Raw genomic sequence first — 72089 nt, forward strand, 5'->3', positions numbered from 1 at the left:
GAGACAACTATAGGTAGTTCCTCAGAGAAGTGGGCTATATTGTCAGTAGAGATTCTGGGCAAAGTTGAGGTGACAAGTGGCTGGCAGCTCAAAGCCACTGTCCCTGGAGGAGGGAGCAGAAAGTGAGCAGTTCTCCCAGTCTTCACACACCTTCAACCACAGCGTAGCTGTTTTCTTAAGAACCTGTTTTACATACTGGGCTTCTGGGTTAGATGTAATTTGAAGAAAGTTATTTATAATTTTTCTGTTAAGCCAGGCTATTTAGAAACCACAATTTTTTGTTCGTCTTCCTCAGATGTGAACTTCCAGGGTCTCGGAGACGTCACGGGCTCCTCCTCAGTCACGTGGCTAGTCGGTAGAAAAAACTGTGATGCTTCATTTCACAGTGTTTCACCAGTCAGTGCATTTTGAACAAAGTGCTGCATGAAAACACGGATGCGAACATCTCACAACATTCGCTATGGTTCAGGGAAGTACAGGGGAAACATCTTATAGCAAAAGGACTCAGAAGCTATGAAAAAAAAATGTCCACAAAGAAAATTTTACAGGAAAAAAGTGAGATAAACCTGTGTTTCCTGAAAATGTCAATAGCAATATCTCAGACCCCATATTCTCTTCCAGAAATTTCTCCCCTTCTCAAGTGTGCCTGTCTCCCCTCCCCTCGAACCTGAGAGGCTTGTGAGGCTCAACCAAATAGAAAGCGGCAGACAGAAAGCAGGGCAGTTCCTTCGCTCTGGCTCCTCTCCTCTCTCATCTCCTGCCTGGCTCCCTCCCTCTCTTCCCCCCACTCAATCTCTCAGTCTCTCTTTGACTCCTGCTCTCTAGCCCTCTCTTCTAATACTCACTGTGGGAACTGAACTAGCTGGTGTGAGGAAAAACCCAGATCATCTCACAAGACAGGGTAGCTTGGAGAGGAACTGGTCCTCCCCTCCTCAACCCCTGCCTCAGGCAGCAAGCACCAGCAGCCAGACCCTCAGTCAATGAGCCTTGCTACTGAGGCCTTCTGGCTTAGACCATTCACCTCAGGCTCCAATGCTGTGTGGAGCAGAGGCGATCCATATCCACCATGTCCAAATTCTTGATCCAAAGGATATGTGAGCCTCATAAATAGCTATTTACGCCAGGAAAATGTACAGTGATTCTGTCTGGGTCTTCACAAATGCTATAATGGATCATGGACACTAGGCTCTGAACTGCCCATAACATTTTTTCTTCTGTCTCTGTCCTCAAAGAACAATAAAGTCTTTTAGACTGACTGATCACAATATCAGTTCCTTAAACTCAGTGGTCAGGACAGGTGTAAGCATGTGACCCAAATATGCCTGAGTGGAGTCTCTTGTGGATTATAATGGAGAGAGGGGGTGTTGATTTTCCATTTCTAAGGTCAATAGGCTGAGTAAGGCGATATAAACAGTGAGTCCTTATTTGGGGTTCAAATTCCAGGGTCAGTCCCTTCAAACATGTAAGCCACCCCAACATTCTTCCCAACTGCCAAGACCAATAACTTTACCTCCCTGTGTGTTGGATTTCTATCTTTTCCTTCCAAGAGCTGTGGCTAATTTGAAAGGCTTTGGACAAGACATGATATTTGAACCAGGGCTTGGTAGATAGGGAGCATAGGTACCCTGATGTGAAAGAGCTTTAGACAGAGGGATGGTCACATGCAGTTTTAGCAGTCAGGAGTCACCAACTCCAGTCCACATGAGGCTGCAGCCTTTAGTCAGAGAACTTGGACTCACCTCCTTAAATCCCGGCTTCCTTACTCATGAAACAAGTCAACCAGCCCTGAAGGCACAGGGTCGTGGGGATTAGATGACATCTTGGAGGACATTAAAGCTTAGTTGGTGGCCACAGGACAAGGAGACATAGGTGTGGATGAGGAGCACGAGGCAAGAGACTGGCTGAGAAAAGCTTAGAACAGAGCTGGGTTGCTGGATGTGGGAAGGAACCTGGACATTAGCAGAAATAATCAGAAACACGAATACACGTGCTTCCCCGTGTGTGAACCTAGATATCAGGTGCTCTTTGCTCTCAGACAGGCTTTGTTTTAGCTCTGCTCCAGATTTTGCCTGCTTGTGTATGTTTCTGTTTCCTTCCTGTGAAGGACTGACTCACACCCAAGCGTTAGTGACCAGATAGAGCTTGTTAAAGACGCACGCGGTAGACGGCATCGGCGCCTCTCAATTCCCTGTCTCCTTTTGTGCTCTGCCCCATCCCTGTGGCGTCCCTATCTGAAGTTCTTCCTCTGCCTGTGGAGTCACTCTTCCTCCACAGCAAAGGACCAGAAGGGCTTGAGGACTTAGTCCCCCAAGGCCTGGCCCTCACCTCTGGCTGGGTCAACCCCCAAGGCCTTCCTACAGGATCTGGCTGCACTTTGCCTGTGATCTCACTCTGACTAGACTACTTCCTTGTCTGAAGCTGGTTTCTCTCATTCTCCTACAAGTCTCCCGTGAGTCTTTAACAAAGCCCTTGCACACAAATGCTGGTCTCAGGTCTGCTTCTAGGAGACAGTTTTCTGGGGCGGGGGGGACGGAGGACTTTATGGATGCCCTATGGCAAATAACTGTGAAAATGCCCGCCCCGTAGGCATCTGGGCTCTGCTGTTTGCCGGGATGTGTGTTCCTGTCCTTTCCTTCCTTGCCTGGAAAGCCTGGCTTTACTGGCCCATCCTCCTACCAGATTCTCTCCTGGGGTTCAAATTCTCAGCCTGGATTTGGCAAGATATTTCTACATTTGCAATCATCCGAATGTCCTGATCAAGCTACCAAGGTGCAACTTACAGAACTCAAGTCAGTGGAGCCAGTGGAACCGGTTCTCCCTGAAAGCAGCCCAGGGACCCCCTCATTATCAAATCATGAAAGGCAGTCTTTCCCTTCACTCTCAGTGACTCTGCGCATCACACACTGTGCTCCCTGAGCAGAATTCTCTTCCCAGACTATCTAACATTATACACTCTCACCTTACATAACTATAGTCTGCATCCATCTATCTTATCTCTGTCTGTCCATCGAAATAGGGTAGCATAAATATTATTTGTTTGTGACAACCATTTCCTAAGCATTTGATGTCTCCACACTTGGAAAAGCAGGGTGGGGCATTGGGGGTGATCTGAAAATTGACGTCTTTGGGGGTGGGAGAAAAACCTCACCATTAGGAAAGTGGAGTGAGAAGGAGGAGGTAATGCGAAGGTCCCCAGAGTTCTTTTGTCCCCAGACAATGTAGCTCAAATGCACGTGGTGTCCCTCACGCCCCAGGCCTGTTTGCTTCCCCTGCCCCAGAAGTTCTGTTCCAGGCAGCTTGAGCTATACCTACCACAGCACGTTTCTGAACCCTTTCATGGGAAGCGGCTGGCTGCTCGTGCAGACTAATGAGCATTTTCCTACACAAAGCCTCCGATGGAGATTACCAGGTAATTTATTAGGCTCCTCCTGCAGGGAGCACACATAGTTCCTGCTAGCGATGGACTAATTAAAAACTTCCCTACCATGTACAACTTCGATAGTGTTGAGGGGGAAGGAAATGAACAATAGCTCGGTGGTAATTTTTCAAAGGAAAGGGAATGATAATGATTTCTAAAAATAAAACAAGGAAGAAATTGTGGGACTCTTATTTGTGTTGCTTCAGGAGACAAAAGCAGGTTCTAGTGGCTTGGGTGTGTAATGCAGAGCGCTTGGTCTTCAGGAAGAACAGAACTTGTCACCTTCAGCTCTGATCTGACACAATTCAACCCATACGAAGGTAAGAATCAATATTCCTAGTTACAAAGAAGAACTGAGTGTAAAGTTGATTTCATTCTTACTTTTATATAACCCCAAATAGCCCTAGATTTTCTGGGCTCGAGATTCTTTTTCCTTTAATAGATATCCATCATGTGAGCCACCAAGGTTCTCCCGGCTAAGACGATCCAGGGTAGCCTAGAGTCTCCCAAAATTTACACTAGCTGGGCTGGTTACCTTGGCTTGACATCTGGACTTAGAGGCTTGTCTGGGGCTAGTGAGATGGAAAAGGTGCTTGTTGGCAAGCGTGATGGCCTGAATTTGACCCCTGGGAACCATGCGGCAGAAAGAGAGAAATATCAGCTGTCCTTTGACCTCCCGATGTGTGCCATGGCATACACACACACAGACACACACACACAGACACACACACACACACACACACACACACACACACAGAGAGAGAGAGAGAGAGAGAGAGAGAGAGAGAGAGAGAGAGAGAGAGAGAGAGAGAGAATGTAAAAGGTAATTTATTAAATGGATGGTATAGGAAAGATTCCAGGTGGTGGGAACAAAGGCAAGCATATGCAAGAAGAAGTCGGGTGGTTTTCGCTACTGCTAAAGATTCAGTGCCCAGGAGAGAGAAAAAAAAAAAACAGAGCTCAGAGCCTCTGGACTCCATCAGCAGTGAGGGGAGCTTGGGGCATTGGAAGAAGGGAATGCTGCAGCCAGACTCATGTTTTAGAAAGATCACACAGGAAGGCTGCTTCCCTAGAGGTGGATCTACAGCCAGGTGAGAGGAGCCGAGTGAGGCTGGGTGGTGGCTTGTGGGTGACAGCACAGAGCGGTCAGGGCTCTGGGAGGCTTGTCCTGCAGGCTTTGTTGTGTGAGGTGAAGGGAAAGGGGAATGAAGAGCAATGATTCTGGTAGGCAGAGGGTGTGTGTGTGTGTGTGTGTGTGTGTGTGTGTGTGTGTGTGTGTGTGTGTGTGTAAGAGAGAGGGAGAGAGAGGAGGGTGTGGGTTCAGGTTGGGAATGTTGGGAATCGACTTTCCACTGGTCTTCTGAATACTACTGTTTAGCATTTGGACACAGATCTGAAGCAGCACCTGCAATGTGGAAAGGCGGTGTAGCCATCAAGTGTTAATTATAACCACAAATGGCATGTGCGCTCCAAGACGCATCCGGAGGACACCACGGGGCGAGGGTTGATGTCACTAGCTTCCCATGTGTTACCTTCATTCGTCTTTAAAATTTTGGGTACAAGCGATGTAATAGAAAGCAAATCTATCTACAAACTGGGCGTTTGTCCTTGAAAGCGTGGTGGTGGGTATCGACATAACAAGGACCACGAGAAGTGGGAAGGCCCCCTGCTTTAATTCGCATTCAGGCGATTAGTTCAAAAAGCAGTGCTGACCGGGCGCTGCAGCAGAAGGTTAGGGGAAAACAGTGGTGTGCACTCTACCATAGCAACAAGGTTGGGGGCGGCTCCATCCACAAAGCTCCAGTGCTCTTAGGAATGTTTGTTCCCATGAGCCCTTGCAACCAAGCAGCAGCGACATTACTTTATGTTGAATAATAGGCAGAAAGCTTTGGGTGCTCAGAAGAAAGGGGTCTTTCTAACAAAGGCAAAGTCCACTTTTCCACGTCTTTTTTTGTGCACTGCCATAAAATTTCCAAAGCCTCTAGTGCTCCACAGAATGTATATATGTTTTAATTTTAAGCTATGGCCTGGAATTTATGCCAGTTCCTTCTAATATGAAATAGAAACCGTTTCTACTTGGGGGTACTTGATGGCGTGGAAATATGCTCAGTGAGCCGGCTCCAGTAGCTGTCAAAACGAAAATGCAGAGAGGCCCCGTGATGGCAGGGCCACGTGAGCTGGAGCCGTCTAGTTGCCGTGACACCTGCCCTGGCAGTCCACACTTGCCGCATCTCTCATTTAATGCGGCTTTGTGGGGAGGGGCTGGTAATGCCTAATGCCACTTACAATAGGGTTCCGATGCGTGACAGAAACGACCCTAGACAGAGCTGTCTCAGCAGGCATGTCTCTGATGGGGAGGTGACACAGGGAAGCCACGGTGGCCACTGCTCCTTCCAGGCAGCGCTAATGTGACGATGTGAAGCCAGCCCTGACTTAACGTCTGGTCCACCGTTTCCAAAGGGATAGTCAGAGGCGCAGTGGCCTGGAGCGCTCTGTCCGATTTCCTGTGTGTGGATTCCTAAGCCCCTTCCGCCACTCTAACCCGGGGAGGAGGGAGTATAGCCCCAGCTTTTGGTTGGAGTAGTCTCCGGGCTCATTTATTACACTCTTTAGACCAGCACTCCTTAACCACTTGACTATTTCTTTAGACAAACGTATTGTGTTATCAATAAAGTATTGGCTGGGCAATGGTGGCTCACACCTTCAATCCCAGCACTTAGGAGGCAGAGGCAAGTGGATCTCTGTGAGTTCGAGGCCAGCCTCATCTACAGAGAGAGCTCCAGGACAGCCAAGGCTACGTAGAGAGACCCTGTCTCAAAAAAAAAAACAAAAAAAGAAAAAAAAGTATAGAAGTTTCTTAAAGGATTCCATTTTTTTGTGTGTGTCAATTAAAACAGATTAAATTTTATCTTAAAACCTCACGTGCAGAGGTTCTGATAGACATTTTCGAGTAGAAGAGAGAAGGGTTTGATCTTGCAGTTGTTCTAATAGAAATTGAGCACCGTTCACAACCTCTCTTTGTCTTTGTTAGCACTGTGTGACACACTTAATGCTACTGTTTCTTGTTTTACTCAAGTAAAGGAGGAAGAGACAGATCGACTCTGACTATAACAATGAGTTGTTTCTATGGTGTCACTCTTTGCAGAAGAAAAACAGTATGGGAAATGGAAACCTACTATCTCCAACCTTACATGCATCCTCTGGGGGTGCATTCCCTGGTGCACTAGTCAGCTTTGAATGACTATAATAAAGTGCCTGAGGCAACTGAGTATTCCTTCTTCAAAGTAAAGGGTTATTGGCTCACAGCTCTAGAGGTCCTGCTCCCCAGCTCAGGCAACCCTAACTTTGAGCCTCTGATGAGGTCAGCACATTATGCAAGGTATATCGTGAGCTTGAAAGCAAAACGGGAAAAGAAGAGACCTTGGTCCCACAATCCCCTTCAAGAGCATGGCCCCACTGATCTAAGGACCCCCCCCCCATAGGCTCTAATTCCCCAAGGTTCTACCACCCCTATCAGTGCTACCCTGAGGACCAAACTGTTAACACCTGGACCTTGGGGAACACTATCATATCATAGCACCATCCCCCTTCCATCCTCACTCAGCCCTTGTCCTTCGGGCCACAAGAACTAGCCCAAGCAGTGGACTAGATCATTTCTATGCTGAATCCTGTCATGAGGTTAGACCCTCTCTGAATCACAGGTCTGGGAAGTGTAGAACTCTCAAATGGGGGAGGTACTGCCCCCTAAGTGGGCTTTTGAAAGTGTGTGCAAGCATGTTTAACTATCACTGCAATGGGAGGCAGGTATCACAAATGTTAGAATCACACATGTGATGCATTGTTATGTTTGGCATAACTCTACACAAGGAAGAATTCTTCTATCCTGAATTCCATCGATGCTTGCTGACAAACAGATGGAGCCCAGGACAGAACTATCAGAGCAGATTCTGGTCCTGCATCAGCTCTTCCTCATTGCTTTCATGTGATGAATGGATGGGAACGCTGCCCAGTCACCGCAACTGTCCCGAGCTTTTATCAGATTGTCTTTTGTGACACTTGATAACCAGGCCATGTGGTTTGGGTGGGTGTGGTGATTTGAAAGAAAATGGCTCCCATAGGCTCATAGGGAGTGGCACTACTAGGAGGTGTGGCCTTGTTGGAGTAGGTGTGGCTTCTTTGGAGGTTTACTTGGGGTAGACTTTGAGGTCTCAGAAGCTTAAGCAAGTTCACTTCCTGCTGCCTGCCAATCTGGATGTAGAACTCTCAACTCCTTCTCCAGCACCATGTCTGCCTGCACACTGCCATGCTTCCTACTATGAAGATGATGGACTAAACCTCTGAAACTGTAAGCCAGCCCCATTTTCCTTTATAAGACTTGCCATGGTCATGGTGTCTCTTCGCAGTAATAAAACCCTAACTAAGACAGTGGGCCTGACCCTACACCAGTTCTGGGGGTGTAACCTAAGCTTACAGTCATCTAATTCCATCCCTATGGCTCAGTGATTAGTTCTTGAGTGGGTACCTGCTTATCTCTCAGTGATAATCAAACCTTGGTTATTAGATAATAATGATGCTAAAAATTTGACAAAGAAAATCTCTGCTTTCAGATCAAATTTAGCCTTGGAGGACAGGAGCTTGAAGCTGGGACTGGCTGTCATCATAAAGACCCTGAAAGCAATGGCAGCCCAGACTGAGAGAACAGTAAAGTGATGTTTACATTATTCAATGCCCAGGATAAGCCTACACCCAGGCTTCAGAGACACCCCAAGAATGCTCACTCTATGAGAAATAGATTCCCTGTGTCTTGTAAGCCAGGTCTTACAACTGAAACAGAAATCCCAACATACCCGTCATGCTCCTGTCTACATTGAAACATGGCTGCATGTTCTCCCCCACTTGACACTGAGGCCCTCACCGTCACTTTCAAAGCCTTCCAGGGTCCTCCCCGCACTAACTGTTAATTTAGCTTTGGTTACCACCCCAAAGGACTTGATGCATGAGTAAAATGAAATAAAATGATGTATGTGAATTGAGTTTGTTGACTCTGTTACCTTACATACCTATGTATCTAAGTTCTTGTGCATTGCTTTCCGACATCTTTATCTAAGATCAGTGTGCAGGCAGTAACATTGCTCACCCAGCTTGGGTTTCACGTTTGTCCCTATTCTAGCTTTGAACCGAAGGGATCTGTTATATTGCTCTTGTGTTCCTAATAATCTCCCCCAGGAGACTGAATTCTGCAATAAAACCCTTTTCAATTCCCTTGCTGGCCCTCAGTACACACGGCAGGTGTTTGTTTGTGTGAGCTTCTCCCTTCTCAGCCCTCTCAAAGGCTGCCCTTTGCTACTATGGGCTTGCTAGCCTGGCAGAATTTCCAGGAAAGTGTACTCCAGTTCTCAAAGGGGCCTCTGAGGGGTTACAGAATATCCTTAGTTTTCAGTCAGAAGCCAATCAAAGAGCACCTATTGTGTGCTGGGGATTTTCTCTAGAGACTCATGTTCTTGTGGTACTCACAGACAAGCAATCATAATGCACCTGCCCTGCTAAGCCTCCGTGTAGGGGAAATGTGGGGTGTGTAGCAGTAAACATGGACTGGTAGGGGCCAGGAAAAGTTCAGAAGAAACATTATTGATGGTGATGCATCAAGGGTAAGGAGGAGGTGGGCAGGAGCTGAGCTTGGAAAGGGGCTCCCAGCCGAAGGGAACCACCAGAGGCAGCAGCTTAGTGTGGTCCACTAGCAGGTGTTTCTGGGGAACTGAGCCCGGTGTGGCTCAGCTGCAGAGAGAGTGGAGAGGAGCTCCCATCTTCAATGCTTTGCCCATGTGTCTTCCAGGTCACAGTCTCCTTTCACGGCCCAATCAGGCGGTGGCTTTCTCTGCCCCTTTGGTGGGTTTCTTGGCTTCACGTGGTATCAGGATGCCAGACCGTGGTGTGTACTGTCTTAGTTTGCTCTTCATTGCGACAGTACATTTATCACAGTGTGATAAACACTATGACCAAAAGCACCTTAGGGAGGAAAGGGTTTATTTCAGCTTATTGTTGTAGCAGCATGAATGGAATTCAGGGCAGGAACTCAAGGCAGGAACGTGGAGGCAGGAAATGAAGCGGAGACCATGGAAGAACATACATACTGTTTTGCTTCCATGGATTTCTCATTTTACTTTCCTATACAGCCCAGGACCACCTGCCCAGGGATGGCACTTACCTCAGTGGGTTGGGCCTTTCCATGTCAATCACTAATTTAAAAAATGCCCGCAGACTTGTCAATATGACAAAGACATTTTCTCAATTGAGGTTCCTTCCTCTGAGATGACCCTAGGTTATGTCATGTTGGAAAACAAAAATACCAAAACACCTAGCCAGCACAGTGAGTTATGAAATGAAGGCTTGCTGTCCTCTCCACTCATCCTCAGCAGTCTGTGATTACCTTGTGGAGGGATGCCAAGCCTGGAGGGTTATGTAAACGGACACACCAAGTGTAGAACCAAGTGTCCATTGACTAGAACCATCTCTAGGATGATTCTGGGTGTTTTCATAGGGGAGAAACCTCCCATGGGAGAAGAAAATCTGAGTGGGGAAGACCAGAAGTGGTACAGGGTAGGGATGGGGTGAGTTTGCCTCTGGCTCATTCATCCAGCTATTACATTACAATTCATAGCAGTAGCAAAACTACAGTTATGAAGTAGCAATGAAAATAATTTTATGATTGGAGGTCACCACAACATAAAGAGCTGTATTAAGGTGTCATAGCATTAGGAAGGTTGAGAACCACTGTTTTAAATTTTTCTACCAGAATCTTCCCCAAGGCAAACCAGAAATAACTTTACATATGAATATCTTTCTTAAAGCTTCAAATTTAATCTTCAAATTTGTACAAAATTTGTATTGTTCCATAATTCGTTCATGGTTTACTTAATAAAACTGGTTTTATATTATTTGCCCTTGAATAAAACCTTCACTTCAGAGGAAATTCTACTTTTTTATTTTATAAATAAAGAAATGTTAAAAATAGGGAACACTTCATGAACTCGTCATTACACAGGGGCCATATTAAACTTCTCTGTATTGTCCCCATTTAGTATATGTGCTGCCAAAGTGAGCCTGATATGCTGTATTGAATCATGAGCTTTCTTATTATTCTTGGTAGACTACCTTCTACACATTCCTCATTCAGAAGCAGTGCTTTAGATTTTGTAGATCTGGGTTACTCAGCATGTAACCTTGAATGGATCCAGTCCCTTTTCCAAGCCTCGTTTTGTTGATTTTTGTTTGTTTTTCTTTTTTTCATTGTATCTAAACTATGAAGATGGCAGAACCTCCACGGCAGAGTGAGCATGACGATAAAGTGAAATCATATATATGAAGTGGCTGGGCCACGGTAAGCCCTCCAGAAATGCCAACACTTATACTGTCCCTGGGAAGATTTCTGTCAGCTCTGCTCTTCTAGAATTCTGTGATTCTGACTCAGCTGATGGGGAAGGTGACCCCGTGGGACGCTTGCTACCTAAGGGATTTTGAGGATGAACAGGACATGTCACTACTAGGTGATACACAAATGACATTGGGGATGGAAAATGAGCGTATGCAGCAAGGAGATGTGGTGAGGTTGTAGGGCTTTTGAATTTCCATTTCTAGGCCTTTCTGAAATGTAAAACTTGGCAGTCATGTGATGCTCACAGTGTCCTGTCTACTGGGCCCTCTTGTCATATGGCAGATTCAGTGAGTCAGGAGCAGAGAGAGAAAGCCAAGGCCACTTTGTGTGCTGAGAAGTCTGACTGCTGTCCCTCCTCCAAGCTCACCTTCAGTTTCGTAGCCGAAAAGAGCCACGCTTCGGTGACTGCCTGTACTGAGATCTTAGGGGATGCAATAACAGGCATGGGAATTTGGGAATAAATTCCGAATAACCAAGGGATGCCCAGATCATAATTCAGCAGAAAACATTATATATTATTCGAAGCATTAATTTAAAAAAATTAAACTTAGCTTTAACTATTCAGTTACATTCTGGACAGAAATCCTTCTACTAACGAGACAGGAGAAAGGTGTTGTCAATCAATCCATGTGGTGCATTTGCACCGGGATATTTGAGCTTAGGAGTCCAAGTCAGAAGACTAGGGTGGGGCTAAGGCACAAATGACTTTGCAAAAAGTCTCCAGAGGTTCTGGAGTTTCCAGTGCACATACGGAGTTGGCTCTCTTGCAGAAGGACCCTGACCTCCACATGCCATCCACAGCTTGTGCACACCTGCACGTGCAGTGCAGAATAAACCTCGCCTCCTTCCCTGGTGCTCGTTTAGAAGACTGTGTGGCTCAGAGAGAAGATGAGTTGGGTCTCATGACAGAAGGCTAGGTGGTCACCTGGGATGTGACCTTCTCCAAGGGAAAGCATAAGCAGTTAATTAGATAAATGAGTGATGGTATGTTTACCCCCTGGCTGGGATGAATGACTCATACCAATTGGAATTGTCATGTGAATTTGATCCTCGTCTGTGTAAAACACCTTCTTCCTTTGGGAGGCTTATCTGGGAAGATGGACAGCAAAGAAGTAGTTATCTGGGGGATAAAAGATGAGGACTAGGCCTTGTGAGTTCATAATGCCTGTGCACTAAGCTTTGTGGGACACAGAGTCAACTTCATTCTCTGTGTGTCTTCCTCTTTGCGCTCTCTCTCTCTCTCTCTCTCTCTCTCTCTCTCTCTCTCTCTCTCTCTCTCTCTCTCTCTCTCTCTCTCACACACACACACACACACACACACACACACACACAGGTCTCGGTACCCTTCCACCTGAAGCTGGTTGGGAGCCACTGCTCACTTCCTTCTTGCTGGACTTCCATCCCATAACCACCTCCTCAAGACCTTTCATTTCTCTCAACACTGGCTTCTTTAGCTAGGAAATAATAGTGCTACTTAAGCATCTGAGTTTACTTGATACAACCCATAAGGTTATGTCTGGGTCTCTTTGACTGGACTTTGGCCTATCATAGTTGTCCTTCTGATCTTACTCCTTTCCAAGTTATGAGTCTATGTCATGCTGTTCACACTGTCTGCCGGACACCTCGCTGTGTCGCTCCAGAGTCTCTCAGCCCTGTCTATCAGAGCCCTCACATTTGTTTTGCTCCAGGTGCCTTATGGTGACCAGTTTTACAGAAAAACAACTGAGCCCAAGTAGGCACAGCCCAGCAGGGCCTCCTGACGAGCACAGTGGTGGGATTCCTTGGAGCTTCCTTGTTTATTCTGAGGCATGTGACACCGAGGCCCTGTATGGGGATCTCAAATGGTCCTAAAGGTCTATGTATTTAAAACTTGGTCCCAGGGATGGCTCTACTGGGAGGTGGTGTGATCTCTAAGAGTTAGGACCGTTGGGGAGGTCTTTAGGTCATTGGGGCCATGCCCTTGAAGAGTATCATGATACTACAACAGCCTCTTCTTCTCTCCTTTATTTCCTGGTCATGAAATGAATGGTTCTACTCCACCATGTGCTTACCAAGGCCAATAATCAACAGGACCAACTGACCACAGACCCAAAACTCTATCTACAAGCCAAATAAACTTTTTCGTTTTATAAGTTGATTATCTCATATATTTCTTACAGTGACAAGAAGCTAACTTGTCATTAAGTAAATGACAATTATGTAAATATACAATTATGTAGAGAGTTAATGCACTGCTAAGGGCCTTTAAGAAGAGTGAAGTTGGCCGGGCGGTGGTGGCGCACGCCTTTAATCCCAGCACTTCGGGAGGCAGAGCCAGGTGGATCTCTGTGAGTTCGAGGCCAGCCTGGGCTACCAAGTGAGTTCCAGGAAAGGCGCAAAGCTACACAGAGAAACCCTGTCTCGAAAAAACCAAAAAAAAAAAAAAAAAAAAGAAGAGTGAAGTTGATAAAGATAAATCCTTTTTACTTCCTTCCCCTGAACAAATTAACATGGGATGCCTTTCAGAGTCGGCCCCACATGATGAAGCAGTCAGCTGCAATTGAGGCCATGCAGGAGCCAGCTCAGAAATGAACTCTAGGATTTGCTCCTCATCCTTCCTCCTCTCCATCATCCCTGCTTCCCTGGGATGTGCTCCTCAGGGACACAGTAGCACATTAGCTTCCTCACACTCTGTCTCCTGAGGAGCCCAGGTGAAGACACCTGGTGTTGAAAATCCTCACTAGGTTTTTATGTGCAGATGTGTGTCTTTGTTGCCTATTGCTGGGTAACAAATCATGGCCCAACATAATGGAGACCAAGAGTGGGTTAAGAAAATGTTGAAGAAGGGGGTGGGAGGAGGGTGTGTGTGACATGAAGGTGGAAAAGAGATTGGAGGTTATAAGAGGAGACTGGGGGAGGGGACACAAGCGTGGGGAAGATGGCCAAAAGGGAAATCAACTAAAATACACTTGGTTCAGAAACGCTATAATGATATTTAATATCGTGTATGCTAATTTAAAATAAAAAAAACACCAAACACGCATGCCAACAACAAATACTGATTATCTCAGTTTGTATGGATCAAGCTTTACACAGCATCCTAGCTGGGAAGTTCTGGATTAGCCTGTCTCCAGTCACTGTGGTCAAGCTATCATAGGGCGGCTGTCTTCCAAAGGCTTGGACCGGGGCTGGAGTGTGTGCCCGGGAGATGCTCACCCATTGCTTTTCCCATGTGAGGGCTCCCTAGGCTGCTTGTCCTCAGGCAGGGTACTTGTGAGTCATTCCACCCAAGCATTTGGGGAGACAGCGACAGGAGGTCACAGAGCGATGTATACCTTGCATCCAAAGGTGCATGTCATTACAGAAACTTCCATTCAAATCACTCGCAGCAAATCACTGGTTCCTATCTGCAATCACCAGGAGGGGAATTAAGACTGTCTTAAAGAGAGAGATTTCAAAAAGTTATGGCCATATATTTGAAACATTACATCATGTAAAGGGAATTGCTGCTGCCTTACTCAATAAAATTGGATTTCCTAGTGTACCAGATGCAAAGCCATGGGGTGTTGTACAGGCATTAATTTCATTGTCGCAGAAACAGCTGATACAGGATTAGGAGTTTTAAAAGCTCTAATTATTATGAGTAAAGAGGAGAATGCTTGTGGTTTTGAGGTCAGGGAGGGTTGAATGAAGGAGCAGCATTTGAACCAGTTGCCCAGATGATTCTGTTGTGGAGCCAGTGTGGACAAGTTATCAGTCAAGGCTCAGTCCATTTCCATTTTGGGGACTCATGGGTGACTTCAGGGAGGAGGCGATATTTGAGATGAGCTTTGGAAAATGTACAAAATTTTGATAAGCAAATCTTCAGCAGAGGGGAATGCGTTTCCCTCTGATGGAGGGAGAGCAAGAGTCAAGGTCCCCAGTAGGGAGATGTTAATTATTGTCACCATCGATGCTTCCTGTCACGTGGGGAGAATGTTCAGTTGACATGAGTGAGCTTCAGGGTTTTTTTGCGCTGCACAATGTATCGATGGTGGACGCTGTTCTGTCTGATGAGCTTGCTCTGTCATTCATTTAACCCTAGTTCTTCTATGCAGGCTCTAGGGAAGGTGCCAATCAAGTTCCCTGCCCCCTGGGTTGTGGACTGGTGACTACATGACCCACGGCAGACTATTATACCCAATCAGATGTTCTGGGATTTTACTTATAGAAGATGAAATTGGAAATTCTCTTTCTTTTGGAGCACCGCTGGGGTTCTTCAGCCTATGGCTGCCTGCCTGGGATGTGCCCTCTGCACAAATAAAGCCCATTTTAAAGCATGGGAAGATGAGTGCAATAAACCGATGGTTTCAGCTGAGTTCCCAGAAGCTGCTTTCCCCCTTGACTTCCCAGTCTCCTGAACCAGTGAACTTCCTAATAATTTACATCATATAACTACTTGAGCTGACATTTCTGACCCTTAATGATGGAAAGGCCACATGTGACCTTTGAATGCTGAATGAGAATCCAACCCTGTCATTATAAAGTTACTGGTCTTGTCTCCCACTGCCTCTTTTAACTCAGATTGTGGGACTGGTTTTCCTCAGTGACTGTCTGAAAACCTCAAGGAGTTTGATGAGTTCCCTGGTTACTACTGAATGGTATGAAGAACCTCAATCCGGTCATAAAATGCTCAGTACCCGCTTTGCTGCGCAGCTGGGGTGTCACACCTCCTCCAGCTTGGGTATGCTGCAGGCAGGGAGGGGCGGGGCCATTTTCTCCTTCACTTTCCTGTCAAGTTATCTCCCTTCCCACCATCCTGGTGGCTGAACTTTTACGTCTCTGGGGTGGAGTCAGGGAGAGGGGGCCAAGCCCCAGGGCTCACCTGGATAAGTCCACTTGGTCTCTTAGCTTGACAGGGGTTCAAGGTGTACAACCAGGGGCAAGTGCCTTCACCCTTGGAGGTACCCCTGTCTCTGTGGCAGATCAATCACTCCTCTTCCTTCAACAAAGATCAACGAACCTCTATTCCAGATGCTCCTTCCTCGGGCCTAGGAAATCCAGCCACACCTTCAGCTTCTCTCCCCTGTGGGTACTCTTTTTGAGTTCAGTACTAACTTTCTCCTCTGGGAGATCCAGATCTGGTCTGAAAAATACTTGCATCATTTTTGCCCTTCAAGCCAGAGGAGACTGCAGTCTTCACTCCACTGCTGCATCAGCTGTCAGATAGAATTGTACCATTATACAGCAGAGGCACGCCCTGGACCTCTCCGGGAGTGGGATGTGGGGGAGTGGGATGTGGGGGAGTGGGATGTGGGGGAGTGGGATGTGGGGAAGGGATCCTCCACGTCTGACCTTATCCCAGGTGTGGGGATGGCAAGGGAACTCTAATACTGCATCAACAGCTCACTGAAAAACCTCCTATTTTCCCTGAAGGCTTGCCACAAAGAGCCAGACTGGGACCTCCTTTTGGGGAAATGGCGCAACCCTCCTCAGCAACCCTTCCATCACTGTTACTTTCACTGAGGAGGACCATCTCAGAGTTCCACATCTGCTATGGTACCTCCTTTGGAATGTAGTTTTCACAGTATTTGAACCTCTGCAGAAATTTCACTTAACACACTGTTTCATAACTTGCTGTTTGGTCACCATGAGGATCCAGACAGACAGACAAATAAGGCAACAAACAAATGCAGAAATACTAATGTAATGGGAGAAACCATACTAGCTTATGATCGTTAGGTTGAGGGAAAAAGAAGGTCTGGGCTTGCTCAAAACAGAGATTTCAGGTGGCTGTGATGAGTCAGCTGGGAGACCGGAAAGGGTTGAGGCAGGGGCATTGTGCTCGTTCAGGTGATTGAAGATCAGGCCCCAGCATGAACAAGGACCACTCTGTGTGTCAAGGACATGTCTCATCCCCATTGTGAGTATACTTTCCTAGTCTTTGAGTTTCAGCTGTACCCTTTAGGTCCCCGACATGAGTAGATCAGATGCAATGTTTCACTGTTGTGAATTGTCTTGGAACTTCACACAAGAACTTTAAGAATTGCAGCATGAAGGTGGAGCAAAGCATTGGCAAAAGTCAAGGCTATCCCCAGAGCACACCTGTTCATCTTATGAAGTAGAGAATGGTGTCATGTATGATTTCATTGGAAGAAAGAGAAGATTCTGTTTCCATATATCATCCAAAAACCACTGAACCAGAAATCCTCCTGCCTCTGCCTCCAGTGCTGAGTTTAAAGGTGTGCACTACCACACTTACCACAGAGCAATTATTAACACAGAGTATTATTAACTTTGGGTGCAAAAGTTAGAATGTATGAGATATTTTCATCATGATGTTGCCTCACCACCCGCTACCACTGTGATTGCTTCCGAACACCACCAGTGTCTCTTACAGTGCAGCGGTTTTCAGACAGTAACTCTAATACTCACAATACCCAGCAAGAGAGTTAATAGTATTCTGATGTCACTAGGACTCTGAGAGATGAAGTGACTTGCCCAAGGTTCACAGTCAACATTTAAACTGTGGGTAGATAGTTTAATATTGACTCCTAAGACCATGCTGACTAGATCTCATGTAGACAGATGACATGGTGTGCATTTTCTGGAAGTAGAGATTGTCATGGGAAAGGGGGTCATGTGGCATTCTCTGAAGAGTGTGGCTGTACAGGTAGATAAAGGGGGTGCTGTACATCTTCTCTCTGTGTCCAGAATGGGCTTCCCCAGATACCACACTGTAATGGTTTCTGTGGTGTCAGTGGAGTGTGTTCAGCCTGTGAAGGTCAATATGTTCAAATGGCTTAAATGGGGATTGCCATGCCAGCTATCATATGCCCAACCCCTGAAATCCGGAGCAAGTCTTTATTTCAGAAATGAGTAGCTGTTCCTTTCGACTGCCTCTATCTGGGGTCTCAGAGAAAACTCCTTGAACTACAAGTTGACCTCCTCAAGACATTGTTCAAGGATAAAACTTTGTTCCTAGAGGGGATCAAAGTCCCTCTCAAGATATTCCCTGGGGATGGCTCTTCACTGGCCAGGGCTGAGAAGTCAGTGCCAGCTTGACTGGAGCCAGGGGAGAGTGCTGGCTGGGTGGATTATGACCAGATGCTCCCAGAAGCCTATTGCCAAGTGTACAAAAACAGGCTTCCTGCTGAGCCGCTCTTGAGTTCCAGCCACCTGAGGGTCTCATTAGCGGTGCACACTAATGTGCTTCTTTAGGGACGGAGAGGTCCTCCGGGATGTGGAGGCTGCAGCGAGACTGGAAGAGCTGGTGGAGTTTTCCAGCTTTCACAGCCTACAGTTTGAGGACCCCTTCCTCCCAGAGTCATCTTAACAGTTTGTGTTCAGTGTTTTGTTTTGTTTTCTGGAAGCCCTGACAAGAAGACATTTTGACTTCATCATTAAGAGTGTAGACCCAGACATAAGTGTGTTAGAGAGAAAAGTGAATAGAGACAGGCTGAGAGAGAACACTCGGCCCGACAACAAGGAAGCCAACCAAATAAATGTGCTACTTAGAAAGAGTCCTGTCAGCAGTTTCCACCCCTGAAATACATCAAGCTGTCAGGGAGGCAGGCAGGCTCCCCACAGGTAAAGCCTTTGGGGCCCCTCTCCACCCTGCTTGCCCTTTCCCTGCATACCAGCCTGAGGAGGTTTTAAAGACATACCCCTTTGAAAGTGTTATCCCAGGGCTCGGCTCCATTTATTGCTGGGGGTGGAGTTCATTGCCTCCTTCAGCATCCTAGCCTGAGGACCAGTCAAGTCGGGCTATAGGAGATTGCTGCATGGTTTTCCATCTGAGATGGCCACTCCATCCTGAGCTTTAAGGTGAAACCCCACGATTGACTCTGGGTGAGACATCTGCTCTGGCCATGAAGGGCCAAGACACACTGGCTCCTCAGGGGCACAGTTTGAGAAGGAGGTGTGAGAGGGTGGTGATGCACTATATAATACTGGGGGTGGGAACTTAGGCCTTTTTAGCTAGCAAGCAGAACTAGGAAAATAAAAAACTAAACAACAGCACAGAGTAGTATCTTGGGGTGGGTTGTCCACCCGTTCAAGGAAAAAAGTATGTGTGACAAGCAGGGCCATTGCCCGTGAGAAGAATCCAGCCCTGGGGTGGAAGTAAAGCACATGGAGATGGGCCTGTCTCTCAACAGATATTCATTGAGGACTGCCACACATCTGGCTCTTGAAGGTGGCCCTCCTGGAGATACCACTTGTGGATGAGACGGCACAGGTGGGAACTGTTGGAGCTAGATGTCAAATTCAGTCTCTTCTCCACCAAAGTGGACTTCAGAATCACTTGTCCAATCTGATTTTTAGAAAAAGACACCCAAGAATAAGCTAGTATGTATGTGTGTGTGTGTGCCTGTGCACACATGCGAGTGTGCTCACATACACACACACATGCTCATTGACATGCATACAGGATCGAGAATTCCAGGCAGATAGAACCATGAACATAGGGCTCTACTCTTGCTCAGAAAGTGTCTGTTTCACAATTATTCTAGTCTACATAGTACACTGAGCATATTAAGACAACCCAATAACGCAAGCTAAAGTAAGAAGTTTGCTGTTTTGAAAAAGTAAACATGAGCTAAAACACAACCTAATGGGTTGGTGTAGGCAAGCGTACACCATTTCTCTTATTGACACTTTTCTTATGCCTCCTGTTCCTCTTCAACTGTCTTGGGCATGTAGGAAATTCCCTTTTCTTCTTAATGTATGAAATAGGGAGATGCCTGGTGACAATTTGCAATACATCTCAACAACTCATAAGTCTAGGAAGTGATGATGTAACAGAATCATGTGAGGACACTGAAATTCTTACTTTCCCTTGTGGAATTCTGCCAACATTTCGTTTTTTGTGATTCTACAGAAATAATACAAAACAAACTTGGAATTGTCCCTCTGTGCAGAGAAGTTGACACTTATGTCCATCTAGATGTTATCACATGCAAAATACTTTCTCATGGTTTGAGATTAGAAGGAAGTAAAAGAGTTGACTCCTCATAATTTTTCAAAAGTTCTGGGGTTGTAGGGAAATGCAAGAGGTAAGTATAGTCTTTAAGGCACCATGTGAAGGGGAATTTGTGGAGGATCTGGGGAACTGGATCTCATATTAGTAATGGAGTTTTGGGGTCCACATGGCAATGGAGGTGTTAAGGCAGTGAGGCCAATGCTGACCCAGTACTCCCCCATCTTTGAGAACGTGGGTGGAGCTGAGCAATGAGAAGGGCTAAGTGCAAGGAGTGCTCCATGGAGTCCCGAACCTCTTGGCACAAGCCCCGCTTTCATGGGCTCCCGAGGCCAGTTGCTAAGAATCTCCGAAGTCCTTCAAGACTTTTGTCTCCTCTCCTGCCAGGCACCCATCCCTGCCTCAATGCTCTGGCTCAGGAGCCTTCAGGAGCATAGCCTCTTGAACCACCTACCCTCCTCCATCCTACTTCCTACCTGGCTTCTGAGTTAGGAGTTCCTTTGTTAACTGGAAAGAAAGACCCTAGGAAACAGCTGAAATCCAGCCCGTGCTTGGTACAGCCAGTCCTGCAGCCCTGGGCACAGACACAGGCAGCAGTCCACATTCTCCTGTGCCTTTTGTTGGGAAACACTGGCTTAACCAAGAAATAGTATTCTTTGACGAGCTGGGAGAGCCCCCACCTTCTCCCACCCCCAGAACTTCACAGCAAGAAGTCTCCGTAAATGGAAAAGCAGCGTTTTTGAAAGGCTGGGTGGTCTGGAGGGATGAGATCCAGAGTGGGAATCTTATTTTTATCTGATTATAACCCCCCAAACTGTTTCAATAACATTCAACTCCCTGCTTAGTTGGTACCCATACATAGACAGGCCTCAGAGAGGGATGTGTGAAACCCTGAAAATATACATAAAGTGTGTATGTGCGCACGTGCACGTGTGTGCGTGTGTGTGTGTGTGTGTGTGTGTGTGTGTGTGTGTGTGTGTGTATTTTCCAGGGGGGAGTGGAAACAGCATCTTCCTCTAAATTCTCAAAGGAGAATTCACTCCCCAACACCCCTACTGGCACCAAAGTTAAAGACCACTGATGCAAAGGGAGTGAATCATGAGTATATTTATTTCCATTTTTGCTCCCACTTATTTTATCTGATGTAAAGAAGTTGAGTCTGATTAACATGATGGTTTCATAAATACTGTAGTCGTCTGGGCATCTTTTCTCCGAAACTTCCCAGATGGGTAGAGCTGGGAAAATGCATCACAATGACACGGAGTGGGGCTGTGTGCGATGGGATGATCATCTACACACGTGCTCCAGGACTGGCAAAGGTGGCAGGTGAATGCTCGTCCTTGGCTTCATCACCATGTCTCACTTGGAACATGCAGACGGGACTTGAGAGCTCCAAGTCGCCTGCTTCAGAGGGGACTGGTGAGACTGGCCTATTAGAAGAACATGGGAAGGGCCCCCAAACAGCTTCACTGTGGGGGCTTCCACAGCCCAGCCTCCGCCTGAGTATGTGTGTGTGTGCACGCGCGCGCACGCGCGCACGGGCTCACACACTCAGGCACAGGTGAGTGCATGTGTGCACATGCGTGGTGGAGGCCAGAGGTGAGCATCGGCATCTTCCTTAGTTCCTTTCCACTTACTTATCTGAAACTGTTTCTCACTGAACCCAGAACTCACTAGACTGCCTGGCCAACAAACCCTGGGGTCAGCCTGCCTCCCTGCGACACATCATGCCCTTTCACTGGGTTTTTGTGAGTGCTTGTCCCCCGGCCCTCCCCTGATCATGTACATGTTCATGTCTTTCACTTTTTCACTGAAACAACACAGCAATGCGTAATTCAAGATGACTGTAGTTTTCAAAACTCCATTCGTCCTCACAAATATTGGAAAAAAGGGATCAGTCTGGCACTTGGTTCCTTTCAGCACAGTTAAGCTCACTCCTCCCCAGCCTCATGTTTTCATCCAGGGAGTGGTCGTCATTAGTGAAGATCAGAGGCGGGGAAACTGCAGAATTCCAGTTTGTACACGGGGTTTCTCCAGGGTGAGACAGGAAACGGGAAAAGACAACAGATTCTTTGAATAAGTCAGAAAGGAAGGTGGTGGAAAGGAACTGTGGCTGAGGCCTGGGGAGAAGCGAAGGATCACTCCCAGCCCCTGGTGACTGGGTACTACGGCTTGAAAGAGAAATGTCCCCCAAAGGCATGAACATTTGCACACTTGGTCCTGGTTGGCGGTGCTGTTTGGGGGAGTGATGGGACCTTTAGGAGGTGGGGCCTTGCTGGAGGAAGTGTGGGCGTGGGCTTTGAGAGGAAGTGTCCTCGCCCCACTTACAGTTTGCTCTCCCTGCTACGCCTTTGCTGTTGACAAAGTGATCCTCAAGCTCTCTGCTCCAGCTGCCTGCTGCCATGCCTCCCCTTCATTCTGAACTCTCCCTCTGGAAATACAAACTCAAATAAACTCTTTCTTCTATAAATTGCCTTGGTTATGGTGTTTGATCATAACAAAAAGTAACTAATGCACGGTGGCACACAGAAGACTTTCCATCACCGAGACCCATTTTTGATATGTTGCCTTATTATGATGGTTAGCTTTAATTGTCAGTCGAACACAGTCTAGGACAGCCTGAGAAGAGAATCTCAGTCAGGGATTACCTATCTTAGGTTGGCTTATAAGTATATCTAGGGGGTGCTTTTTACATTTATTTCATATGTCTAAATGTTTTGCCTGAATGTACAGACCACATTGTGCCCATGGAGGCCAGCAAAAGGTATTGAATTCCTTGCAACTAGGGTTACAGACAGTTGTTAGCTGCCACGTAGGTGCTGGGAGTCAAATCTGGGCCTTCTGGAAGAGCAATAAGTGTGTCTAACCACTGAATCATTTCACAATCTCCTAGAGAAGTTTTTTTTTAATTGATTGATGTGGGAAGATGCAGCCCACTGTGAACAGCACCATTCCCTAGGCAGGGGTCCTGACTGGTCTAAGACTGGAGAAGTCTAGCCGAGGGCAATCGAGCGAGCAGGCAAACATATGTGTCCTTATTTCCCTGGTTTCGACTGTGGCTAGCCGTTTGAAGTTCCTTCCTTGACTTCCTTACAAGGATGGGCTCTGCTGGAATTCTGAGTTGAAATAAACCCCTTTCTCTCCTAGGTAGCTTCTCACCAGGGTATTTTATCACCACAACAGAAATAAAACTAAAACAGTCAGGATCCAGGTGCACAGTTTCTTGTGCAACTTCACATGAGAGTCTGAGACTCCAAGGAGAGGGCTTAGCTAGAGATTCAATTTAGGAGTCAGCAAAACATAGCTTGGAAATTAGAGAAAGGGATTCTCAGAGCAGAGAACACAACAATGCCATGTATCTCAGGTAGTCAAGGCTTGGGACTCAGCAACACACACACACACACACACACACACACACACACACACACACACACACACACACAATTCTAACTAAAAATATAAATGCTTGGTAGATTGTTACTATGTAATATATGTAATAGCTGAGTCTTTGTCTCTCTTCCATATGATAAACTCCTCTTTGTGTTGTGCAGATCAGGTCTTAACAGCAGTTTATCTCTATGTTTTGACTATATGTACACTAATACTATTATTGCTATTGTTGTTTTTATTTTAAATATAAACTCTTTGGAGAAAATTGTTTCCTTTCCCAGCAGTATTCATTAATATAATCCTAGGCAGGCCCTCTGTACATCTGCTATTCTTGGCTTTGTCTTTTTCCCTAAAGTTATGTTGACTACAGGAAAACTATAAAACTGAACAGGACAGATCACATCAACAGAACTCATGTGACTAATGACTGACTACTGGTAAGAACATGTGACTAATGGGATGATGGGTAATACCAGGGAGGCTAGTTACACCATTGTGACCTTAGACACATGTGCTAGATGTCCACCCATGAATGAAATGCAGGTCACCTTCATCCCACATGAGGTTGGTTCAACTGTGTTTTGGGAGAGATATTGAGAATGAAGTGCATGTATAATATACTGTATAGTACAAAATCAGGTATTATATTCGTTACTTGTTATCTTGCTAAAGTATGTGTTTGTCAAGTATACAGGTTAGGTAAAAATACCAATGGGACTATAGAGCATGGATTAACTAGTCCTGTCTGCAAAGAACATTGCACGAGATTTTTTTTTTTTTTTCTTTTTCGAGACAGGGTTTCTCTGTGTAGCTTTGCGCCTTTCCTGGAACTCGCTTTGGAGACCAGGCTGGCCTCGAACTCACAGAGATCCGCCTGGCTCTGCCTCCCGAGTGCTGGGATTAAAGGCGTGCGCCACCACCGCCCGGCGCGCACGAGATTTTTATTAGTCAATAGGACCAGGCTGCTTAAGAGTCCCATTCAATTGTCTAATAAGTGGACAGGATAAAGATTGAGTTGACACGTGTGAAGTACCCACAAGGGACTAAGAGAACAAATAGCAAAGGAAAACAGAGCAAAGATCTATGGCTGACTTTCCACATTCATGATGTTTAGACAGCTAGTGAGAAGATTCTTATCTCTCACCATATGTAGGGATTAAAGGAGGGTGCTGCCTGGCCCTCAGGAAGTGATTTGCCGAAGGACATGCTGTTCTCATACCCTACCCTTTGGTAGTGTTGGGCCACTGGTTGTCACTTCCTAGGGCCTCAACATCAGCTGATCCCCTTGTTATTTTGGTTCATGACCAGCAGACTGCATGCCAAGGCAATTTGCCTTCCTGTATGAATTCCACAAGAGAAGCTACTCTCTGGCATGCGGACATGAATATTTCACCTTGACCAGGTGTGTTGTCTTTCCGTGTAATTAACAGTGTAGCATTGTAGCTTATTTGCCAGTCTCTCAAGAGACGGCTAATTGGAACAGCTTGCATTCCCTATGTAAATCTCCCCTTCCAGAAGGTGAACAGTCCTGGGTTCTACAGAAGCTCTGTGCTCAGAGAGCCCCACATGAGCCACAGCCGACCTCAATGGGATGTTCTGTTTTGATTGTTTTGGGTTTCTTTGTTTCTGTTTCAAAGAAATGCCGTGTATGGTTTCTCAGGTCAGATGCCCTTGTTCCTTGCGGCAGTGTGACTGCCAAATGTTTCACGAAATTACCTGTAACTCCTTTAGGTCCTTAAACCGGAAAAGGGGCCTCCTGAGGCCATGAGGCTCGAACTTTAGGCTCACCCAGAACACTTGGGAAAATTCCTATCTCAGATTTCCCCCTAGAGACCCTGCCTCAGTAGATCCAGGCGGGAGCCACAGGCTGCATTGTGAGCATCATCTAGTCAGATACACATCGTCAGTGGACCACAATGAGTGCTTAGACTGTAGTTCTCGCTCATGCATGATGTTGGCACTCTAGCGAGGGATATTTTTCCTTCCTAAGAGCCACAGGTTCCTCTGCCGACAGGGAAATTTTGATGGCCTCAAAGGAAGAGAAGTCAGAAAAAAAAAAAATGAAGCCAGTGAGGACTAATGCTGGAGAGGAACGCCCCCAGGGGACAGTTGAAATCGGGCCTGTCCTTCCTGACACAGCCATTCCTGCAGCCATTTGAATGGAGAAGATCCAGGGAGAGAACGGCGACAAAGAAATGGTGATGGCCCTAGAAAGGGCTGGAAGACTTTCTGCAGAAAGACGAGCCGGAGGGACCATCTCCCGCCATGGAGTGAGACAATTTAGCCTGCCTGACATGTTAGCTCTTTTGCACAGAGGCATGCTGCGCGGTTAAAGGGTTATTTAATTTGGCAAAGGACAGAGACTCCCTGGAGCTATCTCAGATCATCACTGCATGTGCTGCATTACAAATGTGTGTGTGACAAGAGGGTTTCTTTCTCTTGTCTTAGAGACTAACATAGTGATGCTTCTCTTCCATATCTAGTGCTGGGAATGACTATTAACTAAAACGTGGCCTTCTAGTCCAGAGAATCATGGACGACTAGAACTATTGCCCAGTCTGGCTGGGTTCTTCCTTAATTTTAAGATGTAGAATCTGAGTTAGAGGAAGGATGTGTGATTCACCAAAGTGAGTGTCTTAGGGCAAAGGCTGGGACTGAAAGTAGGTCTCCTGATGTCAGTGCCCAATACTCACTGCCCAGATCCCCAAGAGCCCTTCTGAATCAGCAGAGCTGCTCAGATGTGATGGTTGGATAACTTTCTAGATGTATTTTATCACTGAATAACAGATGGCTGCTTTGCATTTGACTTTTCCCACTTCAGATAATTCCTCACTGCCTTATGCAATCCATTTGAGAACATGTGTGCATGTGTGTGTGTGTGTGTGTGTGTGTGTGTGTGTGTGTGTGCATCTGTGCCTGTGTCTGTTTTCTGTTGTTATTCTTACCAGTGATCCTTGCTAGGCAGTGTTTCTCCTAAACTAAGTACAATTACCATCTGGTGATTCAAAGATAGCAATGGAATTTCCGACAAAAACTTCGTATCTACGCCAGGTGGACTGGAAAATTCTCAGGACCTGGAAGAGAAGTCTTTGGATCATGATGTCTAATACTTTCTGCTGCAGATGAGGAAAACAAGAGAACATTTGCTGGGTGTCTTGTGGTAGCCTAGGGAGCCAGGAAGAGCCCCTTGTACATACAGAATATGCATGGATATGTCCGTGTGGCACATTCTTGCAGCAGAAACTAGGAAGCATCAGGACACAAGAGACTGGCAAAGTGGCAGACACACAGCCCTGCCACCATCCATGAATGGGTCTTCCATTACGCCTCCCCTTGGTGCCCTATGCTAACGTGGCTCCCCACACAAAGGAGGCTCTCTCCATCAATATGTGTCTTAGTCACTGTTCTATTGCTGTGAAGAGACACCGTGACCAAGACAACTTCTATAAAAAAAAGTATTTAACTGGGGACTTGCTTACAGTTTCAGTGGTTTGGTCCATTACCATCATGGCAGTAGATGAAAGCTACATCAGGATGCACAGGCAGAGAGAGAGAAACTTGGCCTGGCATGAGCTTTAGAAACCTCAAAGCCCAGCCCCAAGAGACATGCCTCTTCCAACAAGCCCTCACCTCCTAATCCTTGTAATCCTTTCAAACAGTTCCACTCTCTGGTGACCAAGCATTCAAATATGTGAGCCTATGGGGGCCGTTCTCATCCACACTTCCACAGTATAATAGTGCCATAACCAGCCTCTTGCTTCAGTCAAGTCTACAGAACAGTCCTGTGGCTTCCAGCTCCTGGGAGATACTTTCTCATCACCCTCAGCTGCGTGTGTCTGCACCATTTCTGACTGAACATGGCTTATCCAGGATGCTTGTATGGCCAGAGGGAATTTCATAATGGGAAGCCAATGTGAAGGTCTCCTGCCAGAAGTGACATGGCACAGGACCTCAGTCTTCTCTATTTATAGTGTGTATCAGTGTTAGGTTGTCTCAGGAAAGAGCTCCGAACATGCCAGGCCCAGACCAGCGGAGCTGGATGAAGATGAGAATAGACCAGGGCTCTGAGGGTACAGATGGTGAGGGTGCCAGGGTGCCAGTCTGTGTGTGGCAGTTTTCTTTGTATTCCTAATAGACCGACAGTTTTCTCTTTTTTTCCACTAAACCTTCCCTGGGAGAAATGGGGACAGGGAGAGTGGCAGATGGAGCTGGGTTTCTTATCCTGGGGTCTGTGGATGTGCTTCCAAAAAGAGTCGGTTCTGAAGCCCCTGGAATCTGTTACAAAATTGGGTGAGTTTTGTGTCTTCAGAACAGAGGATCTTTATTCTCAAAGGAGTCCATGACCCAAACATGGCAAGGACAACCATGGTGAGGATCGAGTCCAGCTTCACATTCTGTGGAGGAATTGGTTTTTCATCTCATTTTGAAAGCGACAGCTGCCACAGCTGTCATTTTCTCTTACCAACCTTCTTGCTCATGCCTGATGTTGTTTTAAAGAAATGTGCTCCCTTAGAGAGCAAGTTCCTAAGAAAAGCCTAACTTCTTTAACGATGAGTATGTGTCCAGGTCACAAACGGAGGTGTGTGGAAGACAGACATTTGACTTTTCCAGAGTTCAAGGCCATTTCTACTGTGAGCTACTGTTCTATGTATTATATTCGTGTGTATTCATGCAGTAGACTTAATCTCAGTATTGGTTCAAAATTAGGGACGCTCCTGTCTTTTCTTCTCCTCCTCTATCTATCTGTCTATTATCTATCTATCTATCTATCTATCTATCTATCTATCTATCATCTATCTATCTCTCTGAATAGGGCCTCATGTAACCCAGGCTGGCCTGAACTATCCATATAACTGAGGATGACCTTGAAATTCATGATCCTGCTGTTTCCATCTCACCAGTGTTGGGATTCTAGGCACGGGATGTCATGCAGGTTTTTTTTTTTATTTTATTTTATAATTTAATTTAATTTTACATATCAGCCACAGATTCCCTTGTTCTCCCCACCACCACCCCCGCCCCACCTTCCCCCCACCCCACCCCACCCCATTCCCATCTCCTCCATGGCAAAGACTGCCCTGAGGATTGAGTTCAACTTGGTAGATTCAGTCCAGGCAGGTCCAGTCCCCTCCTCCCAGGCTGAGCCAAGTGTCCCTGTATAAGCCCCAGGTTTCAAACAGCCAGCACATGCACTGAGGACAAGTCCCGGTCCCACTGCCTGGATGCCTCCCAAACAGATCAAGCCAATCAACTGTCTCACTTATCCAGAGGGCCTGATCCAGTTGGGGGCTCCTCAGCTATTGGTTCATAGTTCATGTGTTTCCATTTGTTTGGCTATTTGTCCCTGTGCTTTTTTATGCAGTTTTATGCAGTGTTGAGGACTGACCTTCAGCCATCCCTGTATGCCGGCAAGTACTCTATCAACTAAGCTACTCTTCCAGCTGATGTTAGGGACTTTCTGTCCTCAGATGATTGTGTCTGAGTTCTGAGACACATACTTAGGACTGATGCACCTGTTGTGGATCAAGGAGATGGATATAGGTGGCGATATCCAGAGAGCCACCCTTCATCTTGCTGGATCTTTGGCTCTGGGACCATATTACCATTAAACCGTCTGCTTCTTATCCTGTCCTGGGCACCGACTGTGCTCCTGATGAGCCTCAGGAGCCACACATGGTTCCATCTGTCCAAGCTGAGGCTTCACAGTGTGGCTTCCCTGCCCACAAGTTTTGATCTAGAAAAAGGAATGCAGGCAAATTAGTCTCTCTGAGGTCCAAGTTGACAAATTTTCCAGTGTATTTTCTTAAGTGTAAATTTTCACTTTGTGCAAACCTTTTTGACTTGAAATGTCAATATTCAATTCTTGTTGGAGAAGACACAGACACAGACAGACACAGACACACACACACACACACACACACACACACACACACACACACACACACACACTGTAGATCAATCAAAACATGTCCATGACTCAGTTCTGCCCCAAAAGGCCACCAGTTTTTAAGCCCCCGCTCTGACAGCTTAAACTTAGGAAGCCAAAGCAGGGAAAATCCCCTTTCTCCTGCTTCCAGACGCATCCGACCTCTCCCTGGGTGAGAAGCACAAAGGTGTCTACTTACCTGAGCAGGAGAAATGGGCATGGGAGACAAGTGGGGATAGAATGTGAGCCAATATTTCTAAAGTATCCTTCCGTGCCTAGAAGTAAGTTTCTAAGAACAAGTTCTATCTTTTAAAATAATCTGCTTTTATATCCAGATAAGAACATAGCATATTTTCAATAAGGCAAATGTGCTCACCAAATGCTCAGTGGAATTCTAGAGCTTTCCATGAGATCTCTTTCAGAATTGTTTAATCCAATTCCTGAGACCAAACTAAATAAGCAAGAGAACCAAAGTCCTGGGAGATAAGTATTGTGGGACCTAACCAGTTCCACTGGCCACACTTAACAGTTCTCAGCCTTTTCTGCCTTGTGTTCCCTTCTAGGTACAAGGAGGCCAGGGAAGTGTGCCGCTCAGGGTGTGAACAGGGGAGTCAGTGGGGTGTAGTACTGAAAGTCAAGCTGGAAAAACTCCAGGGCTCTTGTCTCAGAAGAATCCTGTCAGAGAGGGCCAAAGACAACAGAGGAGAGCAGCCCTTGGGTACACAGGTCAGAAATCAAAACAAGTCAAGGCTTGTTTAGGACTCAGTGCCCACATAAGAAGCTGGGCTGTCTGCAGGGAGCCTGAGGCCTTGGAGGGTACAGCCAAGACTACCAGGACATCCTGTGTGTTGTCTGAGACTCTCAAAATATAACTGAAGGCACGCTGCTAAGAGGCATAGTTGCAATAAAGAATGGAACATGGGAGACAACATCAATGGATCTATTTTTGTATTTATATGTATATATCTATATAGTATTTATATGCATGTATATACATGGAAGTCTGTACAAAAATACAGACAGGGGCTGTGGGATGCTCAGAAGTAAAGGAGCTAGATGCCCACACCTGGCAACCTTAGTTCATTCCTAGACCCATGGAAAGGTGGGAAGAGAGATCCAGCTCCCCAAGGCTGTCCTCTGAGCTCCACATGAGGGCTTTGGCATGCACAGTTACCCCCCCCCCCTCTCTCTCACACACACACACACACACACACACACACACACACACACACACATTATGCACATATATATTTACACAATAATAAAGTTAAAATAAAAGTTTAAAAATATAGGAGAATAAGGTAAACACTAAAACACTATACTTTTTTTCCAGCTGGCTAAATTCAGATCAATACAGCGTTGTTTTTGTTTTTGTTTTTTCATTCATGGGTTTACAGTGATTCTATTGTCGCTTCCCTGTAGCACCAGGCTGTAGCATGGCATGCAGAGGCAGTTCCTTAGACCTTGATCTTGGCCACTTAGATTTCTAGTCTTCCAGCCCCTGTCCCTGCCTTCAGATCTTAGAATCAGAGCTGGGAGAGGAAAGGACGATCCTGAAGGAGATGTCGCAATAGGCTGCCTTCCTCCACAGCTTCAGGCAGCTGATGTCATGGAGCTGGCACCAGGATCACCCCAGTGTCTGGGGACGTGGATGCTCTATCCTGCCCATGCTCAAGTGTGGAGCCAGCACTGGACATTTTGATGTCGCCATTCTGACTTCGCTATTGTGACCCAGCTACTTGGAAGCCACAAATATCTTGCTGTGCTTTGGAAGGTAATTAAATTTTTACCTTAAGAAAAACTTAATAGTGCAAAAATTAACATCGTCACCCTATCTGTGAGCCCTGCCACAGAGGTGCCATGAGGGGTTTAGGGGCCCAAGGCACACACCCAGAGGTTGGCAATAAGCCAGGAGGCTAACGGGCTTCGGGCTGAAATGCTAAAATTAAATTCAGATGCATTAGAATATGGTTCCTATTAGCTCCAGATTCCACAGGCAACTAGTTATGTAACCAGAAAAACACAAATTCACCTGCTCTTTCTTGGGAGAGAGAGCACTGTGGAGCTGAAAGGAACAGAGAGAAAGGAGGGGAAGAGGAGGAGGGGGGGGAGGGAAGGAAGGAGTGAGGGAGGGAGGATGGGAAGGAGGGAGGGAGGGAGGAGAAAACGGGAGGGGACAGGTACTACCTAAAGGAAGAACGTGTTCCGGGATTGTGACTGAAAAGTATAGCCGTGCGCACTTTGTGCCTTAGGCATGATGCCAGCGCAGACACACCTTCTCGGCACATAGCAAACACGTGGGAAAGAACCACGCCTTCCTCCTCGTGTCCTCCGGCACATCTGGCAGTGATGGAGCAGGAAGGAAATGGTCCCACTGTGTCTCCCCCTCAAACTCTTTCAGCACCCCAGCGATTGGTCTTCCTCTCTGGCCTTCCCTTCCAACCAGAGCCCTTTGTCGTGTAGACTAACCAGGCTCTTCCGGTCTCTGTACTTTTCTTCCCACTCTGTCTGTTTCTCAGGTGCTGCTGAGCAAAGGAAATCCCGGGAGCCAATCTAGAAAACCCGATCCATCTTCCTAGGAGAAGAAGCCGGGGGACCTGGGATTCTGGTATCTAAATATTGGGCCAACTGCTGCACATTTAATAATTTTTTACCATGTTATATTTTTAATATAAGCTTGAGTAGTGTTGTGATTTACTAATAAAAGATACGCAGCCATTAAGTAAACGTTAAATCAATATTTAGCATGTGCATTTGCCTAAGCACCACATTGTTAGCCTCCGAGTGCAGCTGCAGGTGCCGGAGGTCTCAGGGAGACCCACTTTGCTGATCAAGAGTGATACGTGCTGGTGAAGGAGACCAGAAAGAACCGTGTGAAAGATGATGACTGAGAAAAGTTGCGGGAAATTCACTAAAATCTTTAGAGTTCTGGAAAGTTCATGGCTCGGGCTGGGAGGACTAGGTAGGCACTGGGAGTCAGGAGTCAGCCCAGCGCCTGCCCTAGGGAGAGGTTAAATTGCCCCTCCTCCTCACTCCTGTAAGCATTACCCTCAAGGTTCCTCCTTTTTCTTCCCCTCTGCAGAATGTATATTATGGATTTAATATCCATCCAAGGCTCAAGGCGAAACCTTAATAGGAGCCTAGACCCTCCTTATCTCGTAGGCCCAGGGTCTATTAGAAAGAAGCTGATAGTGTGGGTTGAGAGCCAGAAGGGTGGTATAATTCTGTTTCGGTTTGCATCTGAAATAGCCCCCACAGGCTCATGGTTTCATATTTGGTTCCCAGTGCTGCATCTATTTTGGGAGGTTCTGGAAACATTAAGAGGTGAGGCCTCGCTAGAGGGAGCAGGTCAGAGAAGAAGGTCCTGACGGGTCCTTATCCTTGGCTGCGGCCTTTCCCACTCCACTTCTTGCCTGCCGCATGAGCAGTGGTCCTCTGCCACACCCTCCTGCTGCTGTGATGTTCTTCTCCAGGGCTCAGGGTCTGAAACTGAGCCCGGATGAACCTTTCCTTCCTCAAGCTGACAGGAATTTTGGTCACAACTACTCAGAAGTAATACAATTAAAAAAAAAAAAATTAAGTGTAGTTTTGGCCATTCAAACTTCTAACCTGATGGAAAGCAGGAAGACTCGGAGTTGTGAGTTTCCATGGTTCCGTCTGGGCAGTATTTAGTGCGGCCTCCCAAAGCTTACCCGTAAAGTGCTAGGAAAAGATACAAAAGAGGTATTATAAAAATCAAGAGGCTAGCGGCCGTGGTTGAGTGGGAATCCACACTGGAGGGAATTTCTGCTAATAGATTCCCTGGTGAGGGAACTGGAGACAGGAGGAAACTAGAGCAACAGGAGATTCGATCCCCTCTTCCGGCGCTGCTCACACCAGGCAGGAATGTGCTACACATGCATACAAGCAAAACCTCACACACACAAAATAGAAATATTAGAAAAGAAATGAAAGTCCAGGGTTTTTACAGACATCTGCCGAATAGTCTTTAATGTCACAAAAATAAAAGGTCCAGCTAGCTACAAAACGAGCTCAGGTTGCAGTTCCTGGCAGACATTTTTATTACCTTCCTGATAGCTAGCCTACTACCATTGTAGGATCCAATACATTGTCGTCTACCATTTCCGGGTGGTAATGAACCTAATTTGAGAAAGAAAGAAGACAGTCAGTCACCCTTGCAGACACCTTGGCCTTTGGCTTTGTGACACTAAGAGAACTAGATGTCCTCAGGAAGACTGTCTTGAAAATCTGTGTAAAGGGGCCGTCTCCTATGCCTGAATTCCTTCTGTCTGGAATGCAGATGTCATAGGCATCATGATGTTTCTTCCTCATCAGTGGTTAAGGTGTTGTGATTTTTGTTGTTTGCTTGTTTGGGGGCATCGCGAGGCAGATGAAACTAAGAAACAAGGAACAGGAAATTATGTAATTTTGGAGCTTGTTAACAATCTTTCTGACACTCTCCCTCAGTCATAGACATGGCTAGGGACACTCTCTCACTTTCATTGAAAGCACAAGAAGGGGCTGATAGCTTTTTAAAACAAAGCAAAGCAAGAAACAAAACCAAGAAGCAAACAGGATCTCACCCTGTAGCCCAGGCTGCCTTTCACAAGCCTCCTGCTTGGGTCTCCTTGGTGGTAGGGTTACAGGTGTGCACTTGGCTCCTGGTTAACTTTTCAAAGAACTCAAATGTGTGTGTTGTTTACGCTACTTTACAAGTCAGGGACAGCAGGAGCAGCAGGAGGGACTTGGAAGCTGTAAAATAAGTAAATACGGGGGTCTGGTCTGTGAGAGGGAAAAAGCCCCATAAGGAAAGACTAGAGACACGAACGAGTAAAATGTAGTGGCTGGGGTGATAAAGAACACTGGTTAATCCAAGGTGCCAGAGGCAGAGTGAAAATCTGCACCTGAAGCTCTAGAGAGGATCGGCACTAGAAAATTAAATATGTAACGTGGTCAACATTTGTCTTAAGCAACCTTAGGACATTGTGAAGGAAAAAGGCTAAGAGATGAAAAAAGTAAAGATAAAATACGATAGTTGTGAAGTACTGAAACCAGAGGGAAGAGAAATAAAAACACGCAAATACAAACAGAAACAGACATTATAATAATAAATTTTCTTGACCTAAAAATGGTTTCTGCATAGTGAAGTGGTTTGCCAGAGTGCAAAAATGACCAAAGGTAGAGAAGTTAATTTTAGTTATATTTTATCCACACCGGGTACTCCCGTTTATGAGTTTAAACTATTATTTACAAAATACCTTTACTGCATACCAGAAGTATGTATAGTAAAATAGTAAGTGAAGAAGGCAGAAAACGAGATCACTTATGTAGTATGGAGTTTAGCAGAGTACTGACATCACAATAAATAATCTCGCAGATCTTAGGGACCACCGTGATAAAATCATCCTTCTCCTTCACAGCGCGCTCCAGCGTGCTCGGTGAGTGGCTTTGCAGCAGTCCCTCCTCTACCTGGTGCCCTGATGGCTACTCAGTCCTCTCCACGCAACTGATGGCGGAAGGACCGATGTGAGAAAGACACATTTACTTCACTACAGTCGTGTACCACAGAGTGACATCTCAGTCAGCAGTGGTGATCCCATAAGAACATAAGAGAGCCGGGCAGTGGTGGCGCACGCCTTTAATCCCAGCACTCGGGAGGCAGAGCCAGGCGGATCTCTGTGAGTTCGAGGCCAGCCTGGACTACCAAGTGAGTTCCAGGAAAGGCGCAAAGCTACACAGAGACCCTGTCTCGAAAAACCAAAAAAAAAAAAAAAAGAACATAAGAGAGTTTAAAATTCCTGTGAGCTGATGATGTCATAGCCTCAATAATAGCGTAACAAATTGCTCATGTTTTGATGAGACTGGTGAGCCTTGTGTCTTGGGAAAGTCTTATGAAAGTGTTGCACATGTAACTGTGTACAGTACACGCACGCGGTGATGATAGCAAAGCAGTGGTTCTCAACCTAATGCTGCGACCCTTTAATACAGTTCCTCATGCTGTGGTGACATCCAGCCATGAAGTTGTTTCATTGCTACTTTGTAACTGTAATTTTGCTACTGTTATGAATCATAAGTATCTGTGTTTTCTGATGGTCTTAGGCAACCCCTGTGACAGGGTCACTCAACCCCAAAGGGGTCATGATGTGTTGAACCACTGTAGTAAATGAATTTGCTATCCCAGAGACAGAGAATATTTTGTGTCCCAGTTTCATTATTGTTACTGTCTTAGTTTGGGTTTTTATTGCTGTAAAGAGACACCATGTGTAGCTAGAGTTTTCCTGCCTGGCCCACAGTCAGGACAAATCTCTCTCACCTGCCAGTCCCACAGCCGTTCAGACCCGACCAAGTAAACACAGAGACTTATATTGCTTACAAACTGTATGGCCGTGGCAGGCTTCTTGCTAACTGTTCTTACAGCTTAAATTAATCCATTTCTATTAATCTATACCTTGCTACATGGCTCGTGGCTTACCGGCATCTTCACATGCTGTTTCTCATCGTGGCAGCTGGCAGTGTCTCTCTGACTCAGCCTTCCACTTCCCAGCTTTATTCTCCTCCTTGTCCCGCCTATACTTCCTGCCTGGCCACTGGCCAATCAGTGATTTATTTATTGACCAATCAGCAACACATTTGCCATACAGAACATCCCACAGCAACCATGACCACAGCAACTCTTATAAAGAAAACATTTCATTGGAGTGGCTCGCTTACAGTTTCAGAGGTTCAGAGCATGGCTGTGTGCAGGCAGTCATGGTGCTGGAGCTGAGAGTGCTACACCTTGCAGGCAACAGGAAGTCCACTGACCGTCACACTGAGGGAAGCTTGAACAAGAGACTTCAAGTCTACCACTCACAGTGACACACTTCCTCCAACAAGGCTACACCTTTGGAGGCCATTTTCTTTCAAACCATCACAGTTACTGTAATAAAGAATCATGAAAAAAAGCAACATGGGAGAGGAAAGAGTTCACCTTAGTTTACATTTCCAGGTTACAACCCATCATTTCAGAGGGAGTCAAGGCAGGAACTTAAGCAGCTCGTCAGATCACATCCACAGAAACAAATGTAGCCATGCTGCCTCCTTATTTGTTGAATAACTTTCTTCCTTTATACAGTTTGGGATCCAGCCTAGGGAATAGTGTCACCCACAATGGGCTGGGCTTTTCTATACCGATTAACAATCAAGACAATCACCTTCAGAAATGTCCACAGCCTAATCTACAAAGCACCTCAGTTGACTTCATTCTCAGGTAATTCTAAATTATCAAGTTGACAGTTAAAACTAACCTGCATACCATGTTATGGTGGTAATATCTTCATCCAGCTTGTGTTTACTATCTATCTATCTGTCTATCTATCTATCTATCTATCTATCTATCTATCTATCTATCTATTTACCTACCTACCTACCTATCTCTATCTCTCTAAAATCATGAGGTCATATGGAGTGATAATGTAAGAACATTTTATTAAGTTAACACAATGACATAAGTCCCTCCACAATGCATTTCTCTGAACATGACCTCATAATTAAGTGACATACAGCTATAGTTAGGCCTGGAAGTGACTTCATTACTTCTACTCACATCAGACTGGTAAGAAGGAAGCCACACAGACATACTGTACTCATGAGTGGCTGCAGTACGGGCCCAGGAAGAAAATGAAATCACTTTATGAAAGTCATTGTCCATATGGAAAATCTCCAACTATGGAAAAATTCATAGACATAGGTGGGGAGAAAAAAATTTTAAAACATCCACTCTGGGCAACAAAATTCAAGATACATTTAATCTGCTCCTGTATTTTTCCAAAATTTAGCAGTGTTTGTTACTTACATGAGTGGTTTTCTCAGTGTACACTGGCATCATGGTAGCATTTCACTGCTGAGGTGTTCGTTAGGATGAAATCAAATCATGGATATAAAGAATATAGCACAGACCTGGATCCTAGTTATATGTTATATTTTTATTATCAGTTTTGCTGAGAGCATGATTCCCATCTGAATCTTTCTTCTGACCCAAAAGTCAAATAAACTAGTGTGCCTCATAGATCATAGCCCACACCATGTTTCCTAATGATGCAAAGATATAGATAGACAAACCCCAAACACAGTCAAAATATTCTGTTCCCGGAGGAGCCAAGGCCCCAGGAAGCCAGTAATAATTTGAAAAACTTCCCCACCTTTCTAAACCCATTGAATTTTTAATTTTGATTTTGAATTATCACGTAAATGTTTGAACAATGCCTGTGGAAATCTTATTCCCAAAGAGAATGGAAGCGCTTTCATTCATACTCCAGTGATGCTTTCATTCATATCCCAGTGACACTTCTATTCATACTCCAGTGATTATACAGAGTCAGGAAAACATTGACATGGTCAGCTATGCTGCTCTATTTTTCTAATTAACTTTTTTACTCTTGTCATTTTTACCTTCCTCTTCCTCTCTCTCATTCTAACTCTCTCTCTCCTCACTTCTTCTTCCAAGAAAGTCCTCCTTTTACTTCTATGATGTGTGTGTGTGAGAGAGAGAGAGAGACAGAGACAGCGAGACAGAGAGACAGAACTAGGGAGACAGAGAAAGACAGAGACAGAGAGACTCACTGAATTTAATTGAGGTTGTTTGCATGAGCACAGGTGGACAGATTGGGAGTTATTTACTAGAGCATAGACATGTCACCAGGGACTATACCACCTAAGAAAATGACCCCCTCTGCTGTGGATGCCTTTCTGTATGCTATGAATATGTGTTGCTCTGATTGGTTGGTAAATAAAATGCTGATTGACCAGTAGCCAGGCAGGAAGTATAGGCAGGATAAGCAGAGAGGAAAATTCTGGGGAGAGGAAGACTGGGTGAGGAGATGCCAGCCCACTGTCCAGGGAGCAGCATGTAATGGCACACACGTAAAGCCACGGAATACGTGACAACATATAGATTAACAGAAATGGGCTGAGTTTAAGTGTAAGAGCTAGGTAAGTGCAAGTGTAAAGTAGGCCTGAGCTAATGGCCGAGCAGTTTTAATTAATATAAGCCTGTGTGTGTTTATTTGGGTCCGAGTGGCTGTGGGACTGGCAGGTGAGAGAGATTTGTCCTGACCTTGGACTAGGTGGGACACAGGAAAACTTTCAGCTACACCCCTCCTTAGGAAACCATTATTACTTCTAGTTCCTCAAGAAGGGATGGGGCCTTGTGAGCCCCTCCCCATCTTGTGCAGGTAGCCCATGCTGCTCTGAATTAGCAAGTGTAACAAGCATTCTATATCCGGAAGGCAGTGTTTCTCAGCACTCCTCTCCATCCTCCGGCTCTCACATTCTTTCTGCCCCTTCTTCTGCAATGTTCCCTGAGCCCTTAGGGCTGTGATACGGATGTCCCACTTAGAGCCAAGCTCAAGGGTCCTTATATTTCTCAGCAAACACTTAACTCACAGAGGCATAGCCCCATCCCCCTCGGCATGCTTCCTCAATCTGCATCTTCCAGCTCTTTTTTACATCTTGATCGTGTACTTCACAGGTTACAAAACTGTGAGGAATAAATGTTTGTAGGTTTAGTCACCCAGTCAGTGGTAAGCTGGTAAAGTAGTCCAGCCACTTAAGACTCTCTTGAAACTGCTGTGAGGCAACATAGCACAAAGCTTGTGAATTCTAGAGCAGGCAAAGCTGGACTCATCGGGCTCTACCCTTCACTAGCTCTGTCCCCTTTAACAAATTGATTTACCTTTTGTTCTCTAATTTTTTTCATCTGTAATGTAAAACCAATAACATCTACTTCCTCAGACAATGAACTTTCAGGGAAAGAATGCATATGAAGCACTTAATATTTGTCTTGTAAATGGTAAGTATTCTGTGAATATAAACTTGTAATGATGATGGCAGTAATTGTTAGCACTAATCTAGGGAGGAGAGCTTTGAAGAGAATGAAACAACAAACAGTGATGTAAGTCAATTGGTAAAAACTAAAAGGTACTTAGTACACTTAGCAACTGGCAGGCCATTGTTGCTACCAACGGATGGAGGTGTGGCTGCAGCTGAGCTGCAGTGGAGTGTGGATGGGGCTGAAAGGTAGGAGAAGGTAAAGATGTTGGTTTGGGAGCACAAACTCTGAAGGAGACACAATTAAGCACGATCTACTTACTTAGTTACCTTTTTTATTGCTGTGATAAAGCACCAGGACTAAGACAACTTATAAAAGAAAGTGTTTATTAGGGACTTACAGTTTCAGAGGGTTAGAATCTATGACCATCATGATGGGAAGCATGGCAGCAGGCAAGCATGGTGTTGGAGGAGTAGCTAAGAGCTCACATCTTGAGACACAGTCATGAGGCAGAGAGAGCACACTGGGAATGATATGGGTTTTTGAAACCTCAAAGCCCATCCCCAGTGACACACCTCCTCCAGCAAGGCCACACCTCCTAATCCTTCCCAAACAGTTCCACAAACTGGGGACCAAGTATTCAAATACATGAGTCTGTAGGGACCATTCTCATTCAGACCACACTACCATTTGACCTTGACTCCTCTGTGCGATGGGCAGTCATCACAAGCACAGAGTAACAGCAGTGTCCCAAATCTTACCAGGAGACTATCTTTTACCTCTCTGGGTTGGCACACTCTTACCCCTTTCTTACCCTCCTCCCCCAAAACAGTAAAACTCAAACTTTTAATTTTGGCTTCTCTGATGTTTGCGATATTTATAACTTCAAATATTTAGAAGTTTCCTGCATGTGTCACTAGCTGGTGCAATAAATACAAAGGGAAAAAGATGGAGGGAAGGAGGCAGGGAAGGGAGGAGGAACAGAGGGGATAAGGAAGAAGGAGCAGGGAGGTGGTGAGGTTTTAATGAGATGTGCACATTCATAGGTGTCACAGGAACAGTTAGGAGAACCTCTGAACGTTTGGAGGACGCGAAAGCAAAGGTAGTGGGTTCAAGACAGGGGTAGTGGCACTGTGATCCCAGAACTCAATGGAGGCACGAAGATCAGGAGTTCAAGGTTATCTGTAGCTACCTAGTGAGTTCAAGACCAGCCTGGGCGACATGAGGTCCTATCTCAACAAATAAGATGATGGGTTCATAAGCACTGGGCTGAGCTCCTAGACTTCAGTTGAAGACAGGGAAGAGAGATCACAGGAGTAAGTGAGGTCAAGATCATGATGGGGAAAACCACAGAGACAGCTGACCCAAGCTGGTGGGAGCTCATGGACTCTGACCTGTCAGCTGGGGAACATGCATGGGACCAAACTAGGCCCTCTGAATGTGGGGGACAGTTATGTGGTTAGACCTATTTGGGGAGCCCCTGGCAGTGGGTCCAGGATTTATCCTGGGTGCATGAAATGGCTTTTTGGAACACATTCCCTAAGGTGAGATACCTTGCTCAGCCTCGACACAGCGGGGGAGAGCTTGGTCCTGCCTCAACTTAGTATGCCAGACTTTGCTGACTCCCCAAGGGAGGCCTTACCCTCTCTGAGAAGTGGATGGGGGTTGGGATAGGGGGAGGTGGGGGGGATAAAGGGAAGAAAAGGGAACTGAGATTGGTATGTAAAATGAAAAAAAAACTTTTTTAAAAAAATTAAAAAGTGAAAAAAAAAGACAATGGGTTCAGAGCTTTTACTATTACATACTAAATTATAAACCCATTTGGCATGTGGCTGTCAATCTGGGAAAAATACAGAGCTGGGGTGATTTTTTTCCCTGTGCCACTTAGAGGATTTATCTATGTAGCAATACACTTCCCTGGACCAGTAGGGAAGATGCTTAAGTTGGTGATTTATTATCACTGTATCAGAGCAGTGTCTTGTGCCAGCAGCCACACGTTAACCAGATCTCTCTGAATAATTTCAGTTTATCAGCCGGAAGGAAGACTAATTCCTCAAGGGAAAGCTTTCTGCTTCCTTCTAGCTGAGCCAAAGGCTGTGTCTTTCCTAAAATGAGGTACTGGGTATACTGTAGAATGACGTTTCTGGAAGAACCAAGGGATCTTTGAGTTCTTCCTGCTGGGGATACTTAAGGAAGTTTTAATGAATATTGGGAGGAAATAGAAAGGACCTGGAGTCACAAAGTCTAGTGGCAAATGCTAGTAGTTACCAATGCATGCTTGGCTCCTCATTGAGTCCCAGTTCTTGGTTGGGGCAGTAACCTTGAGGGACCGTGCAGAAATGAAAGGCTGAGTGCTTGAAATGTCTAGGTTTCGCCGGGCGGTGGTGGCGCACACCTTTAATCCCAGCACTCGGGAGGCAGAGCCAGGCAGAGCTCTGTGAGTTCGAGGCCAGCCTGAGCTACAGAGCAAGATCCAAGACAGGCACCAAAACTACACAGAGAAACCTGTCTCGAAAAAACAAACACCCCCCCCCACCCAAAAAAGAAATGTCTAGGTTTCTAAAGATTCCTCCCAAATTCGAGCTGCTTCTCTGTCTCTACTCTTTTCACTCCTGTTTTCCTTGTTCTTGTTTTCATGTGTGTGTGTGTGTGTGTGTGTGTGTGTGTGTGTGTGTGTGTGTGTGTGTGTGTATACATTCAGTGTGTGGACACAGGTGTGTGCATGCATGTTGAAGCTCAAGGTTGATGTCAGGAATCTTCCCAGATTGCTCTTCCAACTTACACAGTTCGAGGCAGGATCTCTTCTTTTGTTGTTGTTAATTAAACTGATTTGTTTATTTTACATCCCAACCGTTTCCCCTCCCTTCTCTCCTCTCATTCCCTTCCCCTCCCCCCCTCCCCCTGCAATCCACTCCTCCTCTGTTTCTATGCAGAAAGGGGCAGGCTCCCATGGTTATCAACAAAGCATGGCATATCAAGTTGAGGAAGGACTAAGCTCCTACCCTTGTGTTAAAGCTGGGCAAGGCAATCCTCTATGAAGAATAGGTTCCCAAAAGCCAGCCAAGGCTTTAAGGATAGCCCCTTTTCCCTCTGCTAGGAGTCCCACAAGTAGACCAAGCTACATAACCGTCATTCATATGCAGAGGTCATATGTTGGTCCCATGCAGGCTCCCTGGCTGTTGGTCCAGACTCTTTTGAGTTCTTATGAGCCCAGGTCATACCATCCTGAATGCATCCAGTCTCATCTGATCTCAGAAGCTAAGCAGGGTCAGGCCTGGTTAGTACTTGGATGGGAGACAAGGTCTGTTAATCCAATGTACACAACACATCTCAGGCTTGCTAGCAGGCTTGCTTGAGGGATCCTCTGTCTCTACATTTTGAGACTACAGTTATAGGCAGACTTCCAGGCCCAGTTGGCATTGATGTAGGTTCTGGGTATCCACATCCTATTACATTTGTGGCAAGTGCCTTAACCACTGAGTAATCTATCAGTAGCCCTATCTGTACTTTCTATTCAATAAATAATTGGGATTTTTCCTATGGATCCAAACTGTGAGATAACTTCTGAAGATGGAGAGCATAATGAATTCCTATCAGAGATGTTCTGCAGAACATGATTGTGAAGCAATGTGACTTAATTAGCCTGGAGGTCAAGACCCATTCACTCTAGTCAAGAAATGACCTTGAGAATGACATTGACTGCTTCCTGGTATGGGGCATATGCTTGCAGTGTTGTGGGAGAACTGAATTCCAAGTTTTCTTCTGTCTCATTCCCAACCTGGATCAGAAACTTCTTTCCACACTGAGCTGTTGAGTCATACTGATTGCTCATGGTAATTCATTAAGAAGCATTATTACCAGTCATCATTGTCACCGATCATCTAGATGATTGCCCTGAAGAGTTTATCAGCTAATGAAAGCATTCACAGTGCATGAATTTGCTGACTTAAACATACAGTCCTCTAAAGAAAAGAATTTTATTATAATTAAAATTTATCAGAAAATTCATTATAGTTCTGATCGTGGGTTGAATGCATATGGATATTGGTTGATAACAGATAAATGGACTCTTTCATGATATACAAGGAACATACCAAGTAGGGTTAAGCATGACCATGAGCTATCTGAACACTTGAGGAGATGAGGAAGGGGCTACATTCTGATCACTTGCCGTTCTGTGATGCTGTGCAGCCTCGCTGTCCTAAAATATACCTTTGCCTACAAGGATCCTGCAGGCTAATCTCAGCAGTTGGGAGCCTGCCCAGCCTGTCATGGGCTTTTAGGTAAGCTGCTGCAGGCAGTCACCAGCAGGCATTCGTCTCCAGAATCAGGAGGAGCTTGCAGTGGTGTGGTCCCCAGTCCCAACTGGAACCTAATAGAAAGTGATAAGTCACAGTTACAGATGCAAATATTTTTTGCCAGCATTAACGTGGGGCTTACTTAAATGTGTGTAGATAGAAGGAAAAAAAGAGCTGTGTTGATTCTTTGGGGATCAGTGTTATTATTCTGGCTCAGTTACTGACATAGAATAGCATAGAAGTTACAAATAAGGACTCCTATGGGGGGCTCTGTGTAGTCATGGTCTCAAGGGGTATTAGGCCAGAGTCAGTTCTCACTTCTGCTACTTACGAGCTATGTGATTGTTTTTCTCCTTTGTAAAATAGGGACAATATACCTATTTCACACGGTGAATAAAGTGATATAGTATTTATTATAATAATCGACAAAGTGCTTTTCAGATAGTATGCTCTGAGGCAGCACACATTATTATTATTTTGTGTTATTAATAATAATAATAATAATAACAGATGCTCAGAGAGGTTAAAAACGTTGTTCAAGACCACGCAGCTCAGAACTGGCAGGATCTCTCTGACTCTGAGCACACCACACTTCTCTCGAGTAGGACTGACTCTGGTTACTCTGGAAGTACCAATAGCAAGGGCAGAATCTACGACCCAACGCTAACAGAACAGTTGCTTTGAGGCAGTCATGTCAGGAGGGGGGAAAAAAAGAAAAAGAACTGAACCTTGGGCAGTTCTGGCCAGAACAGCATCCCAGAAATACCATGTGACCTGGGGGAATGAGCATGTGGTTTACAGAATAAGCTGAGGTGTAAAGTGGTGAGTTAAAAGAATGCAAGTCCTCCAAGTCCCACTTTCCGAAGGTCCTGAACCCTGAGCAGAGATGCCGGGTAAACCCAATGCTGCAGCTTTTTATTTCCTGCCCGCTCTTTAGAAAATGATGCCTTACGTGTGTACACTTATTAGAAAACCACTCCTGCCTTTTCGCTGCAGGGAAATGTCACAAAGTAGCAATGCCTCTGGGTCCCCCGGTCCTCCTGACGGGGTAGCTGTAAAGCTTCTTGTTTTCATGTCTTTTAGGGCAGGCAGGACTTTTGGTCACATAATGGAGCTTGAATTGAATGTGAGCCGCAGCATATTGTAGATGTCTACAAGGCTCCTCGGGGAGTCCTGGCAAGAGATGCGTCCGGTCTCTGCCTCTTAGCTCCCACTGTTTGAGGACTGAGAAGAGGAGGGCATCAGTGAGTTTCCAGGGGCTCTTGTTCCTATTTTGAGAGAACACTTTGGAGTCAGAGGAAAAAATACTATTTCAGATCACCGTTTATTTGGCTGTTGCTATAAGGACAACGCAACCATCAGGAAGAAGTTGACCCAAACGTCCTACAAGACAGGAGTAGCCGTGCCACTGTGATCCAAACTCACATAGTCAGACTAAGTTTGGAGGACGGGAAGTTCAAGGCCAGCCCGGGTAACTTTGTGAGATCCTGTCTCAAAACAACAAGTTAAAAGATGGTCGGGGATCTAGTTCAGTGGTGGAGAGCTTGCCGAGACCGTGTGAAATCCTGGGTTCAATCTGCAGTACTTCAAGACAATAAACAACAATAAAAATCATTTTAAAAAATGTGCTAGAGAGAAGACTCCATGGCAAAGAGTACTGTCTGCTCTTCCAGGGGACCCAGGTTTGGTTCCCAACAACCACATGACAGCTCACACCATCTTTAACTCCAGTTCTAGGGAGTCTGATACACTTTTCTGGCCTCCATGGGCACCGGACATTGACGTGGTACACCAACATACATACAGACAAAACACTCATATATATATATATAATTTTAATGAAAAAATATTAAAAATACTCCACCACTTCAGTGTAGCAAGACAGAGGCTAAAGTTTCATGGGCTTTACACACACACACACACATACACCACACCACACCACATACACATTGGCTAAGGAAATTCACCAATTTGGGGTGATAGGCGGTATTTGTATTGCCATCATGCAGATGATACGTAGAGTTTAAGGGACACATCTAGAGTCACAGTTTCTATAACTAATTGAGAGCCTGTGTCTGTGAAAATCTTTCAGAGAGCAGAATGAATACCTGGGTCTTATAGACTCTAAACCCTGTGTGAGGTCATGCTGCGTACTTCCTGAAATAATAATCTTTCACTTCAACTCCCAGGGTCTTACAGCTGTGCTCCGAGGCTTAGGGTGTGATTGGCACTTAAATACATAGACAAATGTCAAGGTCAAATTATTTCTAAAAAACCTTTGGAAATATTGGTAAAGCACTTCAAAAGTGCATAATACAAAATTACTGTGAAATGTGGAGTTGGATCTCAGAAGATTCGTCTTGCACCCCACAGCCTTTCTCCATATCACTCACCATTCTCACCAATTCATTCCCCAGTCCTTATTCTGGTGGGTCGCTCTTAGTTTACAGCACTTTCTGTCTTTAGGATGCTCTGTAACCTGGGCATCTTCTCACTCAGCTTCCACAGTCCTTCACCAGAAGCTGGGGATTACTTGTTGTTGAATCTTTACATGAAACAAGATTCATTTGATAGAAACAATTCCCTAACTCTGTCTATGTTTACTTTTCTCTGGAGGCTTGTTTATGTAATAGTACTGTTTGCTTACTTGTTTTTTCTTGCAAACTTATTTCCATCGATCTGTTCCATCCAATAAGGCCATCGCTGTCCAAATTATGTGATTGAACCTTTGAAATGTGAGTAGTTCCAACTGAGAATTACTGAAAGCATCAGATACATACTAAATTTTAAAAAATTTTAAAAGAGAAGACCAGCAAACCCACTACCTAATTCCACACACACAGCCCAGGAACCCTCTTTGTGTACGAACCACCTTTCCCAGATAAGTGTAGCTATCACCCCTCAGCAAAGAAGTTTACAGAAAAAGGGGCCAGCACAGAAAAGCAAAACTGGACCCAATGTAAAGAGAAACAGGTATGGAGAACCCAGCCTCGGGGAATAAATCTGCATCACAGCTCCTCCATCTATGGCTCAGGGAACATTGCAGAGGGGAGGAAAGATTGTTAGAACCAGAATGTCAAGAAGTCTGTTGTGGAACAGTCTTCTAGAAATGGCCACGTGAAGAAGACCAGAACAATGGCAATACCAACGGACATGTTAACGTGGAAGGGGATAATTTTCAAGGTCCCACACCTAGACAAAGAACTACAGGCAAGTCATGACAGCTGCTTCTCCCAGACGTAAGCCTCCATTTTGGTTGTCCAATGCAGAGTAGTCAGCCATGAAACCATAATACATACTACCTGCAAAAATTGACTCAGCAGGTTGTGTGTGTGTGTGTGTGTGTGTGTGTGTGTGTGTGTATACAGACAGACAGATAGACATATGTATGCATGTAAAAATAAAGAAAAAGAAGCCATCGACTTAAGTGGGGGGACATGAATGGGAAGGGTTCCAGGGAGAGTAGCTGCGAGGGGCTTGAGGGAGGAAATAATGCAATTCTACTTCAATCAAAAAAAGTTAAAGAGTATAATATATCTGATTAATACAGTTTTGTATTTATTACATGTTAAAGTAATATTTTGAATAGCTAAGTTAATGTATATTAAAGTAAATTTCACTTATTTCTGATTATGAGAAACTTCACAATGATATATGCAACTCACGTTGTATTTTTATTAGACAGTGTTAGACAAGAGCATAAGATAATTAAGTAGATGTAGTTAGAAAAGTTGATTAGCTTCAAGGCTTGCAAGGTCTTGAAAGAACATCTGTGAATCACTCTGAGAATGCCAAAACCCTCTCTACGTACAGAAACACACAATATCTTCACTAGCATTTCATGACTTTGATATTGCATCATAAGCAGGGAACTTGAACATGCCAGTCTCCACAATGACTCCTGCCAGTGCCCTCTCCCAGCTCTTTGCTTCCTGTCATTAAGTAGCTAAGAAAAGCTCCCCGAAATGGAGACCAGAAGAGGACAAAGTCCTGCAAGGGAAGTCAGAGAATATTGTATAGTTTCCACCATGGGATGAAAGCACATACCGTTAGCTTAGGGTGCACTCTCTGGCATGCCGTAAGTGAGAGACATAGCATCTCCTTAAGTGGGTCATGGACTAGTTGTTAATTTCCATTCATGGGGTTTGTTTTGTTTTCTGGTCTCAGTTAGCTCCAAGGTGATGCTTTAAATAGTTGTAAAGGCATCGTGGAAGAGGTGAAGTTTCCGGAGTGGCCATTATTAACTCCCTTTGTCAGTAATTTCTTCACCTTCTGACAAGTCTTCAGTGAAGTCAGAGCTACTGTCCTGGAATGCCACCAGCAAGCTGTTATCAGAGCTCTCCAGCCACCCCTGGGTACCACTGCCAACAAACTGGAAAGAATTGTGTAGGAGGAAATGGCAGCCTTGCTGAGTCTGGCAACTTCTTTGACCCAAGGTTGACTGGTAATTAGTGTGCCTGTGTTTCTGGGGCCACAAAAGGAACAGTCAGCCAAGACCCAGGTCTTTCTGATTCTCCCCCAATGGAAAAGCATTGCCCAGGATGGTGAGATGCTCAACTCCATAGAGAAGAACCCGGAGAGACAGACCCTGTGCTGCAGCATGTATGAGCACTATCCCTTCGTGTTCTCCAGTGCCTCTAGTGTGTGGGTGAAAGAAGGAATAAATTCTATGGCCTTTGAAAATTTGTGCTCCCCGTAAACTTCTGCTTATGATCTAGACTAGATGAGGGGGGTGGGATTCACAGTGGGGTACTCCCAAGATAGGCTAACTTGGAAGGCTATCTGAAACATTACAGGTTTTGGAAGTACAAGAGGTCACACAGAGTAGTATCCTGCAATTTAACAGGTGTGATCTTAACTAAATTAACTCACCCCCCACCCCGAGCTTTCTCCATCTATAAGATGGGTACACATCACTTTTTGTGGGAGTTGAAGTCATACTTAATGAAAGGTTGTAACTCAAGATGCCCCTCCCTCATCCTGCCTCTCTCTCTCTCCTGAATTATTTCAGTAATTTTCCAACAGGCCTTCATCTTACTTTACTCCATCCATTTGGGGGGCACTTGATACAGACATGAGTGCATTGTTTAAATGTAGGTAATATCAAGTCACTCATGCTCAAAATTTTAATGTTTTCTCATCTCATTCAGAGTAAAACCCAATGCAATACAATGGTTTTGAAGGCTTACACAACTTACACAACTCCCCTTTAGCTGCTGCTTCGCATCAGAATTCCACCTCTCTCTGTCTGCACTCCTTAGACACACTGCCCTGGCTATCCCCTAAACTGCCTCGAACAATCAGTCCTTTCACATTGGATGGTTATCTGCTCATGTGTCAACTTTGGAAAGCTCTCCCTGGCAACTGTTTCCTTCATCCCTGGCATCGCTAGCTCCCTTATTGTGCCTAACTTTGTTCTCCTAGAACTCTACTGGTATCTCCCATATTTTAAATTTGAAGACTGTCAGTCTAGATGATTCCAATCATTCTCTTGCATGAAGACAATTTATCAACACACACACACACACACACACACACACACACACACACACACACACACACACACACACATTCTGCCAAACATCAGAGACCTAATGTATTAGTTACTTTTACATCACAGAGACCACATACACCTGGAAGCAACTTTTGATGCTTACTTTCAATTATCAACTTGATTAGATTAGGAAACACCCCGGTGGGACTCCAGAGATGGCTCAGTGGTTACACAGCACTTGATGCTCTCCCAGGGAACCTGAGTTCCGTCCCCAGCATCCATGTCAGGTGGATCACAACTGCCTGTAACTCCAGCTTCAGGGGATGAGACACTGTCTTTTGGCTTCTGTAGGTACCCACACACGTGGCATACACACACACTAAAAGTAAATCTAAAAATTAAGAAAGAAAGACACAGAGCGTTAATAAGACATGCCTTGGGTGTGTCTGTGGGATGTTTACAGGGAGCTTTAACAGGAATGGAGACCTACTCTGACTATGGGTACTTCCATCTCATGAGCTGGGATCACAGATTAAATGAAAAGGGGAGAGGAGAAAGCCCACTGAATGCCAATATTCCCCTTTCTCTGCCCCCTGATCTCCCCCTATAAACGTAAGTTTTTTCAACCAAACTTCAAGCTCTTCCTGCCACCAGGATTTCTAGGCCACGCCCTCGACTATGAGCCATATAAAATCTTTTCTTTTCTCACTTGGGTTGCTCCTGGTCAGGCAGTTACAGCAAGAAGAAAAGTAGCTGATATACAGCTTAAGGAAAGAGAAGTTCATTTTGATTCACAGTTTAAAGAACATGGCCCATCCTGGCGGGGAAGCCATGACAGTTATAGAATCTTGGTCTGTGACAGCAAGAGCTTAATTCTTTCTCACATGGCACTGACCTGATGCAGAGACTGGACCAGAAGCAAATCAGACTACGCCTCAAAGGCGTCAGCTAGTGACCCACCACCAGAAGCCTTGCCTTCTATCACAGGTTCTATAACCCCTCAAACAGGGCCAGCAGCTAGGGACCAAGTGTCTAAGCACATAAGCCTGTGAGGAGCATCCAGACCATAATACCTAACAATATAGGAAGCAATTGGAAGAAGGAAATAATTAGAGTTCAAAGAAATAGACCAGAACACTTTCAGAAAGCAGGACTTGCTGATAGCTAAAATGCAGCCTTGAGGCAGGGCCAGTTGTGATCTGGGAAATCACCGCTCAGCGTCCTGAAACCACAGGCACTGCCATTTTGGCTCCGAGACTCTTTGGCAGCTTACCGGATACAGCTGAGACACAGAACGGAGCTTTTGAGGACTCAGCTGTTGAAGGTTTGGGGGTTGGCATTCATCCCTCCCGAAGACAGGGATCTTGACATGATACCCTTCTCTCTGGCTTGAGAAAAAGATAATGACCCAGAAACACAGGGTATGGGTTTTATTGTTTCAGGCTGCTGACGTACTCAAGAGTCTTTTTTTGGGATGAAAATGAGAAGTCATTGTGGTGGAACATTGCATCATCTTGGATCGCCTCTAGAAACAACCTTTAAATATTAATTTGTTACAATGGGAGATTATAAAGCAAATTAAGAATCCATGTCAAGCCAGAAGAAGCAAGACCAGTAGACAACACACACAGCAATGCAGGGCTGGAGAGATGGCTCGGTGGTTAAGAGTGCTTACTGCTTGTATTGCCTAGTCTAGACAATGTATAGTCAAACTATTAAAATTATTAAGCTAGTTCACAGAGCTCCAGGAGTCCAGTTGAAGAGAGAGAAGAGGGATTCTATGAGCAAGGCACATCAAGATCATGATGGGGAAACCTACAAAGACAACCAAACCAAACTAGTGGGAACTCATGAAATTTAGACCAACAGCTGTGGAGCCTCCATGGGACTGGACTAGGCCCTCTGCATAAGCGAGACAGTTGTGTAGCTTGATCTGCTTAAGGGGCCCCCTGGCAGTAGGATCAGGATACATCTCTGGTGCATGAGCTGACTTTTTGGAGCCTACTGTCTATGGTGGGACACCTTGCACAGCTTTGAGGTAGGGGGAGGGACTTGGACCTGCCTCTACTGAATGTACTAGGCTCTGCTGACTCCCCATGGGAGGCCTTACCTTCTTGTAGGAGGGAATAGGGGGTAGGTTGGGGGGAAAGGCTAGAGGGGCAGGAGGAGGGAAGAGGGGGATCTGTGATTGGTATGTAAAATGAATAAAAAAATTCTTAATAAAAAAGTCAGAAAAAAGTAAGGTATGGTGGTCCACACCAGTAATTCCAGCTCTGGAGAGCCTGGAGCAGGAGGATTGCCATCTGTAGAGCTCATGATGTATAAAGTCATAAAGTATGCCCACTTATGTCTTAAGATAGGAGTGACGTGACTCTTATGGAGATAACCAACCACTCTCTGATTAGAGAGAAGTCTCACTCTACAGGAGGAAATCATGCCCGGTCCTGTAAATCTGTTAAGAACCCATGGCATGACTAGTGGGCATCCACAAAAATACAGCTACTTTAGAGAATGGGTTGACACTTACTAAAAAGTTAAAGATGGTGCTGGAGAGACGACCCTGCAAATTAAGAGAACTTCCTGCTCTTGCCGAGGACCTGGGTTTGGTTCCTCTGAAGTCTCCTACGCTCACATGATGCACATACAAATAGGCACACATAAATACACATGCATTAAAAAAAATTTTTTTTTGAGACAGAGTTTCTCTGTGTAACAGCCCAGGCTGTCCTGGAACTTGCTCTATAGACAGGGCTGACCCCAAACTCACAAAGATTTGCCTGGCTCTGCTTCCTGAGTGCTGGGATTAAAGGAGTGTGCCACCACTTCCTGGCCAAAAAAAAATTTTTTTAAGTGAAACGTACCCATATTATATGACCAAGACACCCCACTCTAGATATTTACCCACAAGAAACTGTATTTACCAGTTTTCTGTTGCTATAATAAAAATACCCAAGACTCAGTAGATAATTAGTGAAGGGAGATTTCGAGGCTGAAGGGATGGTTCAGTGGTTAAGAGCACTTGCTGCTCTTGCAGAGCACCTGGGTTCAGTTCCAGCATCTACGTCAGGTGGCTCACAATCACCTGTAACTCCAGTTCCAGAGGTTCTGATACCCTCTGGCCTCTGTGGGCACTAAATATCCACGTAGTATACATAAACTCACACAGGCACACATAATTCACATAATTAAACAAATAAATCCAGCTCTTTTTTTTTTTTTTTTTGAGAAGGAGATTTATACCTCATGGTTTGGGAAGCTGAACTCCAGACAATGCCATGCCGGTGCTGGCCTTGACTCTGCTGGGTGCCTCAATATCCTGTCATGGCAGGTGCTGTCATGGTAGATGATTTCATGTTGAGGACACACGGGAGAGGGGGCCAGAGTGACAGAGGAAGCCGGAAACTAAGGAGGGGTCTAGTTGTTTTATAACCTGTTTGAAAGAAATGCGCTGGAGCCCCGTAAGAATGCCAGGGTTACTCTCTGAGGCAGCACCTTTGGGGACTTAATCACCTCTAACCAGGCCCCACCTTTAAGGGCTGAGGGCCATCTCTCACCATCATCTCATTGAGGGACAAACGTCAATCACATGAACCCATGGGAGGCAGACTGCTTCCAAACCATAGCCAATACATGGAGACATGTCCATTCTGGAACTAATTTACAAAGATTTATGTTAACTTTATAATAAAAAAAAAAAAGAGGAGCTGATTGTCAGTTGACAAGTGGATAAACAAACCATTTACAGACACACGGTAGAATCAGTCTCAATAATATTTCCTTGGAAGAATCATTTTTTAAAGAGCTCATGGTGACCCTTTCAGAGCTGCTCTGACATTTCAGTTGTCTCTGAATTGCTGCGAGAACGTTCCAGAACCCTTGAGAGCAAGCTAATGACAGGCTGCAGTCAGCGGAGGGCAGGCAGCCCCAGGAACTTCCCACTTCTTCCTCAGTTTGTTTCATTGCTTCCTCATATGACCGCATCGTATGGCTTCCTGTGATTTCTGCCCTCCCTTGCGGTTTGGTTCTCAGTCTGCCGTGACAGTGGTGGATAGTTGAAGACGTCCTCCCAGGAAGGCCTTTCCCGGGAGGCTCAGTAGCCCCACTGATGAGCACAGTGCTTCACGCCACCCGGAGCAGCAGGAGAGGGAACTTGCAGTGTGGGCAGGATCTTGCCCTGGTGACGACTCTCCACCTACGAGCCCAGAGCCCAACATCCATCCACCCACTTGCTTTGTGTGCCAACTGGGGTTCTTTCTTTCATTTTTAAAGCTTATTCTTTGAAAATTTCATGCATGCATGCAATGTACTTTGATTGTATCCTCTCCACTCTTTCCCAACTTCTCCAGAATCCCCAGTCACAATCCTCTTCCACCTTCATGGCCTCCTCCTCCTTCTATTTCTTCTTCTTGTTGCTTTTTTTTAAATAACTCACTGAGTCCAACTAGGGCTGCCCATATATGTATGGGTGTGGGGCCAGCCCCTGAAGCATGGTCAACCTACGAGAGATAACACCTCTAAAGAAAATTGCTTCTCTCTCCCCAGAAGCCATCAAATGTCAACAGCTTCTCATCTAGGGACAGGGCCTTGTAGGCCCCTCCCCATCCATGCTGTGTTGACTGGCTTAATCATGTGCAGATCGTATGCAGACACCACAGCTTCTGTGAGATCAGGAGTGTAACTGTTCTGTCATATCCAGAAGACACTCTTTTGCTCTGGTCCTCCAAACCTCCGGCTCTTACAGTCTTCCCACCACCTCTTCCAAGATATGCCTTGAGCCGGGCCGTGGTGGCGCACGACTTTAATCCCAGCACTTGGGAGGCAGAGGCAGGTGGATCTTTGTGAGTTCGAGGCCAGCCTGGGCTACCAAGTGAGTTCCAGGAAAGGCGCAAAAAAGCTACACAGAGAAACCCTGTCTCAAAAAAAAAAAAAAAAAAAAAAAAAAGATATGCCTTGAATCTTTGAAGGAGGGAGTGTTATAGAAATTTCCCATTTGTGTTGGAATACTCCATAGACAATTATTCTTTGCAGGTTGGAAGTCTGTATGAACAGCCATCTACTGCACAAAGACACTGATGAGAACTGAGAGTTGCACTCATCTATGGGCATAGAGATATATATGAATTTAGAGAGCAATTTAATACTATACTTATTTAGCAAAACAATAGCAGTAGGCTTACCCCCTGGGATCTATGAGCTCCCCAGCCACAGGTTCTTGGCCAGATTTGCAGGGCTAGGCATGAATTCCCTTCTGTGGAGTGATCCTTAAATCCAACCAGAGAGTAGTTGTTTACCCCCATAACATTCAAGCCACTATTGCACCCTTACAGCTTGATAAGGCTCTTGGAGGCTTCCATCCCATCACTGGCAACTAGCATAACACTTTCTGGTACCTTGAAAGCCAGTCAGAAGATAGGAAGCTTCTGGTAAGTACCAGCTTGATTTCTCCAAGTTCTGCATGTCCAAAGTGTATGGTGTCGTCAGCAATACAGTCTTACTATCAAGTTCTGTGTGTCCAATGTGTATGGTGTCTTCAGCAATAGTCTTACTATTAAGTTCTGTGTGTCCAATGGGTATGGTGTCTTCAGCAATAGTCTTACTATTACGTTCTGGTGGCCAACTGAGATCAATAGCAATAGTCTGTCTTGTTCTGGGGGCCTGAGAACTTCTGTGACAGCCTTTTTTTAAATACATTAAGTTTAGGGCCAATGTGACAGCTCAGCAGGTAAAGGCACTTGCTGCCAAGCTGGAGTTTGATCCCTGAGACACACACACAGTGGAGGGAGAGACCTAACTCCTGCCTTGACCTCTGACTTCCACACCTTTGTCATGCATGAGAGCATGCACACACACATTCACAAAATAAAATAAATGCAATTTAATTTTTAAAATAAAAATTTTCATTAAAATTAAAAATTGAATTAAGATGTTAAATTTAGTTCTCAGGTGAGTTGCTAAAGCCTTAAGGCTGAAGTCCTTAGAAGAATTATGACTTTGATATTTTCTGTATTAAAAACAGTTCTACTCACTTATGTATTCAAAAACATTTCCTTTAAAGTTGTGTGTATGTGTATATGTCTGTCTGAAATCCAGGAAAGGTGATTTCAGCCATCTATTTTGCCCCTGTATACCTAATGGATTAGATTAATTCCCATGAGCAGTGGGAAGCATTACAGTTTGGATGGAAAGGTATCTTGGAAGTTGGGAGCCAAGGAATACCACAAAGTCACACTGCACAACAAACCTCACACAAGAGGTTTATTGGGAGGGAAAAATCAGGAGGGTAGCTGCCTCTGCTCAGGTGAGAAACAGCAGAGAACTGAACAGAAGGCAGAGCTCTTGGAGAGGGGGGGTGGAACTTTCCAGGGTGGGGATTGGTGGGATTTCAAGTCCAGAGCTTGGGCTTTTTACTTTATAGGATGGGGGCAGGGTCCAGTCATTGGGGCAGTTAGAGTGTTCTGTGGGTGGAACCTGGCAGATGGAAGTCCTTGAGGGAGGGGCCTGGACACTTATGTGACTCCAGGGCCTTCATTCCCCCCTCTTTTGTTTATTATTGATAAACAATCAGGTTACGGGAAAGGGTGCCAATGTTATCATGAGACTACTTTCCGCTGAACTGGGACAATGCAGTCCTCTGGGTGAAGTGATCTTCACCATCAGGGTGTGATCAGGAGTCGCTGGCCTCTGGCTCTGCAGCGAGGGGCCAATAAACCTGTATTGCCAATGATTGAAAGTCTGGTTAGAAGTCTTTTGAATCTGTTGTTGAAGAAATCTAGACAAGAAGTTTATAAGGCAGAGTGTGACTAATAGGACTAAGAAAAGGAGGAGAAGGGGGCTAAGAAGGGTGGTATCCAATTCCATATTAGACTGTCAATGAGCCACTGGCCAGAGGCATGGAGCTGTTTCTACATTTTCAGAGATGCCCCTGGAGTTGTCAGATCTTGTCTTTTTTTTACACCTGACTGGTTGACATAGAAGCAACACTCCTCCCTGAGGAAGAGGCAAAGACTGCCTCTTGCCATTAGTGAATCTAATCCTCACCGATCATGTAGCACTTATGGTGGCCGAGTCTCTTTGGCCCTGGAGCATAAGGATAGTCTGAGCCACCTATTAGAAGTCCTGGATGAACTGAGAGGAAACCCAATGGTAAATAGAAGTAGTCAGTCCCACCACTCCATTTGGTGACACCAGCGGTTATACCTAGGACTGCTAGAGAGGGTATGACCTGAACTGCATGCTTCTCATGCTATGTGACTGTAAACCCTGTGATGGGAATCAGCAAGGGTTCTTCACTGGGTACCACCCCTAGATTTCGTAAAAGAAACCCCAGGGCACAAGTCCCAGACCACTCAGCCGGTAAGCATCAATAAATTTGAGTGCTGCAGAGAATTGAACCATGGTGAATGTTTGGGAATAGGGGCTGGGTGGTAGTACTCAGGGTTATGGATGGTATCATTACAATCTGCGGAATCCAGGATGCCTACAAAATGTGTTTCTGAGCAGTTAAAGCAGTCTGTGATACCGAAAAGAGAGATGTGGGAGAGATAAGGGGTGGTAGTGATATTTGGCTCAGAGCAATTGACGAGAGGCAAGGTAAGAGAATCTAATAAGACAACGGAGGAGGCCACAAATGGTTGTCATGAGTTTGACCCGGGAGGGACACACAGCCAATATTCTCTAAGGTGGTCAGCATTATTCAATAGCTGACACACAGAGGTATGGTCTAAAATCGATGGTATTACAGGGAGGTGGAATCAATATCATCTAAAAGGTATGATATTAGGGATACAAGGACTTTTGAAAAGCTTAGGACCACTTCTTCTACCGTGTCTATACCTAGGGGTTGAGAGAATGGGATGTGCATCCTCTGTATTTTTATTGTGCCTGATTGACAGCTGTGATTAATGCTATAATAAAGTTTACTAGTGACCCCTTCTCCATCTGGGGTGCTATGGGCCATTCATACCTAAAAGACACCTAAATCCCTGTAAAACTGAATCCAGTAAGCTGAGAACAAAGAACACTTAGAGATAGGGAATTTGTGAGCTCTGGCTATAGAGGGGAAAAAACCAGGAGGGTGGCTGCCTCTGCTCAGGCGAGGAATAGCAGAGAACTGAGCAGAAGGCAGGGCTTATATAGAGTTTCTTGGGCAGGTGGGTGGAACTTTTTAGGGGGAAGCTTTCCAGGGTGGGGATTGGTAGGATTTCAAATCCAGAGCTTGGGTTTTTTACTCTGTAGGGTGGGGACAGGGTCCAGCCATTAGGGCAGTTAGAGTGTTCCTTGGGTGGAACCTGGCAGGTCGAGGCTCTTGGGGGAGGGGCCTGGACACTCACGAGGTTTGAGGGGTTTACAGTGGGGAATGACAGAATTCAGAAGAGCTAGAGGAACCTGCGTGATTCCACATCACTCAACAACCTGACAACCAATACTTAGGCATTATCCTACAGAAACCTCAGTGCTCTGTAAAAACAGCAGCATGGAAAAGGGAAACAGACGTACTACCCATCCCCCAAAACAGAGGAATGAGCATTTCATTGTTGATCAATGAATCATTAAAATTTAAATTGGAGGCCAGTATTGTTAGAAAATGTTATATATATTTTTCTAATTGTACCGTTCATCTAACAATGTAATGCAATTTTCTGATCCTTGAATGTTATTACCAACTATTAGGATATAAAGAAATGAAAGTTAGTAGTTAGATATTATAATAGAACTTGTAGTTATATTAGGTATGTTTTCAAGATTGAGTAGATATATTTTAGATAGACAGGTTATCTTCAAACCCTTCAGAGATCTACAGAATATGGCATTTAAAATGTTTTAATAACTTAGAAAATTTTTCTTTTTTGTTATGACTATGAGACATGTCGGCTCCTGGCAGTACCAATCTACTTCAGAGAAAATATGGGCATTGAAGAAATTGCATATGGCGTTAACTTTCATTGTGGCAAAAGTTAGCCACTGGACAACAAAGTATCCTCGAATCAACAGGACAAAATGGACAGACAGGACATAAAACAAAGGATTACTGATTCTTGCCAAAACAAGTGTGGTTATGGCTTTATCAAAAGGCATCTTCAGAGGCCAGGACAATATGGCACCATCCCTGAAGTGGCCTTCGCAATTCGAAAAAGGTACAGTGCCCTTTTCTTCGAAGGCAGCTGAACAGGCAGTGGGCTGATGGCCTCTGATGTGCAATGGAACAGCAGCTGAAACAGTTATTCTTGAAGAGTAACTAAGCTCACGCCTCTCAATAGTAGACTGGCATTTGATAGAGGGATATGGAGAAGAATGGGATGCTGAGATGAAGCCATATATACACAGCCAAGAAGAATGGACAGCTGAATTAAAAAACCATCAACAATTTCCAGAATTTAAAATCCTGAATCATGACATGACACTAGTGGAATTCAGGTGTTTCTGGTACATGGACTACTCTCACTCAATGTGAGGTTGAACTGTTGACCTTGTGTACATCCTACTTCACAAATGAGTCTGTCAGATATGCTAAGCCTATAGGCTGAAGATGATGCCCCAGCACTTTGGAGAAACCTCAGGTGACTGTCCAGACAGCTGTCTGTTTCTGTCAACTCACAAATTTTTTGGAAGTTGCTTATGTGCACTTCCTGTTTTTATTTTTGTTAGCTAATATTATTTCCTTCTTGGGTCTCTGAGGGAGTTGAAGATTAGTTAGTTATAGTTGAAGGTTAGTTAGTTATAGTTGAAGATAAATTAGGATACATTTTGGACTTACCAAAATAGGATAGATAATGAAATTATTTTCTCTGAATTTGTCAAATACAAATGGGCTAGACATTGTTTAGGTATTTATTACTTGTATATATTGTATATAGTTATTGTCCTTTTGTATATAGTTTTTCTTATATTAGTTATAAGCTTTTTCTTTTTTTTCTTTTTATTAAAATAGAAAAGGGGAAATATGGTGATATTTTATTTGTATTAAAATGTTATTTGTATGTTAATAAATAAAGTTGCCCGGGGATCAGAGCTATTAGCAAGCCATAGGAAAGCAGGGCAGTGGTAGCGTACGCTTGTAATTCCAGCACTTGGTAGGGAGAGCTGGGTAAGTCTCTGTGTGTTCAGGGATACAGCCATTATTGGATACACATGCCTTTAATCTTAATACCAATCATGGAAAACCTGGAGGCCTATACAGACAGGCCGTGAGGAGGCGGTCATGTGGTTGGGTTTACAACCAATGAGAAGGCAGGACAGGAACTCTATATAAAGACTTTAACACAGGGGTAGCTCTGGTTCGGAGAGGTAGGACCACCGCAGGAGTAAGGGTAAGGTTTTAGCTCTTAGCTCTGACCTCTTGGCTTTCTTCTTTGCATTGGTTCTGTGTTTCTTATTTAATAAGAAGGTTGGATACATCTACAGGCCAGACTTTGTGACACATGCCTATAATCCCAGACTGAGCTATATAGCAAGGCCCCATTTTAATTTTCTTTTTGTAATGTGGAGGTGTGTAGAGTTTTACTTTGTTGAAGTGAAAAAAGGAATTCTGTCACTCCACCCTCAGGATTTCTCTGCCTGGCAGCGGACTTAACTTTCCAGAGCATGAGCTCCTTCGGTGATTGCAACTTGAAGACGCTTGTTTTGAATACATCATGTTTGATCTTTTTAATTATTTTAGGAGTTTGGGCTTTCTCTCTGAGATCTTGTCTTTTCTATTCTCTTAAAATATTTTCAATGGTTTGCTGTTCAGAATCAATTCCTTATCTACCCAGAGCCCTGCACTTCCAAAAGAAAGCCACTGTCCTAAACAATGAAAGAAGACATTGATTCTAAAAACTTCTTAGTGGCTGTCAGTTGCTATTAATTTAATAATCTAATCTTTATTATGTTGCAAGAGAATGCCTCCTTAAGAGACAGCAGCACACTTCCCAATAATATACTTGGGTTTTATCTTTCTGGATATGCCATGTCCAATAGCTAAGACAAATCTTTTCTGCATGTTAAATCTTGGCACAGCTCACATTTCATTATTACTGCCTTTGCTGGTTTTTAATAATCTTTAATAAGCAATAGAACTGATGAGGCATTGAGTGAGATTCCAGTTCTTGCTTGTCAATTTAAAATAGAAATTGCTTGCTGTACATATATATTAATTTGCCATCCCAAAGTATTTACTCCTGGGGCACAAACTCCCAGTCACCACTAAGGCAGATGTATGCTCAGGTGACTCCCCTGAATAACCCTGAAGGATCTAAGATAACAATTAAGAAGCTACTATGGGTTTTAACAAAACTTCAAATTGAATAAGATAATTTTTAAATCAATTATTCTCAAGCATAGAAATGAAATATGACTTATAAATGTACATTCAACCTGCATATGAATATAGATCACATATGGTGTAAAGAACAACTTTTGTTTGCTAATGAAGGGACACCACTCTGACTGACCATATTTACACTTTGAAATGGGATTTTTGAGGTGTCTCAGTTATGCAATGGACAGTTTAGACTTCTACAGTAGGATTTCGCCATGAAGAAAAGGCATGACATTAGACAGGCGTGGTGACACAAGCCTGCAGCCCCAGCATCTGGAGGTGGGACTGGATCAGGAGTTCAAGGCTAGAGGGCTACATCAGACCATGTTTCCAAACAAACAAAAATTGGGGGGAGAAAGTAACAAATAGGAGAGCTTAAAATAACTGCCCCAGAAAGAATTCTCCTGGAACTCCACTTGATATATGTAGGTATATATGTACATACATATAGAAAACTAGGTAACATCTTTGCCTAAAGAGCACATCCATGATTACTCATTGCTAACACATGGTTTATATACAAGGATTCCTATGTCTTTTGTTTTTAACACACATAATTAGTTTTCTAAGAGCATAAGGAAACGAGGAAGTAATTCCCAATATAATTGTAAAGTGCAACAGACTGAGAAACAAGGAAACCAGAAAAAATTGGAAATAAGGGAGAGGGCTTAGGATGCACAGCTATTGACTTAGAGTTTTCTTTTCTCTTTTCTTTCTTTTTTTGTTGTTTGTTTTTCTTTTTTCGAGACAGGGTTTCTCTGTTTAGCCCTGACTGTCCTGGAACTCACTCTGTAGACCAGGCTGGCCTCGAACTCAGAGATTAACCTGCCTCTGCCTCCCAAGTGCAGGGATTAAAGGCGTGCGCCACCACTGCCAGCTTGACTTAAGAGTTTTCAATAGATACGTGAGTCCCAGTTCCAGATCCCATCACCTGTGTCCTGTGGTGGAGCCATCCCACTCAACTCCTGATGCAGCTTCCACAGCATTATGACCATAAAGTCAGGGTGGCTGCTTGCTGGTGTCACTCTATAGTGACTGTGTGAACGGGCTCATGACCTCTGTAATCCACAGGGACACCTTCTAAAAGTTTTGCTTCTTGTTCTCTGTCTTTTAGACATGTCGAGGAACTGTTAAGACCTTCAGTTATTTGTACCTCCCTGGTCTTGATGTCCAGTGGGAAGTGGAGATGATATGTGGCAGGTAGCTATTACATGGACAGCAGTCTTTGGATTAATAAATGTTTCCTTTCATTTGTTTTGTAAGGTCTGTTGATGTCCTTTCTGTATTTTTCTTCATTAAAAAAAAAAAAACTTGAAATTCCTCAACTACGATTGCTGGAATCATTCTGTCAATCTCTTCCTGGCTGCCTTGGATCAACCCCGCCCCTGAGGGGTGGCCCTTTGATGGGCACCCTATGTGTCTCTTTTATTGCTGTTGATCACCTGGCTTCAAACAGAGCTCAGATACTCATGTTCAATGGCCCCCTAGATCTTATCCTAATTTTAGCTTAATTATTTTGAAACTGATATACAGAGTTCAGAGAACAGTACAGTGCAATAGGGACCCTTGAAAAGTAGACCCTAAATCATTATAGCTGTTCCAGAATCGCAGGCTGGAGGAGGGAATGCAGAAAAGCCCTGATGCCAGAGGGGGGACTCTAGATGTAATTCTGAACAGTCTTATTAAATAAGACACACAGAGCCAAATGCAGAGTTAAAAGCCCAAGAGGTCAGAGCACTAGCGAATAGCCTTTAGCTTACCAGTCGTTGCCGTCCTTCCCCTGAGAAAAGAGACCTACTTCCTGTGTGTCTGTCTTTTTATTGACTTTCTGTTCTGCCTTCTCATTGGCTCTAAACCCAACCACATGACTTCTTCATCACTGCTTGTCTATACAGACCTCCAGGTCTCTATGGTTGTTACTTGGATTAAAGGCGTGTGTCACATGCTGGCTGTGTCCTTGAACACACAGACTCTGCCTGCCATGTGATTGGATTAAGGGTGTGTGCTACCACTGCCAGACTTCTGCTAAATGGCTTGCTATTAACTCTGACCCCCAGGCAACTTTATTTATTAACATACAAATAAAATCCCATTTCAGCACAAATAAAATATCACCACAGGGGACTTGACTCCCAGGAAAAGTCTCAGTTCCGACAGCCTATCATCTGGCTTTGCTTTCATCTTCTCTATGAAACTGTCTTGCTGCAACAGGAAAGATGAAGGAAAACTAAGAACTCTTCCCTCCCCTCTTTGGCCAAATTGTGGATAAATCCATTTCCTCTTATCAAGTACTGTTTCCTAATTTCTTTTAGAATACAGAGCAACTAAAGGGGCAGGAATGGGCCTGTGTTCAGTAACGGCAGCATGGAATGCATGTAAACACATGCCATGAGCCCCTGGGTTAGCATATCTCATGTTCTCTTAGTGGTGGACCTTCATCCCCTCAGACCAGCTCAAGCCCTAGGCACAGAGCGGAGAGAAGATGTGCAGGGGGCGGGGTACGGATTTGGAGTCAGGGATAAGGAGATGTTGAGAACACAACTCCTAATTGGGGATAATTGAAGGTTTCCTTAAGAGGGAGAAGGGAGTTCTTCCTTTCCCTTTCCTTCTCCAATACCACTGGGTCATCAGGAGCTCTGGTGTGGTTTCTGTGGTGAGACAAGGCAGGTATCACTGTCACACCAGTCACATTTATCAGTCTATTCTGTGCAACAAGATCTATTCCTACTGCTACAGACTTATTTGTGTTGTAAGATGAAAGAAACACTTATGTATGTGTGCACACACAGATGCACACCACAGATGTGTGTGCTTACACTGTATATGTGCACAAAATATCAGCATGTGTCCATGGCACATCTGTGACAGTGCTGATCTCTGGGACCAAGGAATTGTAAAGGAACGAGGAGAAGCTTTAAATTCCTTGTATTTTTAAAACTTTGGCAATAGCTACATATTCTTAAGGGAAAATGAGATATTTCTAGTTTATGAAGAAAACAGCTAGACTTAAAAATCAAAACACTGAAAAATTCCCTTGCTTATGTCAGAATCCCCCATGTTGGCTCCTACCCACCTAGCTTCCAAGATTCTAGCGTCATCTAGGAGAGTTGCTTTCCCTTCCCGTTCTTAATAGTCCATCTATTTTAAAAACAGGTGTTGCCATCCCACTTTGAAGGCAGCTTGAGAAGAAGCTCATTTAATAATGTAATGAATAATTGATTCAAATAAACAAAACACAGTGCCACCTTTGCATTAAAAGAGTTTTCCTCCTTGTACATCTTATTGCTGTCACCAATATTCACCTGTTACCATGGCTACGTGCTCATGGGTAGGAAGAAAGATTTGGAGAAGATCTTGACACACTTGGAAGTCTAGAGACTTCTGGTCTGGACATGGCTTGGCTGTGCCTCCTTACTTTGTACCGTTTAGCAAGTAACACAAAGAAACAAGCCCATGAGACATAGAGGTAAGAGGCATCCATGAACTGGTACCCTAAGAGAAACCAAACCAAGGAGCCAGAGGTAGGGCAGAGAAGACATGGGCTAACAGCATAACGCAGAGTCAACTGCTGGTTAATACTCACATTCTACTGTTAATTCCAGGATTGCCTAAGCAGTGTAGAACTGCTCTGTATACCAAGTTCAACCACAGATGTTATTTCCATAAACAGAGTTAGCTCTTTGAGTGTAGACAGATTATTTACAACTTGAGAGGCAACTGTCTAGGACACTGGATCCTGACCGTGTGACTTCTAGCTGCTACCAAATCACTGCTCCTGTGTGGTCCCAAGAGGAAACAGCATACACACAGAGAGGACAAGGCAGACAAACGGGAGCTCTTGTCACTCAGACCCAAAAGTGGAACTCCGGATAGGCGGGAGCGCTCCTTTTGAATACTGTATCTTTGTGGGTTTTAAAAAATTTACATATTCCATCTTTATTCCTTTAAGAAAGGGGAACATGAGAAGAGGAAGAGAAACACACCAAGAAAGAGAGAGAGTCCTGGGGAAGCAAGAGGTGGTGAACGCTGCGGTCAGGCTGTCACAGCGAACACCTTGTCTGGGCATCTCCTCCAGCAGCCGTGGTGGCACTGCGCAGCTGCATCACCAGTCCCACAGTGAGCTTTAGACTGACAGTTTCTCTGTGTTATAGACACGAAGGGAAACATCTTCACACGTAAACCATTGTGCCCTTCTTGGAGTCTCCTAAGGAGGAACACCCAGAAGTGAAATTTCTGGGTCACGAGTCTGTACATTTTATATTTGAATGCATATTGCCACCTTGCCTTCCAGGGAGGTCGTACAGCATGGCTCTCAACTATAAGGATGACAGTTTCCTGGTGCTGAGCTAACAAGACTGGATATTTACATCTATATCACATACGTAATACATAAATTATATTCAATGCTTTTTGTTATTCTAATTTTTCTCCTTTTTACTTAAGTTTATTACATCTGCAAATTTCGTCCTATTATCCCTCCCCAGCTCCTCTCCGATCCACTCTCTGTTCTCTGTACAGCCAACTTTTGTCCTCTCTTTTTCCTTAAACCGTCAAGTCCAATTTATGCTGCCCACATATTCTTGGGTGTGTGGCCCTCCACTGGATCGTAGATGACTTCCCAGGGCCTATAATCTCAAAGAAAACTGTCTCTCCCTCTCCCAGCAATTATCAACTGCCAGTAGCTCCTGCACTGGAGTGGAAAGTCATGCTTATCTCTCCCCCACCCTCCTCCTGCACTGGGGTGGAAATTCAAGCTTACACCCTCTCCCACCTTCCTCCTGCACTGGGGTGGAAATTCGTGCTTACACCCTCCCCCACCCTCCTCCTGCACTGGGGTGGAAAGTCATGCTTACACCCTCCCCCACCCTCCTCCTGCACTGGGGTGGAAATTCAAGCTTACACCCTCCCCACCCTCCTCCTGCACTGGGGTGGAATTTGGTCTGGTTTGGACTTACACAGTCACAACTGCTGTGTGTTCATACGCGTAGTTGCCCTGCTATGCCCGGAAGATACTGTTTCCTTGTAGCCATCCATTGCCTCTGGCTCTTATGTTCTTTCCACTCTCCTCTACAATCATCCCTGAGCTTTTGGGGTATGTGTGACATAGGTGTCCCATTTAGAACTGACCACTCCACAGTCTCTTATTCTGTGTACCTTAAACAGTTGTGAGCATCTGTGTTAATCACTGTAAGTAGAACTTTCTCTGATGAGGTTTGAGATCTGCATGAATCTATAAGTATAATAATAAATCATTAGGAGTCAAACTAATATTGTCCCGACCAGCGGGATCTTCAGCAGAGACCCTGGAAGGGGGAATGGCGAATGAAAGGGACAAGAGACACAAAGAATTGACAGCAAGACAGTATTCTGATCAAGCTGCAAAATTTTATTTTTCTCAGGCAGGTTTTATAGTAAGCAGACCAGAAAACTTTCTTTGGGAAAAGATCAGGGGACTGTTGAGTTGCCAAGCAACCCAATCAAGCAACCCAACCACAAAACATTGTTACTAATGGTCACTGTAGCAGAAAGATAAGGAAATGTTAAGTTAGTTTCTAATAACTCAAGACTTGTCCAGGCATGTCAAAAGTTTCTGGTTAGTGGCTCAATACTGGACAACAGAGACTTAACTCAGGCAGGCAATATGGCATGGCTCTTACAGTTGTCCTCAGCAAATATTATGTCCATTTAGCAGAATAATAGTAGTAGGCTCTTCTCTAGGGTCTATGACTTATCTAGCCACAAGTTCCTGACCCCAGTCATGGTACCAAGCATGGGTTTCATCTCGTGGAATTTACGAATCCAACCAGGAAGTGTTTGGTTACACCCATGATGTTTGTGCCGCTATTGCACCCGAGGGAATGTCTCGCCACTTGTTGTTGTAGCTTGCAGGATTCACATTTGAGTAATATGGGTGCCTATTTTTCTCATAAGACAGTGTGTACATCACCTTCCAGCACTATGAAAGCTCGCCAGTAAGGAGGAAGCTACCAGCTCATTACCAGATAGATAAATACATGTTCTATGACTAAAGTATGTAGTATCCTCAGCTGTAGGATCTTATAATCAAATTATGGGTAACCAAGAGCATTGGCAATAGCCTGTAATGTTTGAGCATCTATGAGACATCACTGGACTTTAAAAGAAGAAGCATTCCTGGTACTGAGCTTTTAATTTGTTTGCCTGTGGTATCTAGTAAGAGCATTGCCACTCAATTACAGTTTTAACTTTGTGTGTGGGGGGAGCGTTTACAACAGTATGCCGTAGAGATGTTTCCATACAACTTTTTAGAAAGGTCGTTAGTGTTATTTATCCCTCTATATATTCCCTCTTCTACTCTGCCCTCCTCACCCCAGTTTAACCCTTCCTCTTCCATCATTTCTTCTCAGCCTCTATATCACTGAGTTCTGTCTTCTGTCCCTTAAAAGTCATTTCCCATGGGCCCTTAGTAATTTCCTGACCTCTATGGGTATTAAAATGAAATATACATATCCGATGAGTTAAACATCTAGAAATAAGGGAAGTCATGTGACATTTGTCTTTCTGGGTCTGGATTACCTCACTCAGAATGACCGTTTACAGCTCCATACAATTACCTGTAAATTTCATTTTTCTTAATGGCTGGATAATATTCCCTTGTATAAATATTTGCTCACTATTTATCTGACAGAGGGTTAAACCTATTTAAAAATGGAGCATAGAACTAAATAGAGAATTCTCAAAAGGTGAAATACAAATGGCCAAAAGACATTTTTCATGTTTTCAACATCTTTAGCTACCAGAAAAATGCAAATTGAAATTACTTTAGGACTTTTTTTTACCCAAGTCAGAATAGCTAAGATCAGAAAACAAATGATGATAAATGCTGGTGTGGGTGTGAAAAAATTATTTACTGCTAGTGGGAGTGAGTGCATATGGAAATTAATGTGGAGGTTTGTCAAAAAACTAAAAATAGATCTACCACATGATCCAACTCTATCACTCTGAAGCATATATCCAACAAACTCTATATCCTACTATAGAGAAACCTGCTCCAATGTCCATTACTGTCTAGTCTAAATGCCCATCAATTGATGAATGGATAGTGGAAATACAGTATATTCACACAGCAGAATATTATTCAGACATTAAGATATTTTCTTTCTTAAGTGAGTTACAAATTCATTTAGTTTTGGATTTTACTTATGTATTGCTATGTAACAATCACAAATGAAACAGTATTATTTTAATAGCCCTCATCATACCCATTTCATGGGGTAAAGTATTTGGGCAGGATTCAGCTAGATGACTGTTCTCTGTGTGATGTCGGGATGGTATACAATTGGTGCATGGGGTGGCCTGGAGGATCCACAGTGCCCTTACACCAGCTTGGTGTCTTGATGGGGATAGGTAGAAGAATGTACACAGTTGGCCTAATACTTCTCCACAGAGTCCCAGAGCTTCTCTCTGTAGCCTCTTTGGGCCCCAAGAGCTTAAAAGAAAAGCTGCTAGTCCTCCTAGAGGGTAAACTTGGAATACGCATAGTGTAAATTCCATGATTCTAAATTGGACAGTTTTAGCAAATATATTGTGTTGAGGACTGTGGTGGTTTGAATGAAAACGGTCCCCGTAGACTCATATATTTGAATGCTTGTTCCCCAGTTAGTGGAACTGTTTGGGAAGGATTATGGAGTGTGGCCTAATTGGAGAAGGTGTGTCTCGGGTGCGGGTTGGGGAGGGGGTATGGGTGGGGGAGGCTCTGCGGTTTCAAAATTCCACCCCAGGTCCAGTGTCTCTCTGCCTGCTGCGTGTAAATCAGGATGTCAAGCTCTCAACTCCTGCTCCAGTGCCATGCCTGTCTGCTTCCTGCCATGCTGATCCTAGAATAACTCTCTAAAACTGTAAGCAAGGCCCCAATTAAATACTTCTCTTTATAATAGTTGCATTAGTCATGGTGTCTCTTCACAGCAATGTAACTAAGGCGGCAGCATAACTCAAGAGCAAGAAGGATGAAGCAATAACAGAGCTCGCCCCCACTGAAGTACTTCCTCAGCAAGGCTGCACCTCCTAAAGGTTCCATAACCTCCACAAACAGCACCCCAAACTCGGGACATGTATTCCATGTGTGTGCCTCTGGGGGATACTTCTCATGTAAACCACCACAGTCATGTTTATTAGCTTTAACTCTGAAGCAGTTTGCAAAGAATAACACTCATGTTATTGAATGGTTAAAAATAGCTTGCCCAGGGCTGGAGAGATGGCTCAGAGGTTAAGAGCACTGGCTGATCTTCCAGAGGACCTGGGTTCAATTCCCGGCACCCACATGGTGGCTCACAACTGTCTGTAATTTCTGTTCCAGGTGATCTGACACTCTCACACAGACATATATGTAGGCAAATGTCAATGTACACAAAATACAAATAAATTATTTTTTTTTTAAAAAGTAGTTTACCCACAACGCTATCTTGGCTGAGAGACTTCTGAAGGAAATTCCGTTTAAATTTTTGCTATTGGTAGTCAGATGGGATAGCTCATCCTAAGTCAGTTACACTAACTGAAATATTTTTCACATTAGGTGTGAAATTGTGCTTCATAGCTATGTATACCTGACCTTGGAAAGAACTTTGTAATGAATATTAACATGGGAAAGCAAGCTAATCAAGACACATGGGAAGACAGTACTTTCTAGAAAGGCTTTTTATAGATACAACAAGTAAAACTTAAACTTTGTCTCAGTTTTTCATAACATTCAAGACGATATAAGCTCTTTAAAATGAAAATATTATGTAGGAAGATGAGAGCTGGAGAGATAACTCAGCACTTGAGAGCACCTGCTGCTCTTACAAATGACCCAGGTTCGGTTCCCAGCACCTACATGAAGGCAAGCAACCATCTGTAACACCAGTTCCAGGGGATCTGATGCCTCTTCTGACCTCCTCGGGCACCAAGCACATACAGAATGCAGGGAAAACATCTATACACATGAAATAAATCTAAAAAGAAATGAAGAAACCTCAATACTGAGATGAGTCTTACTACTTAGTTCTGAGATGAGTCTTATCTTGAATGAGCCTCAAGGCAACAAGTCATGTTAGATTGCCCTTGAAGCATCCCTACCCCTGGCAACAAGAGGGCTCAAAAAAGTATCTGTTGGTCTATATATGAGGAATAAATAAGTGAATCAGTTTTTACCGTGTGACTTGGTCTCATGAAAGCTGTAGGGGATTGAACCTCAGGGACCTTGGGAAGAGACCTTGCGCGCGCGTGCGTGCGTGCGTGTGTGTGTGTGTGTGTGTGTGTGTGTGTGTGTGTGTGTGTGTGTGTGTCATGTGTGTGTCACCTGTTCACTCCCCTGCAGACCCCCTTTGTGATCACATCAGTCCTCCACTCAGGGCCCAGCATTGCTGTGGGATGGTCTGTATGTCAAATGTGTTGCTGATTGGTCAATGAGTGAATCACTGATTGGCGGTGGCCGGGCAGGAAGTATAGGCAGGACTAGCAGAGGAGGGCTGAGAGAACAGGAAGCTGGGGGGGGAGACACTGCCAGCCGCCATCAGGATAAGGAAGATGTAAAGTACCGGTAAGCCACAAGCCACGTGGCAAGGTATAGATTAATAGAAATGGATTGATTTAAGCTGTAAGAACAGTTAGCAAGAAGCCTGCCATGGCCATACAGTTTGTAACCAATATAAGTCTCTGTGTTTACTTGATCGGGTTTGAGCGGCTTGGGACTGGCGGGTGAGAGAGATTTGCCCTGACTGTGGGCCAGGCAGGAAAACTCTAGCTACAAATGGCGTCCAACGTGGTGGCAAGAGTTTCCACCTAAAACCTGAAAAAAAAAGATTCTAAAACGGAGCTAAAAACAGCTTCCTAATTGTCTCTCTCAAATGAGCGGCAGCTGCCGGTTTGAGCTACTGGCAGGTTGCTGGCGTGCGCGCTCGACCTGCAGTATGGTGGGAATGAGGCCTCTGCAAGTGGCACATTAAGCTACATTGTGGATTTAGTCTTTGCTAGTACAAAACAAAAGAGGTTTCTGGGCTACACGCTGCTTGGATAAAAGCATAGACCCACGATGGCTCCCAGAGCTGGCGGTAAGCATACTGCCGCCATGTTGGGAAGCTGAGGTGGGCGGAGCCAGCAGCCACAGCTGCTGCAGCTTAAAGCAATAGATTCACAATAAGACAGATTCAGATGTAATAGTTTAAAATGTGTGTAAAATATACGTAGGCTTGAAAGAGATTAAAAAGGTGATATATGCAGTTACAGAAACAAATACATAGTTTTAAAAAATAAAGTCTTTAAAGAGACAGTAAAATTAATATAAAAAATAAGCCACGTAGAGATGACTATTAAACAGAGAGTCTGGATTGTGTTGTCTTTGGGATTCTTAACTACAGAGAGATATTTGATTGTAAAGGAAGCTGAGTTAAACCAGTATGTATATTTTAAAGATACTTTGACTTCAAAATTTGGATGTAAGGATATGTTGCTTTGGAAAGGAGGCTCTTTTGTTTCCACAGAAAGCCAGAGGCTATGGATTTGCTCAAGATTAAGATACATCAGGTTTGACCAGCCAAGACCACCTGAAAGGTCTCCGATGACACCATGGCCCAGATGATCCAACATCCAGAACCGTTTCAAGGCAACTGGCTCAGATGATACAGCCTCACGGACTACTCCATAATCCTAAAATTTTCTTTGTTTCCCCAGAAGATACAGCGCCCCCCTCCAGCAGGAAGTAGTAAGAGAAGCTACGCCCAAATTCCCAAATATACCAAGCTGACTTTGGAGATGTGTAAAGGTTAAAACCTTCCTTTTTAAGAAAAGAAAAGGGGAGGTGCTGTGGGATGGTCTGTATGTCAAATGTGTTGCTGATTGGTCAATGAGTGAATCACTGATTGGCGGTGACCGGGCAGGAAGTATAGGCAGGACTAGCAGAGGAGGACTGAGAGAACAGGAAGCTGGGGGGGGAGACACTGCCAGCCGCCATCAGGATAAGGAAGATGTAAAGTACCGGTAAGCCACAAGCCACGTGGCAAGGTATAGATTAATAGAAATGGATTGATTTAAGCTGTAAGAACAGTTAGCAAGAAGCCTGCCATGGCCATACAGTTTGTAACCAATATAAGTCTCTGTGTTTACTTGATCGGGTTTGAGCAGCTTGGGACTGGCGGGTGAGAGAGATTTGCCCTGACTGTGGGCCAGGCAGGAAAACTCTAGCTACACAGCATGGCTAGCTCTCCTCTTTGTTTCCCATGTCCCTCTCTTGGCTGCTGTACTCCTGGCTCACCTCTTCCCATCACGGAGCATCGAGTGCCATGGTTCTTGTCACCACTTAGTTTCCATGGCAACTAATCATGGTAGGTCCTCAAATTCCAGGTAATCTCAAGTTGCAAGGCAAATGAGAACCACAGTTGGATTCACAGATAGCTCTGTCTAGAAAACACAATGGGACATCTGGTGACTTTATCACATTCATTGTATGGAATGAAGGGACAGTTGAGATGATGCCAGGAGCAAGATTCACTAAATGATGCAGCCAAGAGGCTTCAGTATGTTTATCAGAAAACAAATACACCTGTTAAGTTAAATTATCAACATGTGGTCATGCTCTGAGATTGGATATATCATGAACTTTAATAGAGTAAATATTGATGGGATGTATGTTAAATATTTGAAGTCATGGGAACTTAAGTGTTCTGTTTAGTCCATCTAATTCCTGACATGAAACCAAAAAAGTCATTTACAGTTTTACAACCACAAGCACAGACAAATCTTAGAACATTTTAAGAATTATTTATTAGGGCTAGAGAGGCTCAGCGATTAAGAGCACTTGTTGCTCTTGCAGAGGACCTGGGTTTGTTTTTCAGCACTCATGTGGTGGCTCACAACACTCATAACTCCAGCTTCAGGGGATCTGACCCTCTTTTCTGACCTCCAACAGGTGCCAGGCACACATGTGGTACATATACTTTCGTGCAGACAAATGACTCATGTACATAAAATAAATCATAAAATACTTTAAAATTTGTATTTATTATTATATGTGTATGATTTGTGTGGGCACACATGCCATGGTGCTCATGTGGAGGTCAGAGGATAATTTGGTGAAA

At 44.6% G+C, this 72089-nt stretch overlaps 1 long non-coding RNA gene and 1 pseudogene across 2 annotated transcripts; one reads left to right on the forward strand and one right to left on the reverse strand.

The window, feature by feature from the left end:
• The first annotated feature begins 3640 nt into the window (after positions 1-3640).
• LOC128097171 (uncharacterized) lies at positions 3641-34865 on the forward strand. 2 transcript variants are annotated; one of them, XR_008213800.1, is made up of 4 exons: positions 3641-3738; positions 30696-30878; positions 31624-31712; positions 34525-34865. It is a non-coding gene; the product is annotated as an uncharacterized LOC128097171 (long non-coding RNA). The 2 variants fall into 2 exon arrangements; XR_008213799.1 differs by lacking the exon at positions 3641-3738 and adding an exon at positions 4394-4509.
• LOC128098042 (uncharacterized) lies at positions 10423-10519 on the reverse strand (annotated as a pseudogene).
• Positions 34866-72089: the final 37224 nt, after the last annotated feature.

This window comes from Peromyscus californicus, unplaced genomic scaffold (assembly GCF_007827085.1).
Source record: "Peromyscus californicus insignis strain IS unplaced genomic scaffold, ASM782708v3 Scaffold_5__1_contigs__length_169319896, whole genome shotgun sequence".
Classification (NCBI taxonomy): domain Eukaryota; kingdom Metazoa; phylum Chordata; class Mammalia; order Rodentia; family Cricetidae; genus Peromyscus; species Peromyscus californicus.